Raw genomic sequence first — 66,428 nt, 5'->3', positions numbered from 1 at the left:
AAGGAGGAGGCTGCAATGCTTGGTAAGAAATGTACGCATTATCCTGCCCATGCAGTTGTAACCCCTCTGTACAGTATGTTCACAAATAAAATAAAATAATAAAAAAAAGGTGTTATGAAGTGCTATTGAATGATGTCAGTCTTTCTGGAATTTCTTCTTTTCATTCTGCAGAAGTCTGACATCACTATGGAGAGTATGATATTAGTCCCAGACTGTCCAGAACAATTTTGTGTATAAAGTCTAATCAGAAGTTTTCTTTTTCTCTCATTCCTTTTTTTGTGTGTGCTGGCACCATGGCATGAACTGAGGGTGTAGGTAGTGCTTCTGAGTTGTTTTTGCCCAAAACTAGAGCTCTACCACAAGAGACACAGCTCTATTACTTGCAGAAATAAGTCACACAGACTTTCCTCCACTGGCTGGCTGGCTTTGAATCATGATCTTCAGTTCTTGGCCTCCTATAAAGCTCAGGTTACAGAAGTGATGTACAGGGTCCAAGCTAGGAAGTCCTTTTAAGACAAGATACACTATTGATTACTCAAGGTAGTTATTATACAATAAATTAATTAGTAAAATGTTTTATTTCTCTAGCTTAGAATTAATAAACACTTTTTCAAAATTGCTTATGTGTTTATGAGCAATAGTTATATAACCTCTGAACAGTTTATTAGTTGCTGGGTGAAGGTGGCTCATTCCTGTAATCTAGCTACTCAGGAGGGTGAGATCTGAGTATTGTGGTTCAAAGCTACCCCAAGCAGGAAAGTCTGTGAGACTGTTATCTCTAATTACCTATCCCCAAACCGAAGTGGCACTGTGACTCAAGTAATAGAGCATTCACCTTGAGCTGAAGAGCTCAGGGACAGTTCCTAGGCCCAACGTTCAAGCTCCTCGACTGACCATACACACACACACACACAAGTTCATTAGTTAGTAAAAGGTAGTTTATTACATTCTATGAAAATCAGAATGCAAAGATCTTTGATATGAGCCAGAACATCCACAATCCACCATATATGATTTTATAACTTTTTAAAAATATTGAGACATTAATATAATATCTTAACATTTATTTTCAAAAAATTCATAGACACTAGGACTTCCTTGGTTCTCAGGCTGTAGACCATAGGAATTTTTAAAATTTAATTTAATTCTGTTGTAAAGGTGATATACACAGGCGTTACAGTTGCATCAGTAAGGTAATGAGTACATTTCTTGTAGAACATTATTACGCCCTCCCTGGTTTTTCTCCTACTATACCCCCAACTACTCTCCCCAAAGTTGTAAAGTTCATTTTCAACCTAGTGTCTTGTGAGCATCATTGTTGCACTGGTTCACCCTTTGTCCTTGTTTCAACATTTGGTTATTCCCCTTCACTTCTCCAGTTCAGATGAACATATATACATATACATATATATATATATGTACACACATATCACACACATATATATATACATCTATATATATGTGTGTATATATATAATATATATATGTGTGTGTGATATATATATCACACATATATATACATCTATATATGTGTGTATATATATAATATATATATATATATATATATATATATATATATATAATACCCAAGATACCAAAATCAAATACAGTGACAACAGGGGACAAATCATAAGTTAAAAAAAACACAAGAGAAAAAAGAAATCACATAGTACATTAAAAACAACAATAAAAAGTGGTGTGTGGCTGAAGTGATAGAGTGCTCACCTTATGCTGAAAAGCTCAGGTACAGTGCCCAGGCTCAGAGTTCAAAGCCCCATGACTGATCAAAAAAAAGAAAAACAAAGAAAAAAAACTCTTGTTTCTATATCTTGGCGTTCATTTCCATTAACATCATCCTATATGGTCATATGTACATAGCTATTGAGCTATTCTATATGCTAGGACTATACTAGATATATACTAATTATGACAAATGAGGGAAACCAAGGGATCTCTGGTTCTTTGAGTCTGGCTTTCTTCGTTTAATATGATTTTTTCCAAGTCTTTCCATTTCCTTATGAATGGGGCAACCCAAGATTCCATGCTTCCATCTTCTTAATTTGTAAGGTGTATGATGAATTTTTGATTTTATTCTCTCTCTTCTCTTTTTTACTTATCTTCCCCTTGACCTCACCCCTCTTCTTCTAAATACACCAATGCTGCTGTCTACTTTTTTGAACTTTGATGTGCTCGCCTTGAACTGAAGAGCTGAGGGACAGCGCCCAGGCCCAGAGTTCAAGCCCCATGACCGACCAAAAAAAAAAAACGATTTTGTCTTTCTAAGGAATTACATGATTTAAATTCTCTCTAGAATCTACCATGCTTCGGTTAATGCATACACTTCCAACCCACCCAACGTATTTACTTACAGGTTTATACGTGAAATCTCACTGTCACATATAGTGAAAGTCATACATTCTTTGTTTCTCTGAGCCTGGAAAAATCATATTAAGTGAGATCATTTGTTTTCTGCCCCATTTCAGGATCACAGAATGGTCAGAGGGACCCAACAAGGGGCCAAGATTTTTCTTTCCTATGTAGATTTTGCATGTGTGGGCTAATAGTGTAGCAGGTTTCTACTGATGGTGGTCCAGGTTTTAAAAGATCTTTTGTGTTTAGGGCAAATCTTTGTTACATTTATCATCATATATACAATTATGTATACAATCATATGTGTGTATCTCTATGTATGTGTGCATACAAACACACATACACACATACATACAAACATACATATGGTGGGCACCTAGGTAGATTCTATTTCTAGAATAGTGTCTTGATAAACATGGTTACAGGTTTGGTCTTATAGTGATCACTGTAGCTCTACTTTCACATATACTCTTTTTTTTCTCTCTACATATTTCTTGTTGCAGCATTCAAAGCATGTCACATAACTGTTTAGTGCCTGGGATTTTCCTACTTCTTGCTAGCAGAGATTACATTAAAAAGAATTCAAAAATGAAAGCTTTCTATTTTAGGAAGCTATGTATCACTTTTTAGATGTCCACTCTAAATACTCAGTTAATGAAAGCATTTCATAAATGAATGTTTAGCAACAAGTTCCATAGTTGATACTCAAAGGGAAACATGAATATGCTGGTATATCATCATAACGTTTTCAAATGTCCTGGAAGTTGTAGTAAACACCAGTGTGAGTTTGCCTCAAAGCCCCATGTAATCTTTCCTGTCCTTCCTCTTTGGCCACACCTGACTCTTTCTTGCTTCTCTTTGTACAAGAAATTTCCAGTAATAATTTCTAGCTCCTTCAATTAACAGTTTTGCTTGACTAGTCTACACAGACAGAACAATTTAGAAATGAAATCTCTAGTGCCCAAATCCATGCTGAGTGATAAAGAATCTGTTTATTCACAAAATCTCCAAGCAGAATTCTAGGTTACCTATATGATATCCTTTGTCCTTGTTAGTTTTTTCTTTCTTTGTTTTGTTTTGACTTCATGGGGCATGAAGTCAAGACCTTGGGTCAGTAAGGTAAATACTCTGCCACTTGACCTATGACCACAACCCTACTTGCTTTAGTTATTTCTCTAACATATAGTATTGCTTTGGCTTGAGGCTGGTCTTGAATCCTTAATCTGCTCTGTAGCCTGTCTAGTCCTTTAGGCCTCTGGTTTGTAAGTTTTCTCATTAAATGTCATCTTAATTGTGGAGGAAAGTAAATGGCTAGAATATGATTTATAGATTTCATGATAATCTGATGGGTTTGTCTCTTGAATAGACTTAAGCTCGTTGACCTTATTAAAATCAGGTTTACTTAGCTCTAAAAAACCATAAGCAATCAAAACATTTAGAAAATATACTTGTATATATACTTGTACATAGAATGTATTAAGTTTGCTTAAACATCTCAAAAGTGTCACTTGGAGACGATATGAATCCAGTAGAATATCAATTTATAAAATAAACCTGTCAATAGAATTTTATGACTTCATTTTGACAATTTCAAATCTTGTAAACCCTGTGGAATAATTTCTAGCTCTCTCTAGATTGTCCAATTCTGCAATGCCCAGCAGAGAATGCTTTGTCCTAAAGGGAATCCCTGACTCTCTGGAGAAAGTTAGTACTTCATTTCTTACTCATTTGGCAAGAGTACAACATTGCACAAATGATTTATTTTTGTTTTAATATCATATATAAACACAATACAGCTTGGAAATGAATCTTAGAAATCAATGTGCAAGAAATGTTACATATATTCATTCATGTTGTGTTATATTTGTCTATTATTTTCTCTTTTATAAGTTGCCTGCCAGTTTAAATTCTTCCACAATTTCTTTCAAGGTATGGGTAAGAAAAAAATGGTTTTGCTCATATTCATTATTCATTGTGTGGAAAGTAAAATATCTGTTCAATTTATAACAATTTAAGACTGGATTTACAAGATGCCCAAACAGAAATAAAGGAATAGAAAACTATCAGGGAAGTATTTATGCACATTATTTTTAGGATTAAAAACTTGAAAAGCAAAATAGCTAAAAAAGTTTGGTTTATTTTTTTGAGGTGATAATTTTTTAAAGATTATCAATATATTAGTTGTATAAGCAGTTTTCATGATCACATTCATCTATACAATGTTCCTTGATGCAAGTGATTTATTCCTTTTAATGAACTTTTCCTACCTTAATATCCTAATTATCATTACCTAGTAGAAATTTGGTGGACCAGATGAAGATTAAAATTGTGTTTAAAAATTCAATCTTAATTTTAATACAAGACGTTTGTCCTTGTTGATTTTTAAATATATTTTTATTGTAAAACACTGTACAGAGGGGTTACCGTTACATGAGTAGGGTAATGAGTACACTCCCTATTGAGCATTGTTACCTCCTCCTTTGTTTTTCCCCTACCATCCCTTCCCTCTCCACCTTTCCTTTTGTTGATTCTTACTAGAAGATTATCTGTTGAATAAAACACAAAATCTGGTTACAATTTTTAAAGTTTTGTCAAATATTAGTTCTTCTATTCTTTCACTGACTTTCTGGTAATGACAACAGCACCATACATATGCACAAGCGCACACACGCACACAGACATACACATAACTATTATAAGGAGATACACAGAAAATGTTCCTATACTGCTCTTTCCTACTTTATAACTCAAAATGTACTACACACAAATGAAATTTGGAAAATTTTCAATTATTGTGTGATTTTAGATTGAATGCAATGAAAATTATCTCAAGAATTAAAATACAGGTCACTACCTTAATTACTACTGGCTATCTGTAAAACCTGTTTCATTTTGCTGTCTTGGCTCACTGTTTTTCTGAAGTAAATGGTGAAAGTAAAATGACCACGTCTGAAGCTGTGAAATAAGAAAATTGAAAACTTAGTTAAATATGTCAACATAATTTTATATAAACATTATAGACTGGCAAACAACAGTCAGATAATAAAACATGGAAGTGTTCTACTGGGATGAAGAAAGTATTTGATAACACTTCTGAAATAGGAAGAGGAGATGTAGATGCAACATCTTTTGAAGAACAGGAAGGTAAATAAATCAAGCATTGGGAAAATAGTGCAGATTAGATACTTAAAGTTTTTGTCATGTTCCTGAATTGTCCACGTCAGAAGTAAACTGGGTCTTGTGAAATTTCTTAAGCCTTGCAGGATATTGGAAATTTTTTTCCATCCTGCAGTTCCAGGCCTTGACATAATATCTTTCAGGAAACACACCCTGAAATGGCAAATTTCTAAGTGTCATAAGGGACTTTTTCTCTCTCATTGGCCACAATGCAGTAAATGAATTTATTGCATGGGTTTATCTCTATTTTAGAAAGACTGAGGACATTGAGGGTATCAGTTATAAAAAACAGGCAGCAGCAACAAAAGGAATTTAGGTGGCCACCCTTCAGACAAATATTCACTCACCAACACTGGATCTGCTCACCTCCTTAGGTCATAGCTCATACCAGTTGTTCCATTGGTATACGTGGGCAACATCTACTGATATCTAGGTATCTCTACTAGACATGTAATTAAAAAAAATTCTGCTTGGTCTCTAGCCCTTTGTCTTCAGCTCTTTAAATCCCAAATCTATGGTGGGTTGGTCTGATTGACTAAACCTATGCTTTGCTTACATTTTAATTATCTTTACATAGTTGTACAAAGGAATTGACATTTAATGACATTTAGGAATGAAATAAATCTTGATCAATGTCACTCCATCTAGGTGTAATAGGGATAAAATTTGTGTTCTGAGCTCTAGAAAATTATTAGTCTCTGTGCCATCACCATTTACGTAGTTGGAGAAAGGATCCATTTCCTTCTAGCTAGTACATTGCTTCCATATCCTTCATATTCTGTTCTTAAACAAATGTGAGATGGGTCATACTATATAGGACAGTTTAGGGACTTGTGATCCTCCAATCTCTGCCTCACACATGCTGAGATTATAGACATACCCAACTACATCTGTTTTGTAATCTGTTTAATAACACCTCATAATTCTTATCTCTTCACTTCTCTTTTTCTTTTGCCAAAACTTAATGCATATGTCATCTATAGCTAACACTTTAACTGTTACATTGTTTCATATAATTAAGTTTGCTAATAGTAGAATTTTGTTAATTATATTTCACTTGGATTTTCAGTTTCCTCTTGTATTTCTGAGAAAAACACTAGTTCTCATTTTCATTCTTTTTAAAATATATTTTACTTATACATTTTAAATATATATTTATTGTAATGATACTGTACAGAGGGATTACAGTTACATGAGTAAGGTAATGAGTAAATTTCATATTGAGCATTATTACCTCCTCTGTTTTTCCTCTACCATCCCTTCCCTTCCCACCTTCCCAACTCTTCCTACCCCGCCCAAAGTTGTAAAGTTTATTGTCAATATAGTATCTTGTACATCTCATAGTTGCAATGGGTCAATCTGTATCCTTATTTCAGCATTTTCTTATTTCTCTTTCTCTCCCCAAATTAGAAAAAATGTATATAGAAGATGTAGGGTACTGGAATCACTATCCTTTTTTTGGGGGGGGGTCTGGTCATGGGGCCTGAACTCTGGGCCTGGACACTGTCCCTCAGCTCTTCAGCTCAAGGCTAGCACTCTACCACTTGAGCCACAGCGCCACTTCCAGCTTTTTTTCTTTTTGCCTATGTGGTGCTGAGGAATCAAACCCAGGGCCTCAGGCATGCAAGGCAAGCGCTCTACCACTGAGCCACCTTCCCAGCCCCATATGGTACTGGAATCAAATACAGTGAAAGCAAGGGTTACATCATAAGGAAAGAACATACAAAGGGAACAAAAATATCACATAGTACATTATAAGTACATTAAAAACAACAGCAACAAAGATAAAAACCTCTTGTGTCCCTATCTTGGGTACATTTCAGTTAGCATCATCATATATGGCCATATGAACATAGCTTTTGACCTCTTCTGCTTGTCCTTGACATATACTGGTTATTGCAGATAAGGGAAACAATGGGACCTATGTTTCTTTCTTATCACCATGTGACACTGCTAATTTTCAATGGAAAATTTCTTCACATCAAATGTATCAAGGATTCCTATTGATTTTCCAAATTGAATACTTTTCAATTAATTTCTTTTTGTTCCTCTTCACACCTAATGTTTCCTTGGGGCTTGACTAAGGTCTTTGCACATCTATGAATCCTTTATGTAGCATTTAAAAATGTATTTCTATAGTGTATATTTTAACAATACATATAATTATCCCTCACATTCTGTATTTTGTTGATCAATCTGTTAAGAAAATTCTGATGTGCATGTGCGGTTGGGATCTGAAGACAATATAAAAAATGTTTTCAGTTCTACTTCTGACTCAAGTTTCCCATCTTTGAAGTATATTTTTTATAAGAAAAATATATAAAAGATTTTCATTGTCTGTGTTAAAAGTTTTAGTATGTATATCATATACTACTTATTTTTTGTCGGTCGTGGGGCTTGAACTCTGGGCCTGGGCGCTGTCCCTCAGCTCTTCAGCTCAAGGCGAGCACTCTACCACCTGAGCTACAGCATCATATACTAAAATGAAAGTTAAAGTTTGTCACAAAGATTTCAACTTTAAAGAATCTTTGTCCTTGATACTAAATCCTTATGTCAGACTCATGAGATTATTATTACATAATATTCTACCTAATTTAACAAATGCTTAAAATGTCCTTTCTCTTTAAATACATCGCCAACTCCTCCCTTTCTTCGTCCAAGTTGTAAAGTTCATTTTCAACATAATGTCTTGAAGATCTTATTCTTACAATGGGTTAACCTATATCCTTATTTCAGCATTTTGTTATTTCCTTTCCCTTCTCCTAATTAGGAAATTTATATACAAGATTCAGGGCACCAGAATCAAGTAGAGTGACAACAGGGGTTATATCATAGAGAGAAGAACATAAAAAAGAAACAAAAAAAATCACATAGTACATTAAAAATGCCAGCAAAAAAGAAAAATCCTCTAGTGTCTCTATCTTGGGGTTCTTTTCACTTAGCATTATCTTATATGGTTATATGTACATAGCTTTTGATCTTTTCTGCTTGTTTCGTATGATAAAGAAAATATTGGATTTTTTGATTCCATCAATTCTCTTAAATACTTTCCATTCACTATAGTTAATTCAACAAATATTGACAGCATTCTTATAAATGCCTAGTCTTATTCTAATTCATCTCTATTATTTTTCATTTGATAAACATTAAAAATGTTCTTACATTTAATGTTTCCCCTTTCAGGAGACAACTAGAGAGAACATGCAAAAGGAAAATGGAACATTGCTGACAGAGTTTGTTCTCACAGGACTTCCACATCAAGCACAGTGGAAAATCTCCTTGTTCCTGGTGTTCTTGATGATATATCTTATCACCATTGTGGGAAACCTTGGTCTGATTGCTGTCATCTGGAAGGACCCTCATCTTCACATCCCCATGTATTTATTCCTTGGGAATTTAGCCTTTGTAGATGCTTGGTTATCATCCACAGTAACACCAAAGATGCTGGTCAACTTGTTAACAGAGAATAATATGATAACTCTTACTGAATGCAAGATACATTATTTTTTCTTTGTAGCCACTGTAACAACAGAATGTTTTATCTTGGCAACAATGGCTTATGATCGCTATGTGGCCATCTGTAAACCTTTACTTTATCCGGTGATTATGACCAACAGCCTCTGCATCCGGCTAATAGTTGTGTCACTTATAGGAGGATTTCTTCATTCCACATTTCATGAATGTTTTTTATTTAGGCTTACCTTCTGTAATTCTAACATCATACATCACTTTTACTGTGATGTTATACCATTACTAAAGATTTCCTGTACTAATCCTTCTCTTAATTACCTAATTATTTTTATTTTCTCTGGCTCAATACAAGCATTCACCATTGGGACTGTTCTTATCTCTTATACATTTGTGCTCATTACAATCTTAAAAAAGAAGTCTGCCAAAGGCATAAGGAAAGCCTTCTCCACCTGTGGGGCCCACCTTTTATCTGTGTCTTTATACTTTGGTTCTCTTCTCTTTATGTATGTGCTCCCTTCATCTGCACAATCAGATGATCAGGATATGATGGACTCTCTATTTTACACTGTTATAATTCCATTGTTAAATCCCATGATCTACAGTCTGAGAAATAAGCAAGTCATAGATTCAGTGACAAAAACGTTCAAGAGAAATATGTAGAGTTAATACTGAAAAGACTCTGATAACTATAGAAGGAAATAAATAAAAAACATTTTATAAGGTTGCACATTGTTAAATGTAGTTTTTGTAAATGTATTCTTTTTCTTTTAACCAAAACAGTCACAGAAGCATTGAAGTTAAATTTGAGTATTTTGTTCTACTTTTTGAAAATACTTGGAAATTACAATTGTAGTATTTGGGAAAAATATCTATGATGTGTGTGTGTGTGTGTGTGTGTGTGTGTGTGTGTGTGTGAATTTGGCCTAAGTCATAGGGGAGCTCTATGTGGAGTCTTTTGAAGAACAGCCATACTACTGAACAAGTTTACACTCCCACCCACAATGCAGTAGGGTTCCCTTTTGGCCTCATCCCCTCCAGCATCTTTTTGTTTTTAGATTTCTTGATTATAGCTATTCTAACTGGGGTGAGGTAGAATCTCATGTTGTTTTGAGTTGCATTTCTTTTATGGCTAGAGAAGTTGAGCATGTCTTCATGTGTCCTTGGCTATTCTTATTTACTCTTCAGAGAAGTTTCTCTTTAAGTTTTTAGCCCACTTATTTATCCGGCAGTTGTTTCTTTGAGGAGTTGTTGTTGAGGGATTTAATTTTTTAATTTCCAAGTATAATTTAAATATGAAGATCTTCTCCCAATCCATGGTCTTTGTATTGATCTTGCTAGCTATTTCCTTTGCCATGCAGAAGCTCTGCAATTCCATGCCATCCCATTTGTCTAACCTTTCTTTGACTTGTTGTTTCTGTGATCCAGCAATCCCACTTTTGGGCATTTACCCAAATGATCACAAATATAGCTGTACTAAAGCTACTAGCACAACTATGCTTATCTTAGCATTATTTGCCATAGCTAAGATGTGAAACCAACCCAGATGACCCTCAGTAGATCAATGGATCAAGAAAATGTGATACACACACACACACACACACACACACACACACACACACACACACACACACACTGGAATTCTATACCTCCATCAGAAAGATGGTTAGGGCGGACCCATTGCAACAATGAGATGTACAAGAAGTTATGTCGAAAAACTAACTTTACAACTTTGGGGGGTGGAGGGAGGACGAGGCAGACGGGAGGAGAGATGGGAAGGGATGGGGAAACAAAGGAGGAGGCAACAATGCTTGATAAAAATGTACTCATTACCTTTGCTCATGTAATTGTAACCCCTCTGTATGGTATTTTCACAATAAAAAAGAAAAAGAAAGATGTTAGGAAATTGAAAGACTTGGAAAATTTATATTAAGTGAAGTAAGCTAGTCTCAAAGAAACATAGGTTCCATGTTTTCCCTTATCTGCAGTAACTAGTATATGTCTAGAACAAGCCGAAAAGGTCAAAAGTTATGTACATTTGACCATATGAGATTATTTTAAGCAAACTGAACCCCAAGACAGGGACACAAGTAGCTTTTTTCTTTCTTGCTATTGTTTTTAACATACTTATAATGCACTTTGTGATTTTTTTTGTTTCTTTGGTATGTTCCTCCCCAAGGTATAATCCCTGTTTTCACTGTATTTGATTCTGGTGCCCTGCATGTTGTATATATTCTTTTCTAATTTGGGAAGGGGAAGGGAAAAAAACAAAATGTTTAAATAAGGAAACAGGTTCACCCATTGTAACAATGAAATGTGCAAGACACTATGTTGAAAATAAACTTTACAACTTCGGGGGTGGGGGAAGTAATTGGAGAAGTGGAGAAGGAAGAGATGATAGGGGAAAAATAAAGTAAGAGTCAACAATGTTCAATAGGAAATGTACTTATTACCTTACTCATGTAACTGTAATCCCTCTGTACAGTATTTTTATAATAAAAATCTATAAAAAAGAATTTTGGCTAAGGTGGGTCTTTAATTCACAATCATCTTATTTGTTGGTGAAGTTGAACCATGATAACAAACTGTGTTCTTTTTTATGATGCTGGATATTGGCTCAAATGATTAGCTAGAATACAGGGGTAAATGAACAAAACAGGCCTTTATTGGTTTTTAAGGCTTGTAGGAATAGGCTAATGTTAGCAGGTGGATGTTCCTGGTCATAGCTTCTAAAGGAATTTTTCCTATTTTTAAACATCTGGGACTTGAGGAACAAATGATCAGTTTATACCAGGGAATGTTACATTTCTTCTGTTAGGGCCATAATCCTGCACAGACATTCTGGCCTTGTGATATGATTTACTGCTCATCTTGACCTTGAACATTTGAAGAGTTTTTTCTTTCTCTTATTCTGGTTTTTCTCCCTCTCTGCTTTGGTTTACAAAAATTTCAGTATCTGCAGAGCTGCTTGTTCTGGGCACCAGTAGACCTGGTCTGACCCTATTCAGTCCTCCTGGCTCACTCCCATGTTCAGAACTTCCTGTTCTCTAGGCTAGTAATAACTTAAGTCATTAGTAACTAGTATATGTTCTCATGTATTTCCATGCATCATTGGAAAACTCATAAGGAAATCTAGTTAAATCAAGGAAATCAAGAACTTAATTAAATGAGATAGTAAATGAAGGCACTTCACAGTCTTGTAAATTTTATTTCAGTTTGTGAATTTATTAAGGTTTAGAATCATGTAGACCCTCTGATCAGAACACCAGGATGATGTTTAAAGATGATCTAGATCAAAGGAGACTAACAGACCAGGTGATACAATTGATATATTGAATGAAAATTATCATAGACTATTACTCCTAAATCACACAATGAAAGTATTAAAATTATGTATATATATATATATATATGCCTTGGACTGGGTTATCTTCCAATATTGATTTACTTCTTTCTTTAATATAGGAGATAAATTTCTCCAAAATGTGAAATTTACCATTTTCCAAAAAAGTGTTATGAAGTGTGATTGAATGATATCAGTCTTTTTGGAATTTCTTCTATTCACTCAGCAGAAGTCTGACATTACTATGGAGAATATATGATATTAGTCCCAGACTATCCAGAAAAATTTTGTGTGTAAAGTATAATTAGAAGTTCTCCTTTTCTTTCTTTCTTTCTTTTTTTTGTTGCTGGTATCATGGCATGAACCTGGCTGAGGTGGTGTTTCTGAGATTTTTTGCCTAAAATTAGAATTCTAGGGACACAGGTCTATTTCTTGCTTTTTGGTGGTTAAGCAGAAATAAATCACACAGACTTTCCTGCACTGGCTGGCTTTCGATCTTGATCTTTAGCTCTTAGCCTCCTAAATAACTCAGATTACAGGAGTGATGTGCAGGTGCCAAGCTTGAAGTCTTTTTAGGACAAAAACTACTCAGAGTAGTTATTATACAATAAATTAAGTTTAGAATTAGTGAATATTTTGTTATAATTGCTTATGTGTTCATGAGCAATAGTTATATAACTTCTAAAACGTTCATTAGTTAGTCTAATACAGTTTATTGTTACACTCGATGACAATCAGAAGGTAAAGATCTTTGATATAAGCCAGAACATCCATAATCCCCCACATATGATTTTGTAACTTTTTTAACAAAATGAGACATTAATATAATATCTCAACATTTATTTTCAAAAGAATTTTTAGTGAACCTAGGACTTTCTTGGTTCTCAGACTGTAGATAATTGGATTTTTAAAAATTTAATTTTGTTGTAAAAGTGATGTACAGAGGGGTTACAATTACATCAGTAAGGTAATGAGTACATTTCTTGTTAAACATTGTTAGGCCCTATCCTGGATTTTCTCCTACTATCTCTCCCCATGACTTCTCCCGGCAAAGTTGTAAAGTTCATTTCCAACCTAGTGTCTTGTGAGCATTGCTGTTGCATTAGGTTTGCCCTTTGCCCTTGTTTCACCATTTTGTTATTCTCCTTCATTCTCCCAAATCAGATAAATGTATATATAAGTCTCAGGGTTCCAGAATCAAAAACAACTACAGGGGATAAATAAAAGGGGGAAAACAAGAACTTCATACAGTACATTAACAACAACAACATCAACAACAACAAAATCTTTTGTTTCTATATCTTGGAGTTCATTTCCATTAGCATCATGTTATATATGGTCATATATACATGGCTATTGAGTTATTGTAGATCATTGGATTTAAAACAGGAGTTATCCATGTGACACAGAAAGAAATCCTCATCATCTTCATGTAAAGAAGCAGGGTGCACATTCATGAAGAGAAGTGAGCCATACTATTGACCTACAGTAGGAAGATGGTCTCTAGTTGGAGAAGCTTATGTTATTCCTTTTTTCAGACTTGTCAAAACTGTAAAGAGAACAAGTGTGTAAGAGACAAGAATAGGCCCAATGCTAAATACTGTTCTTGAACTGAAAAATAAACATTCTTGGACAATGAATAGCAATGTGAGTACAGAAGTCATTAACAATGGTATAAGATTGTAAATGAAGTAATATGTGTTGTATTTACAGATTAATCTGACAGAATAACTTTCTTGAATTACAACATGTATTAAGACATTGATAAATGATAAAACAATATCTTCATGTATAATCTGTTGAATGTAGTTACTTGGCAACATAATCACTGGATTAGGTATGACTACATAGCAATTATAAGCCAATGTAGGCAAGACACACCATTCTGCAATCACACTGATTGCAAAAGAATAATACTGAAGGGGCTGGGAAGGTGGCTCAGTGGTAGAGTGCTTGCCTTGCATGCTCAAAGCCCGGGGTTCGATTCCTTAGCACCACATAAGCAAAAAGAAAAAGCTGGAAGTGGTGCTGTGGCTCAAGTGGTAGAGTGCTAGCCTTGAGCTGAAGAGCTGAGGGACAGCGCCCAGGCCCAGAGTTCAGGCCCCACAACCGGACCCCAAAAAAAAAAGAATAATACTGAACTATACACTGAGAGAAAGATATCACCTTTTCCTCAATTAAAAATTTGAGTAGTATTTTTGAGGGAGGTCACTGTGATCCACACTTTTAATATATATGCACATAATCAAACCTAGTGAGTCTATACATACTCAGTAGTTAATAGAATATAACAAGTTATGAGCTTCCTGAATATGCAAAAAGATAGGCCTATTCAGATACAAGAAGCCTTTGGAATCCTAAATAGACCAGAACATAGCAGGACATCCCACTATCACATTATAATCCGCACAGGATCAATTCAGACCAAGGAAAGGATCCTTAAAGCTGTCAGGAGAAAAGATCCATCATCTATAAAAGGAAACCCATCAGAATAGCTTCCAATTTCTCAGCAGACACAATTAAGAAGAGCCTGGAATGATGTATGCCATGCCCTAAAAACAAACAACTATCAACCAAGAATACTGTACCCAGCTAAACTCTCCTTCATAATGGAAGGTCAAATAAAAACCTTCCACAGCAAAGAAAAATTGAAACAATATATCTCCACCAAACCAGCCCTACAAAAGATACTTAAAGATGTCCTACATATAGAAAACAAACAAGACAAAAACCAAGAAGCTGCACCCAAAGTGAGAATCCAAGAATCATAGGAAGAACCCAGTTGGCACAGACCCCAAGAAGGTGGATAACATGGCAGGAGCCACCAAACACTTCTCAGTCCTAACTCTCAATATCAATGGACTTAACTCTCCAATTAATCAGCATAGAGATTGTCTAGTTGGATCAAAAAGCAAGACCCTTCTATCTGCTGCCTTCATGAGACACACCTTGCCCACAAAAAAAAGCATATTCTGAAAGTGAAAGGCTGGAATAAAATCTACCAAACAGCCCCCATAAACAGCTGGGAGTTGCAATCCTAATATCAGATAAAATATCTTCATATTAAAATTAGCAAGAAGAGATAAAGAATGTCATTACAAATTAAAAGGGATCTCTCCTTCAAGAGGATATTACAATTCTAAATATCTATTTACCAAACAGTGAAGCACCCAAATTTATCTAAGAAACACTACTTTCCCTCAAATCTCACATAGATCCAAAGACATTAATTATTGGGGACTTTAGCATACTATCCCTGTTGGATATATCAACCCAGTAAAAACTCAACAGAGAAACCTCAGACCTAAACAACTGCATAGATTAACTAGACCTAACAACCATCTACAGGATATTTCACCCAGCAGCATCAGAATACAGCAGCACATGGAGCATTCTCCAAAATAGACCACATTTTATGTCACGAAGCAAATTTGTCCAAATTCAGAAACATGCCTGCATTCTCTCAGACTACAAGGGAATCAAATTAGAACTCAACACCAAAAACCACCAAAGAAAGTCCTGTAACACATAGAGGCTGAACAACACACTGTGGAACCATGGAAGAGATTAGAAAGGAATTCAAATGTCCATGATACTCAACAAGTATGCACACACAAATCACCAGCTACTCTGGGAAACAGGAAAGACAGTACTCAGAGGCAAATTTATAGCCATGAGTTCCTACATCATCAAATTGGAGAGATCTGAAACCAACAACTTAATGAGACACCTGAAGTTCCTTGAGAAAGAGCAGCAAGCTAAACCCCAATCCAATAGATGGAAACAAATAATTAAAATTAAATCAGAATTAAGTGAACTAGAATCTAAAAAAAAGAAGAAAAAAACAGAAAGAATCAACAAAGCCGGGCACGGGTGGCTCACGTCTGTAATCCTAGCAGGCTGAGATCCTCAGGAGGCTGAGATCTGAGGATAGGATCACAGTTCAGAGCCAGCCTGGGCAGGAAAGTCTGTGACACTCTTATCTCCAATTAAAAAAACAAAGCAAAACAAACAAACAACAAAAAAAACACTAGAAAACCAGAAGTGGAGCTGTGGCTCAAGTGGTAGAGTGCGTGCCTTGAGCTGAAGAGGGCAGGGACAGTGCCCAAGCCCAGAGTTCAAGCCCCACGACTCACCAACAAATAAAAAATAAAATAAAATACCTAGGATTTAACTAAAGACATTTAGGACCTCTATGATGAAAGTTTAAAAACCTGAAAAAAGAAATTAAAGCACAACGTAGGAAGTCAAAAAACCTCCCATGCTCCTGGATTGGAGGATTAACATCATGAAAATGGCAATACTTCCAAAGGCTATCTACAAATTCAGTGGGATCCCTATCATTATTCTAACTTCATTCTTCAAGGAAATAGAAGAGGCAACCCAAAAATTCATATGGAAAAATAAAAGAGCACGAACAGCAAAAACAATCCTTAGCAGAAAGAACAGTGCTGGAGGAATATCAATAGCAAATTTCAAACTCTACTACAAAGCCATAGTAGTCAAAACAGCTTGTTACTAGCACAAGAACAGAACTGAGAACCAATGGAATAGAACCAAAGACCCAGAAATGAACCTACAGACCTATAGCCATCTAATCTTCAATGAGGGAGCTAAAAAAGTAGAATGGAAGAAAGACAGCCTCTTTAATAAATGGTGCTGGCAAAATTGCTTAAACATCCATAGAAAACTAAACCTAGATCCTTATATATCACCCTGCACCAGAATCAGTTCCAAATGGATCAGAGATCTCAAAGTTAAAGCAGACACCCTGAAAACATTACAGGAAGGAATAAGAGAAACTCTAAGGTTCCTTGGCACAGGCCAAAATTTTCTTAATGAAGACCCAGAAACACAACAAATCAAAGAAAAGTTGGACAAATGGAATGACATGAAACCGCAGAGCTTCTGCATGGCAAAGGACATAGCAAGCAAGATCGATAGAAAGCCCACAGATTGGGAGAAGATCTTCTCTAGCCATAGTGAAGGACATGGGCCTCATATCTAAAATATACTTGGAAATCAAAAAATTAAATCCCCTAACAACAAATCCTCAAAGAAACAATTGCCCAATAAATAAGTGGGCTAAAGACTTAAAAGAGAAATTTCTCTAAGAGGAAAGAAGAATGGCCAATAGACAATTGAAGAAATGCTCAACCTCTCTAGCTATAAAAGAAATTCAAGTCAAAACAACATTGAGATTCCACCTCATCCCAGTTAGAATGGCTGTAATCAATTGTTTCCCTTATCTGCAAGAACTAGTATATGTCTAGGACATGCAGAAAAGGTCAAAAGCTATGTACATATGACCACATAAGATGATATTACAGGAAATGAACCCCAAGATAGGGACACAAGACATTTTATCTTTTTTGCTGTTTTTTTTAATGTACTTATAATGTACTATGTGATTTTTTTGTTTCTTTGTATGTTCTTCCCCCATGGTACAACCCCTGATGTAACTGTTTTCAATTCCAGTGTCCTGCATCTTGTATATACATTTGGGGAAGGAAAGGCGTTGACACATTATAACAATGAGATGTACAAGGCACTATGTTGAAAACAAATTTTACAACTTATGAGGGGAGGATACTTGGGGGGATGGGGAGGAAAGGGATGGTAGGAGAAAAACAACGGAGGAGGCAACAATGCTCTATAAGAAATATACTCATTACCTTACTCATGCAACTGTAACTCCTCTGTACAATATATTTCAATAAAAACATATAAAATAAAAAATAGAATATAACATGCTATCCATGGTCTATACATTTCTCTCCATAAGTGGTTCACATTTTGACTTTGTACATAAGCATTATAACTTAGCATACAGTCACTTACAACAAGCAAAAATAACCTTCTTGCTTTACAATGCTTCTAATGAAACATTTATCACAGTCAAAATGATTTTCTGAAAACTTGCTTAAGATTGGTAAAGGTTTTGTTCCTATGGGCCTGTCAACACAGAATCTCATTTCCTCAAGCTTCTATCAAATTTGTAGGAAAAATATTAAAAAATATTAGATTCAAACTTCTGCATGTCTATACATATTCAGTAGTTGATACAATATTCCATACATTTCTTTCCATAACTAGTTCACACCTAGATTTTTAGGGAAAAATATCTAGTTGTAGTTTATATTTGCTTGTTTTTACCTAAGATGTAAACATATTTTTTCTTTGTCCAGGATAATTCTGTCAATAATCTCCTGAACAACAAAAGATTTTGCAGAATGATAAAATATATGAGCCTATATATGGAGATAAACATGAATTCTTTTGAATGACTGTGTTAGGAAATGTATCATTAATCCAGTCTCAGTAGTGTTCAAGGCAACCAGTAAAATTTTCTGGATTAGATCCTTTATATGCAAATATCCTTTAAATAGTAAGTATTTTCATATTTTGTCTTAAGGGAAAGTACAGTATATTGCACATCTTGTCAGAAATAAAGATTTGGATGAAGTGCATTTTGATATTATTATATATGAAAATAAAATATGTGAGAGTATGTTAGCTGTGTGTGCATGTATATCCAACTTGTCATCTATTGTATTCATGAATCAATTAACCTATGAGGATGAAGCTATCTATATTATAAATATGAATATATATAATGATAGTAATGGTAATCGATCAAAAGTTATTGAAGAAGAGTACAAATTAGCCAGAGAACTTACTGTGAAGAATTAGCTGGTTTCATGTTTGGAAAAATAAGAATATCAACACAATAGAATACCCAAGACAGGGTTCTCAGAAATTCTCAGGTGAGCTGAATTTAGGATTAGGGCTTCCATTATATCAGTAGTTAGAAGTAGTTCAGGGTTAAGAAGTGGATAGAAGGACACAGCTGTAAATGGATTTGTAAAGTGTATGGAAAATGAGGAAATGTAACATACAAAGACTTCCTTCTTTTCCAGCCACCTAATAGGAATAGTGGTATAGCCTCTTAATATTATCTGACTTTGATTAATATACATTTCAAGGTCTATATATGAATTACAAATTTCAATAACCTTTAAATGCTATCAAGACTTTTCTTTATTATTTATTTATTTATTGGTTGCTGTTCTATTTTGCCTTTGATTTGGCTTTATACTGTGTTTTGCAATTTTTAAGCAAGTTTGAAGAATTTCTTCCCTTACATCGAATTTTCATGTTTTTCTCCTATGCCTACTAAACCTCTCCTTTCCAATTTATTAGTTTTCTGAATTAATAAGCATTTTCAGATATTTTCTCTATGAGAAAACTCTTCTAGAGTGATTACCTAGATACAATTTCCTACTACATAGTCTTCTTTCCACTGTTTTTTTTTTTTTTTTGTCGGTCATGGGACCTGAACTCTGAGCCTGGGCGCTGTCCCTCAGCTCTTCAGTTGAAGGCTAGTGCTCTACCACTTGAGCCACAGCACCACTTCCAGCTCTTTCTCCTTATGTGGTGCTGAGGAATCGAACCCAGGGCTTCATGCCTGCAAGGCAAGCACTCTACCACCAAGCCACCTTCCCAGCCCCTCTTTGCATTCTTTTAACTTTTTAATTTTTCCAGATTCTCTTACAATAAACATTATTCCTCTTTTGAATAAGATTGATTTTTTCCAAGAATTACAATTTACCAATCTCCAAAATGGTTAACTTAAAGAAGATTGGGTATCTATTTCTATTTTTGAAATTTTCTTCTATTAAGTCAAACAGAAAATGGGAATTGCCTTAATATAATACGAGTGCCAGGCTATACAGCAGACTTTTCTATGTAAAGTATAAGTCCAAATCTTTGCAGGGAATACACAATTTCATCACTCTGTGAATTTATAATGTAATGACAAACAAACATTTTCACTTGTTTCTGTTTTAATTGATGGTACATGAAATACATAATTTATTTAAGATTTTATGGATTTATGAACTATATATGTATAAAAACTTAGGTTTCTCATGTTCGGTAATAAATATAATTGCAAAACAACAGTGCACAGGACACAATACATTTTCCACTGTGGTTAACATGTAAGTCCACTGACTACACTACAAATTCTGTCACCACTGTTTTATTTTCTTTTTCTATGTCATCACTGGATGTCCAATGAAACTAAATAAAATTAACATAAAATAACACTCACTAAGATTTATGGTGTGGAAACTGTAGGAGTAGAGTTGAAAAAAGTATATTTTTCAGCATGAAGTCGACATTAATAGTACAGCAGAAGAAAATAATTTTGCTAACTTAAAAATGACAACTATGTAAGTTAATTAAGTTCAATAAATGTGTAGGATGCAAATGAGAGACTTCTAAGCAAACTTCTTATCAACTTATTTAAAGCCATTAAGTTGTAATGGAATTTCAATTCCTGTGCAAGGTTTATGTCCTAAAGAAAAGCTATTTTGGAACCCTGGTTTATAATGTGAAGGAATTTCACTTTATTCTTCAAGGAATAAGTTTCACCTGAGTTTTTCAATGAGTTTAATGATGTAATAGAATATTTTAATTAAGAATTTGTAAGGTATAAAATGGCGTTAGGGAGACAACAGTGGAATCAGAGGGTACTAATAAGGGACTATTAACAGTGTAATCAGGGACTGGAGTATTGTTGAGGGATTCCCAAAACAGATTAGACATTTCCATGGACTGGAAGAGCCTGTGATAAGGAACTGATTATATAGTCAATATTTCAAATATGAAGGAATACATACTTTGAGTATCACTGAAGTTCCTAATATATGCATATTATGACATTTGTAGTGAAAAACTGACAAAAGTTATAAGTCTAATGAATTTAGAATATACACACACTAGGATTGCCAGACATATTAGATAATAGATAATGGTGAACAATGATGTAAAGAGTGGCAACTTGTTCACTGGATAAGTTGAATGAAGGCTAGGGTATAGGTCAATTGGTTTTCTAATATGTACAAGACCTTGATTCAATCCTCAGCATTAAAAATAATCAATAGTAAATTTTTGTTTTTGGTTGGTCGTGGTGCTTGAATCTGGGCCTGAGTGCTGTCGCTCAGCTCTTCAGCTCAAGGCAAATTCTCTATCCCTTGAGCTACAGCTCCACTTTCGGTTTCCTGGTGGTTTATTGGAGGTAAGAGTTTCACGGACTTTCCTGGCCAGGCTGGCTTTGACCATGACCCTCACATCTCAGCCTTCTGAGTAGCTGAGCCACCGGCGCCCGGCTTCAATAGTAAAATTCAAACCACAGATTTAAAGCTTTTGGGGCTGGGAAGGTGGCTCACTAGTAGAGTGCTCGCCTTGAACTGAATGCTGAGGGAGAGTGCCCAGGCCCAGAGTTCAGGCCCCATGACTGACAAAAAAAGAAAAGAAAAGAAAACTGTTGTTCTTTGTCTATTCTGTTTAAGGATCATCTTTTAACATCCACATTCTCTACATGTAATAAACTGAAGAATAAGTATTACTTAGATGTTATTGGAATTTCTTGGAAGCATAGTTCTGAGTACCCTAAACATACAGAAATAAAGTATTCTGTTAAACTTACATTAAGGAAGCTACAATGTGGACACCATGTATTACATGGGTCCATATGAGCCCTTTTCTCAGATGAAATGCTCATATGACTCTTTTTGATGGATGGGCAGAAATGAACAATTATTCAAGAAGTCAAAAACATTAGACACTCTGTTTCATTTCCCTGGGACATGGATTGAACATGGTCTAGACTTCCACAGTCAAAAACAAATGCAGAAGTAGGAATACGAAAAGAATAAGACAGAAGCAACTGGACAAAAGAGATCCTGAGGTGAAAATTTCATTAAAGAAAGGATACCTAGACTACAGCTATTTTTGTGGCCACAAAAACAACAGCAAGTGAGTTGCAATATCTAAAGGGTATAATGGGACTAGCAGCTCTAATTGAGATAGGCTGGGTGTGATTTGGGCTATTTGCCTGGCTTTTAAATTTTATTTTTCTGTTCATTTTTCTGATTACCTGAACTTGCTGGTCTCAGTCTATTTTCATTTAATAAAGGAATTTCCCATTGCAACACAGATCCCTCAATTGAGAATTAAGAGAAGAAAATCAGTATAAAAAGATACTGAGCAAACTGATGTTATCAAAGTTCAGCAAAAGAAAACCTCAGGAAGCCTGTACTTGAAAGGGTTGGGAGAGTAAGGGAACAGGGGAGAGGAATGAAGTGAAGAGGGGATAAGGCAGTCAAGAAGCAAATGTAAATGCAACAAAATTCAGATGAGCAAGGTAAAGGGTGGCTGGGGGAGGGGTGAGTGAGAGTGTTGAAAGAGGTGACATTGATCAAGATATATTTATTAAATGGAAAAAACAAAAGGAGGAAAACAAAAACTTAACACTTTGACATAAATAAAAACCAAGTGGGGAGAGTGGTTGGGAGGGATAAAACTGGTGGAAAGGAGGAAAGAAGTAACATTGTTGAAAAAGAAACTAGTGGGAATTAAGGGGTGTAGTGGGACAAGCGATATTGAGATGGATAAAAAGAAAATAAGAAGGAAATAGAATGAGCAAAGTAATAAAAGGCATATGGCTAAATACAGAGAAATCAAAAGAAGAGAGAAAATACCTAATAAGATTGAGTATGAAATAAAATGAAATACTTTTAAATTTACATGCAAATATACTTCAAAATATACTGATTATTCCATATTTTAAAGTCCCTATATTTTAATTATAAAAGCAGCATGAACACAATAATTTTATTACTGACATATTATATTATATGCTGGCAATATGTGTTTTTAAGTACTTTCAAAACCAATAAGACAATATTTATTTTATGAAATGCTTTATTATGTACATATATAGTGAACATCACTGGTAAAGCTCAACTATTTCAAAAAACATATAAACTTCCTTACCTTTGTTAATTCATGGACTGAAACAGGCTTTTTCTAAAAATCATATTTGTTTCAACTGGGATCATCCTCTTACTCACCAACTTTCTTGGAAAAATATTATGCAGCTGAACAAAGGAACTTTATAAAGGCAATATTCATAACTATAGCAATAATTCCAGTTTGGATACATTTTATTTCGAGTGTGAGTTTCTCCACTACTGAAAATAACTACCTAAGTCAAAATGAACAAATTTAATTTGTATAGGAGTGCTTGGTAAGTCAAAATAGCAAAAAGGGTGGTAGAAATAGATTTTCACCATATATCTTGATATCAGAGGTGGAAGAAAATATGGAACCAACATTTTAACTGACTTCGAAACTTTTAGGAAGACTACAAGACAAAATGCAATGGTACATTTTATCAGAATCCTCAGGAAGAGTTCTTACATAAGTACAATGACTTGAATGTTTAACTTAGAAAATTAATTTTGTTTAAAGTTCCACATTATCAAATAAAGACATACAGACTCAAAACACACATCACTACAGAAACACAGTTTTACAAGGTTTTTGCTTATGAAAAATTTTATTCCAGGAACAAGAAAAAAGAGGAAATGTAATTAGTTTCACATGTGGCAGATTTTGAATCTTGTAACTTTAATCTAAATGTCTATGAATTACATAACAACTTAACAAAAATGTAAAGAATTTAAAATATATAAACCATTTCTTCCTTTCCCATATATTGAAAGCTATGGTTTGAAAGTTATAGACTTTAAAAGGGCACTGGAGGCTCAAGCCGGTAAGCCTAGCTAGTTAGGAGGCTCAGATATGAGGTTTGTAGTTTGAAGGTTTGAAGCCAACCTGGACAGGAAAGCATGAGACTTTTATCTCTGAGTAACTCTCCCCCAAAACATCCAAGTGAAGCTATTGCTCAAATGGTTGTGTGCTGGCCTTAAGAGAAAAACAACAACAACAAAAAAAAAAAATCAGGGACAGTGCCCAGGCCAAGTTCAAGCCCCAGATCTTTCCCACAGAGAAAAAAAACATATTAAACTATACAATTAAAAAAGAGTATAATAGAGTTAATGGTAACAAAAGTAGCAATTCTTCACACACTGATTCATGTTGGAGATTTCATTGTTATTCTGTTTATATAAGGTTATATATATTCTGTTTATATAAGGTTTGCTTTGAAAACTGAGTCAGCCAGAAGCAGAAGGTGTGGTGATGTAAAATTCCTGCAAAATGGCCAGAAGGTTCCCTGTAGGATAATGCAAACCATGCTACTGGGCACAGGAGTATGAGAGGTGAGTTGGTTTCATAGGCATCAGAGACTTCAGGAACCATCAACACTTAGTCATTGTACACAGTTCAACTTTGGACAAATAGAATTAGACCTTAATTCAACATCCTCACCACAGATAATATTATATACATATTTGACTGCAGTTCTATGAAATGTATAGAAAACCCAGTTCTATAAAACTCTTGTGAGGTTTTTGACTACTATGAGTTTATCCAGATATGCCATTAACAAGTTGAAGATCCAGTTTCCCTTGAAGACCCAATTCTAAGTAAAATACTTTGTTTAGGAAAAGTATATCTCATTTCCTGAAATATCTATTGTTCCTTCACTTGGAGCTAAATTTGATGGAAAAAATTCCATTAGGCAAATGTGACATAGAATAGCTAAAAAAACTCAAAGTCACATCCTCAATAAGACATGACCTATATCTACGCCTTCCTACTGTGGATGCTTATGAATTTCCAAGACACTTTATGAATGTGTGGATTTGTTTCAATACTTGTGGATTGTAGGTCTAAAGTCTTTGCTTCTAATTAATATTTGTAAAACCTTGCCATTAATGGGGACTAGAAATATGATAGAAGCTTCATACTCTTGTATAGGTAAAAATCAGAAATTGCAAAGGGGAAAAGGTAAAAGTTCAGAAGGCCCATGGCAATGAGTCTGTGTAGGTTTGAATGAGGCCTAGAGGCTAGGCCAAGACATTGTGCCTTACCCTTCCCTACGAAAAACAATTCAATTGATAGATTATAAAAAATATGGCCAACATATTTTAATTTCTTTTCATTCTTGTAAAGCAACTGTCTAGGGCAGATGGAAGAGAAGGTTGAAAGGGGTGCCATTGAGATATATTGATAAATTGTTTTCTTGAAATGGTTTGTTCAATGACAAGTCCTTTGTAAACCATGTAAAAGTAATGGTAACTTTTATAATGTATGGTGAGAAAACAGAGATGCCACATTTTGAGAGATCAAATAGGGAGTCTTTATTATAAGCCTCTATTATTTGTACTCCTATCCCAAAGACCTGCAGCTCCGTGAATACACTTAAAAATATTAGAAAACTGAGACATGAGAGCAGAAGAGGAAAGAAAGAGAAGAAAAATAATACTAACAAATCAGATCTGCTCCAGTGGAGAGCTAAAGTGGGACACCATGTTGACCCCAGGAGAGCCAATAGACAGGACAGGAGGCATGGCCCACTCACCCTGAGCTAGTCCGGGCCTAAATAGAGTCAGGGTCAAGGGAAGAGGCAGGATCCCAGGAAACTCGAGTGTTGTGAAACTAGACTGGCAGGTCCAGTAACCTATCATCTAAGACCCTGCCCCTGCCTCCCTGAATTCAGGCACACCTATTACCTGGGCGGTGGGACTTCACTTTCCTCCAAGATGAAGACAATGCAGGGCCAGTTAAACCTAATTCCCTACCTTATGTCACGTGGCCAAGATGGCCCCTGCCAGACCTAGTCTACTCACTTCAATAAAAGCAACTGGTTCGTGAGTATGCGTTCATAACAATCAAAATAAATTGATTTCTAACGTTTGTATTCCAGCTCTAAACATTAATACTTAATTGGTTCCATAGTAAAAGGACATTGAGATAAAAGGCAAATTCTACTAAAGTGATGACTAGAAATATAGAAAGAGAACCTAGTAGATATTCATTAATCATTCTTAGAAGTTTGCTAGAGATAAAATATTATAGGTAAGAGAAAAATCATGGTTAAAACATATTTTATCTCATAAGTGGAAGCTAGATCCAATTTATAAATATACAAGGAAATATATATATGGTTGTTTGAAGGTGACCCATATATTAACCAAACCATGGTATTTGCAGGGGAAAATTCAGGTGGTATAATTCTTTAGAAAAAGTAACTCACTGTCCAATAAAATGAGCATCAGGAAACTGGAATGTGTACAGTTTAGGGAGTGTGTTTAGGAAATGTGTATGGTTAAATAGAGTGGGGTTGACAAATGAAGAGAAGACAGGAGGGAGAATGAAGTCATAATATTTGAAGCAAATTCCATGAAAATACAAAAATTGAGCATAGTTGGTTGGATTAAGAGGGATGCAGAATAATGATGAAAGTTGAGTGAAATTGATCAAGATGCATTGTACAACTTTGTACATCTATTTAAAGAAACAACTCCTGTGATTTTCTTCCTTTGAGGTAATAAAATTTTCTCTACTCCTTTAAAAAGAAAAATGTGGAATAAATAGCAAGATGTGCCAGAATATCTAGTATTATGTCCAAAACAGTATTTATAACTAATATTCACTAATTAAAAAAAATTTTTGTCGGTCCTAGGGCTTGAACTCTGGGCCTGGGCACTGTCCCTCAGCTCTTCAGCTCAAGGTTAGCACTATCGCTTGAGCCACAGCGCCACTTCTGGTTTTCTGAGTAGTTTATTGGGGATAAGAGGCTCATGGACTTTCCTGCCAGGGCTGGCTTTGAACCACAATCCTAAGATCTCAGCCTCCTGAGTAGCATTACAGGCATGAGCCGCCAGCACCGGCTAATTAAATGTTTTATTCATCTTAACTCCCTTTCTTCCCTAGCTTTTTCTTTTCCTCCCTCTTTATTTTTCCTGCCTTTGATAATAAGAACTCCCCTTTAATGCTTCCAATATGAGGAATCTTGTCAATGTTTTCATTAGTTTACTTCATATATATATCAATAATATATTAATATATATCATAGTAACATTAATGCATACTCCTATGATTTTACTTGTATTTTACAGTTAGTATATCATTGTATATTCGTGACTTATGTGCTGTATTTTAAAGTTGTATCTGTTGTATTTTAAAGTGCTTGTTTAAATATCTTGAGTTTAGTTATATAATTATTTATTTTGAGGTTTCTTCATATTTTTGTAATTACTTTTAACAATATGGTTGATAACTGTTCCTTACACATGATATCTCAGTGATCATACCACGGTGACAAGGTGTTTACCCAGCCTACTGAGCAAGAAGTGATCATGTTATTTAGACTCATTGGAAAGACATTTTTCTGGTTCAAATGAAAACAAATTAACCCAGTGAAATTTTTAAAGAACCATAATCTTGTCCTTTGTTTATGATGAAAACATATAATTCTTCTGTTTTTGAAGAAATATAATTCATTGCAATAAATAATAGTCACCTTACTTTGCCATAGATCAAGGAGTCTATTTTTTCTATAAAGAATCACAGTTGTTGGTCAATAAATATTCTTATCTTCAAAAGGTGGTGAATTTACAGTCCATATTACTTTTAAAAGTGATATTTCTGTTAGGTTGGGTCTCTTGCTGTATATAGCAATATGGGTTGAAATGAGAATGTTATATTGATCTAAAATTATAAATAAATACACCAAGAATTTATGTATATTATATATAATAAATAAGTAATGTGTGTGTGTGTGTGTGTGTGTGTGTGTGTGTGTGCACACCAGACCTGGGTTTGAATTCAGGTCAGGGCCTTGTTGCTTTCTCTGAACATTTTTGCTCAAATTTAGTACTAACCCTATGCTATACTCTAACACCAATCTATTCAGATTTATCTATTTTTAATCTGGTTATTTGTTTGCAATAGCATAATATTCTAGATAGAAACCCATTTGTAGAAAAAGTACATATTCATTTAGATTTATATTTTAACCAATACATAAGAACATGAAGTAGAGCTATAGCTCCACTACTGGCTTTTTGGTAGGGAATCAAAGATAATAGTATTATGGACTTTCTTGCCTTGGCTGGCTTTGAATATTGATTCTCACATTCATCTGCCAGAGTAATTAAGATTACAGAGACATGCCACTGGCTTAGGCACAGATACATATACATAAATATATGCATATACATACATATATACATAAAGAATGTGACTGTATATATATATATATATTTAAAAACATATTTAACTAGTGAGGGGCATCTAAACTGATTTTATATCCATAATGTAAATAGTATTCAATAAGCATGATACCAGTTGTCCTTGGAGCATGTAAGATTTGATTAGTTTTCAGGATAAAGCATATCCTGAATTTTGAAATATAATGGAATGATTTTTTATAAATTTTTAAATAAATTACTGTAGAATTCTCTATGATGGCAACAATAATTTGAATTCTAGTGAAGCCTGTATAGGATTCCCCTTTATTGATAGCTTCATCCATATTTGATGAATTGATATTGCTGTTTTTGTTTGATAACAGCCATTTTTCACTAGGATATGGTGGCATCTCATTGATTTTGATTTCCATTTCCCTAAGGATAAACTAAGAATATTTTTAATATTTATCTTTAAAGAACTATCTATTCTGATTTTATCTAATTTTAATCTGGTTATTTGTAATAGCATAATATTGTAGAAACTTTATGCTACAGATAGAAAACCATTTATAGAAAAAGTCTGTGTTTGTTCAGATTTATTTGTCAACTAAAACATGAAAATAGTACCTAAAATGGATCAGTAAGCAATGTGCTTATTATACAATAGATAGTATATAATATTAAACCAAGATTAAATATTACTACCTTCTCAAACAGTATGTTGTTAGAACCATTTGTACTGTTAGAAGAGTGATATGTTACTACTTAGATGAAAAATGTAGAAAACAGTAATTCTCTTTTTCTGATTGAACTTTCCTTGAAAACATTATCTTTATTCTCAGAAGAAAAAAAACTGAACATATTGTCACTCCCTCACCTTTGTCTTGAGGTAAAGAACAATATCCTGAGCTAACCTGCAAGGCCCCTTGTATCTCGTTTATATTGGCCTCTTCACCTTGATGTGGAATGATCTTCCTTCTGCCCGCTATATTTGATTCTGCAGGCAATTACACCCATAAGATTTTATTTCTCCAGTGATAAACTTGGGCTACCAATGATGACAACTTTGTAGATGGCCAGGGCTCTCAGATATTATCTCCCTGTAACTGGAGACTCCTGAGTCTCACCTTAGAATTAATTAAACAGAATCTACATTCTAACAAAAAGTCTAGGAAATTCTTAGGCATCGTTGCCTGAGTGACACAGATCTAGCCTACCTTCCTCAAAGGGCATTTTTTTCCCTTTTTTTTTTTCCTATATACTCCTCCAGTGATTTGCCTGCTAAAACTTTGCATCAGAATTCCACATATAAAAGGCGAATGTGGGAAACTTAAGCTGTAGTTTGTATGAGGAAGAAAACATCACTTTACGTTTTCTCACGATGGAAATCTAGACAGTTGGTCTTATTAAAGGCATAGACTATATGGCCTCAAATTTTATATAAAAGTGAACTTTTATAAACCAGTCTGAAATATCATTTGTAGTGAGGAACACTGGCACAACATGAAATTGCAATTGTTAACACCAGGGTCACCAAGAGTGGCTTTACATTGTTTTATCAACTAACCTGTAAATTGTCCTGAGGGATGACCTGGATTTCATACACACAGAAAAACCAACAATGCCCAGTTGAAGATCTGCTTTTACCCTACAGGGAATCCTTAGACTCTCTTAGGGGAATTTCAGGTCTTTTACCTTATCCTCTTGGCAAACACAGTGTTATACAATTGGTTGATTCTTATGATCAAAGCAAAATTATATAAATGAAAATTTCTGCTGCTTTGCAAGTGAAGCCTTCAAGATAAGTCACCATATATAGAATTGTTCTCTGCATATTGTGCCATCATGTATTATCTTTGATTTGAAAATATATTAAAGAATCTCATCATTTCTTGGAAGATATTGGTAAAAGAAAATTTAATAGTAATTACTATTTATAGTGTGTATAATTTATAAGGTTTTAAGCTTATTAGTTTATAGCAATATTAGAATTTGAGCATCAAATGCCAAAATTGTCAAAGATAATGGAAAGTAAAAGTAATTAGTTACTAAAATCTATATAAGTGAATAGATGTATTTGAATTGTTCCCTGTAACAAGATTTATTTTAATGTTATTCTATTTAAGTTCTGCTAAGTTTGAATATTAAAGCCTTCAAAATAGAGTTTCGAGACTGATGATATATTGATTATTACATAGAAAATATTTATGATGGTTATAATATACATGCTATATGACCACACATTCTAAATAAAACCTAAGGTCTATCAACTCAATAGTAATTACTACCACACTGACAATAATTTTCTTATATACTATCTTTTAATATAGCATAGACATAAATCATGTATTTATTTCATTACATTAATGCATAGTGATGCATGTATAGAAATATAGGAATTATTATCTATGTTACATGAACATATACAAGTATTTGACTATTTTATATACAGCAATGTTAACTGTGTATTTTTGTTTCCTCATAATCTCTCCTACTCTCTTTCCCTCTTCATTGGCTTGCCTTTCCTACATATATCCATCTATGACTCTGCTATTATTGCCTATTTTTCTTCCCCTGTGTTTTGTTCTCACCACTCAAAGGTCTCTTCATCTATGCCTGTCCCTTCTCTACCTTGATCACATTTCCCCATTGCATTCAGATGCCTATCCTATTCTGGTAAAAGTTTTCTAAACTTAAAAAAAAATGTTGTTGTTTTGGGGTTTGAACTCTGGGCCTGGGCACTGTCCCTCAGCTCTTCAGCTCAAGGCGAGTGCTCTACCATTTGAGCCACAGCACCACTTCCAGTTTTCTGGTGGTGAATTGGAAATAAGAGTTTCATGGAGTCTCCTGCCCGGGCTGGCTTTGAACCCTGATCCTCAGATCTCAGCCTCCTGAGTAGCTAGGATTTACAGGTGTGAGCCACCAGTGCCCAGCTAGTTTTCTAACCTTTTAAAGAACAAATGATACTAGACATTCAGGAGAATATGCACTACTCACTATTTCATGGAGCTCCCTGCTTTATTCCAGGTACTCTGTATCACTTGCTTCCCATTCACATTCTGTTCACAGATCCTAGGTCTATTCCATAAAGGGAAGTGCTATCACTATCGCTACTGAAATTTCCCTATTTTCCACACTCAATATTCTGTAGATACTCATTCTCTTTCTAGAACACTTAATTGTGCATTTGGCAATGGTCTACATTTTTCATTCATGGTATCTTTCTTGTTTTCATGTCAATAATATTTAGCTTCCTTGTTTCTTACTTTATTTAATCACTATACTCTTTCTTGATTTATTGTTTCATTCTTTTTCAACCTCTGGACCTCCAGGTGTTTCTATTTCAATTAGAAATGAGTTTAACAAAGGAAAATTCTAACATAGAAATATAGAAATAAGTTAAGTACACATTAGGGAGAGGAGGAATGAAGTCATGAAGGGAATAGCTAAGATCAGCTCCCAAAACTAGGTAGAGGAGTGTGAGAGTGACGACTGTTGATCTTGTGAAGCTGCTGTTCACACTGGAATGTCATTGGTGTCTATGTAGGACACAGGTACCTGGGTCTTGGTATTTTTTATTTTTGTCACTTTAGCTATTAAAATCACTTTTTGTCCACATGCATTTATCTGCATTTGTCCACATTCAAATAGATTTTGGTATGCCTCCATTGATACATGGGTAAGTACAGTCTTTTCTTTGTTACCCAGAGCTATGCAGTTTTAAAAGATCAAGCACTGATGATAAACTGGTGGACACGTATCCTTTTATTGTCTCCATGTAACTTCCTCATTTTAAAAATTGCCATTCTGATTTCTCAATAGTGTTGTTTTCCAAAGCATATGTTATCCACAACTCTGCCTGAAGATACTACTAGGACCCCAAAGTTATTATTAATATTACTCCGACAAAGTCCTATCATGAATATGTCCTGCTTGAATGTTCCACTGATCCTTTTAATATAATTTTCAGTACATCCTAGCTCCTAATATGAATATTTTATGACTATCTTCCTATTCACCAAAACCGTGCTTTTTACTTTGCAGGATTTCTTGTGCCTGGTTAAGCATGGGTGTAAACATCCAGGGACTCTGCCTTGTGAAAATTTTAGAATAAATCTTTCTTCCTTCCTTTCTTTCTTTCTTTCTTTCCTTCCTTCCTTCCTCTCTTCTTTCTTTCTTCCTTCCTTCCTTCCTTCCTTCCTTCCTTCCTTCCTTTTCTTTCTTTCTTTTTGTCTTTCCTTGCTTGCTTCCTTTCTTGCTTCCTTGCTTCCTTCCTTTCCTCCTTCTTTTCTTCCTTCCTTCCTTCCTTGCTTCCTTTCTTCCTCCCTCCTTCCCTCCCTTCTTCTCTCCCCCTCTCTCTTTCCCTCTTTCTCTCTCTCTTTCTTGCTTTCTCTTTCTCTCTTTCTCTTTCTTTTCATTTCTTTCTTTCTTTCTTTCCTCCCTCCCTTCTTTCTTTCTTGCTTGCTTGCCTTCCTTCCTTCCTTTCTTCCTTCCTCCTTCCTTCCTTCCTTTCTTTTTCTTTCTTTCTTCATTTTTATTTCTTTTGATTGTGGGGCTTCAACTCTGGGCCCAGGTACTGTTGCTCAGCTCTTCAGCTCAAGGCTAATGCTCTACTACTTGAGCCACAGTTCCACTTCCATTTTTTTCTAAGTGGTTTATTGGAGACAAGAGTCTCACGGACTTTACTGCCAGAGCTGGCTTTGAACTGTGTTCCTCAGATCTCAGGCTCCTGAGTAGCTAGGATTACAGATGTGATCCACTGGAGCCTGGCTAGAATAAATTTCTTTTTTCACTTCATCACTCTCAAATATACTTGTGGTCCTGGGGCTGCAACTAAGGGCCCAAGAGCTGTCCCTGGGCTTTATTATTCAAACTAGTGCTCTACCATTTGAGCCACAGCTCTATTTCTGGTTTTCTGGTGATAAATTGGGGATAAGCATTTCATGGACTTTCCTGTTTGGGCTGGCTTTGAACTATGATCCTCAGATCTCAGCTCCTGAGTAGTTAGAATTACAGGTATTGTTTGAGTTCTACATAAATTTTAGTCTTCCTGGGAGCATTTTATAAAGAGATTATGTAATCATTTATAAAAATAATTCACTCACAAAGTTGAAATGACTGCTGTTTCAAGCACTTCAATTCTTCTCAATATTTTCAATTCCTATATTAGATGAATGAAAATTAAATGGCAATTCTGGTGGAATTGTGAGTTATAATAATTCCTCTCCTCCAATATTCACCGAATAAATCCTAGTGATTGTTTTTTACATTTATTTCATTTTCCTTTAGAGGACATCCTGTGATCATGGAACAGGGAAATGCAACATTGCTGACAGACTTTGTTCTCACAGGACTTACAGATCGGCAAGAGCTTCGGGTCCCACTGTTCCTGGTGTTCTCGGTAATCTATCTCATCACCCTTGTGGGAAACCTTGGATTAATTGCTCTAATCTGGAAGGACCCTCACCTGCACATCCCCATGTACTTCTTCCTTGGGAGCTTAGCTTTTGTGGATGCTTGGATATCATCCACGGTGACTCCAAATATGCTGGTGAACTTGTTAGTAACAAGGAAGATCATATCTCTTTCGGAATGCATGATCCAATTTTTTGCCTTTGCATTTGGTGGAACCACAGAATGCTTTCTGTTAGGAGTAATGGCTTATGATCGCTATGTAGCCATATGCAAACCTTTACGTTATCCAGTGATCATGACCAATAGGCTATGCTTGCGGCTATTAGTTTTGTCATTTGTGGGGGGCTTTCTTCATTCCTTGTTTCATGTGGGATTTTTATTTAGATTAACCTTCTGTAATTCCAATGTGATACATCACTTTTATTGTGATATAATGCCTTTGTATAGCATTTCCTGTACTGATCCTTTCATTAATTTGCTGCTGGTATTTATTTTTTCTGGTACAATTCAAGTATTCACTATTGTGACAGTTCTTATATCGTACTCGTTAGTGCTGTTGACAATTTTAAAGAACAAGTCAATGAAAGGCCTACGGAAAGCCCTCTCCACCTGCGGGGCCCATCTCTTATCTGTGTCTTTGTACTATGGCCCTCTTCTATTCATGTATGTGCTCCCCGCCTCCCAACAAGGAGACAATCACGGCATGATGGACTCTTTATTTTACACTGTCATAATTCCAGTGTTAAATCCTCTTATCTACAGTCTGAGGAACAAACAAGTCATAAACTCACTGACTAAGATATTAAACAGAAATGTATAGATCACAGCATATTATATGCTTTCTATTTATTATGTAGCAATTACACAATTTTCCACTTAGATATATCTCTTTTATGAAAAAAATCAAAGCAATTATAATTTTCCTGTGTGTTTTTAATTCTAATTACATTAGTAATTGAAGCATTTTAATGACTGAAGATAATATTTAAGATAGAATCCTTAAGGTGTTGGTTTCTTTAATTTGAATTATTTAATCTGTATTGTAATATTTTTTAAATGAACTAAGTGCTAAAATAGTGTTTGAATTTTTATGATATTTTATGGGACACAATTATTCTGCTGCTGTTGTGTGAGCTGGACAGCCCTGCTTCATTCACTCAGTTGTGTTAGCTGCTTCTGTCTGTGGGAACAGCTGACAATTCAGCAAAGCTACTAGTCTTTTATAGTCTTTTTCCATCTTTTTCAGGAAATGATTTATTTACTTCTTGTAAAAATTTAACTCCCATTTCATATGAAGAAAGAAACAGAAATAGAAGCAAGATTGTGAAAATAAATAGAAAAGGCAAAAATCAAAGCTTAAGAGGACACTCTTCTCTCAGTGTGTTGTATGAGGTGCAAAAAGAGGTGGCTTAATTGTTTTAGTTTACAACCTTTTGTAAAAAAAACATTTTCAGCCTAATTTGTGTGAATAACTTGATCTATTCAGACACCTAACAGATAAGATCTAGTAACTTAAGATGTATGCAAACAAGCAACGTAGGAAAATAGAAAAGGAAAGTATTTTTATCTTTGATTATTTTAAAAGCTGCATCAAGTAAGGACAAAACATATGTAATACCTCATCTTAGCTTATACCTTAATATCTTAATAATACCTTAAGTAGAATATGTTACTGAAAGCAAGTAGCGTTAAACATGCATTACCTCATATCTCACACTAAGTAATGTTAAGATAAAATGTCACACTTCCCAGTGAGTGGTGTGGTGGGTTACAGCATGAATGAGGTAAGTCTTGTGTTTCTCTACACAGTAGCTTTCCACATACTCTTTACTCTTTAAGTCCACTGAAAGAGTCATATCAATGGCTTACCTTCTGATCAACACTGAAACCTCATGCACATTTCTACTAACATTTATCAGAATCACCCACAATTATTTAGCTGTGTGAATTGAAAAAGTCTAGTTTCTTCTCTCTTTAACTCATACTTACTTTCCAAACATTGATTCTAGATTTTTCTTTATATACACAACCCTAATTGACTAATAATCTTCAACAATTTTTAAAATTACCATGATCAGATTGCATGAATATATTGTCTATGCATTTTGATGTATATATTAAATTTTGATTGACTGTGTCTTACTGTATATGTTATGTTGAATAAAATGTTCCCTTAACACTTGTAGTATTCCATTAACAGTATATAACTGTTAAATTTATCAATTTTAAATGGAACTTTGTGACAACACATTCAGGTTTTTCATTTACCCGATGACCAATGATTTTCAGTATGTATATGTGTTGTTACTTGATATGTGTATAAGTCTTAAGTAACTTGAGTCTTCAAATCACTGTACATCCATTTCTTACTAAATATTTGAGAGCTAATCTTATATTTTAAATACATACTAAACCATTCTGTTACCATTTTGAGAGAAATGAATCCATTTACCTAGATGACAAATTAATCAGAGGAAATCAGTATGCCTATGTTTGTGATTCTTGTGTTACAATTATACTTTTTAAGGGAGCTAAAAAAATAGAATGGAAGAAAGACAGCCTCTTCAGTAAATGGTGCTGGCAAAATTGGTTAATCACCTGTAGAAAACTAAAGCTAGATCCTTATATATCACCCTGGACTAGAATCAACTCCAAATGCATCAAAGACCTTGGAGTCAAAGCAGACACTCTGAAAACATTACAGGAAGGAATAGGAGAAATCCTAGGTCTCCTTGGCACAGGCTGAAATTTTCACAATAGAGACCCAGAAACACAACCAATCAAAGAAAGGTTGGACAAATGGGATTGCATGAAGTTGCAGAGCTTCTGCATGACAAAGAACATAGCTAGCAAGATCAATAGAAAACCCACGGATTGGGAGAAGATCTTCACTAGCCATACAATGGAAAAGGGTCTCATATCTAAAATATACTTGGAACTCAAAAAATTAACTCCCCCAACAACAAATCCTCAAAGAAACAACTGTCCAATAAATAAGTGGGCTAAAGACTTAAAGAGAAGCTTCTCTGAAGGGGAAAGAAGGATGGCCAATAGAGACATGAACAAATGGACAACCTCTCTAGCCATAAGAGAAATGCAAATCAAAACATTGAGATTCCACCTCACCCCAGTTAGAATGGCTATAATCAAGAAATCTAATAACAACAGATGCTGGAGGGGATGTGGCCAGAAGGAAACCTTAGTGCATTGTTGGTAGGAATGTAAACTTGTTCAACTGCTTTGGAAAGTAGTATAGAGGTTCCTCAAAAGACTCCACATATGACCTATGACCCAGCAATCCCACTTTTGGGCATTTACCCAAATGATCACAAACAAGGCCATACTAAGGCTACTAGCATGACTATGTTTATTGTAGCATTATTCACCATAGCTCAAATATGGAACCAATCCAGATGCCCCCTCAGTAAATGAATGGATCAAGAAAATGTGATATATATATATATATATACAACTATATATATATATATATACAACAATGAGATGTACAGCAAACTTTACAACTTTGCCCAGGGAAGGAGGATATGGGGGGAGCGGGGTGGGGGGAGGATGGGAAGGGATGGGAAGGGGAAACAAAGGAGGAGGCGACAATGCTTGATAAGAAATGTACTCATTATCTTGCCCATGTAATTGTAACCCCTCTGTATGGTATTTTCACAATAATAATAATATATATATGGCATATATATATACAAACACACAATTTTATTTTTCTGTATAAAATCAATTAATATAAATACTCCTGAATTTTTAAAGGTACAAGTAAGAGATTAAATTGTTTCTATAATATTTATTATCCTTTACATAAAAAGTAAAATTTTTGCTTAATGCATAATAATTTAAGACTAGATTTTAAAATGCCCAAGTACATAAGTAATAATGGAAATTAATGTTATATTTATATTTCATTTTAATAACTAAAAACTAAATAAACAAAATATTTAATAATTATATTTCCCTTAGGCTATATCATCTTTTTAACCTAACTGCAATTATCTTATAAGATAACTTTTGGGAGACGTAATTGTTATTTTAAAGCACTATTTAAAAATCAATCATGGAAGTGGAGCTGTGGCTCAAAGTGGTAGAGTGCTAGCCTTGAACAAAAGAGCTCAGAGACATCACAAAGGCCTTGAGTTCAAGTGCCAGAACCAGCAAAAAAAGAAAAATCAATAATAAATTTAATTTTTTATTTTTGGTGGTGGTGGGCTTCAACTCTGGGACTGGGCACTGTTCCTCAGCTCTTCAGTCTAAGGGTAATATTCTACCACTTGAGCCACAGTGTCACTTCTGGTTTTCTGGTGGTTTACTGGAGATAAGAATCTTATGGACTTTCCTGTCCAGAATGTTTTCAACTGTCATCCTCATATCTCAGCCTCCTGATTAGCTAGGGCGACAGGCATGAGACACTAGTGCCCAACTTAAATTTAAATTTTTTTTAAGTTTTTTAGATTTAAATTTTTAAAATAAATTTTAAAATTTTTTGGTTGCTCTTTTTTGTTTTCTTTCTTTCTTTCTTTTTTATTGTGAAAATACCATACAGAGGGGTTACAATTACATGGGCAAGGTAATGAGTATAGTTGTTATCAAGCATTGTTGCTTCCTCCTTTGTTTCCCCTTCCCATCCCTTCCCATCTCCCATCTCCCACCCGCCCACCCCCCCATGCCCAACCTCTCCTCCCCTCCCCCTGCCAAAGTTGTAAAATTTTTAAAGATACATCTCCATGGATTTTGATAAGAAGATTCAGTGTGCTTAAGTAAATGTTGTGATTGAAATTTTAAAGTAGTCAAATATTTGCTCCTCTGTTCTATGTCACATCTAATAATAATTTGATCAAACACACACCTAGGTATACACATATATACATATAACAAGAAATTCACAAAAATCCCTCTAGAGATCTGTGCAGCATACATGACTTAAAATTATGAACAAATAAAATCTGAGAATTTCTACCAATTCATCATTTGAGAATACATGGAAATAAAGATAATTCTAAATTTCTAAAATATTAATCCCTAAAGTCACTGGTTATTTATATAACCTGTTTCAGCTTGTCATCTCTGCTCAATATTATTCCCCTAAAAGACAATTGAATGTGAAAATAGTCTCAAAAACCATGACCCAAGGAACTTTAAAACTAGGTTAATATACATGTGGAGAGAATATATTCAAAGAGAATAGATTTGCAAATCAGAGGACAGAGATTGAGTTAAAAATCTGAGACTATTGCACTAGAAAAAAAGGGCAAAGGCATTTTCTAACTTTAAAAGAGAAAGGATAAGTGCAGCAGCAATTACTTTTTAACATAACCCAGATTAAGAGAACACACCACACACACACACACACACACACACACACAAACACACACACACATGTAATGGAAGGGGTAGATTGAAGGAGGTTGAAGGCATTGAAGTGATGACACAGATCAAGGTGAATTCTATACATAAACTGTTTTGTTTAATGGCAAAGATTCAACACATAACTTTGAAATTAAGAAAAGTGAGAAAGGGAATGGGTTGGGCAGGGTGGGTAAGAGTGTTGAAAGGGGTGACATTCATCAAGAGGCACTGTATATATACACTGCTTTGGTGGATGATTAACTCTTTTGTACAACTACTTAAAGATAATAAAAGTATTTATAAAAAATATCACTTGGCCAACAGAGAGAGGAAAGGTGAGCATATGCAATCATTACATTCAATGTATGCTATGTATCTTGACAGAGGGATGGAAGGGAGAAATTGCATGAGAATGGTGGAAGGGATGACATTGATCCAGATGCACTGTACTTATAGCCTGACTTAAAGAATTATAATTAATTATATTAATTGATTTTTAATTTAATTAATTTTACCTCACTCATGTAACTTTAACTCCTCTGTACAGTATTTTTACAATAAAAACATACAAGAAATTAATAATTTTTTAAAAGATGAGCCTACTTGAAGATGATAAAGATAAATATACTTTCCTAATTTCTGATGAGGGATGACTCAGGCAGTAAAACTGTTTCGCTGTGTTAAAATTACTTATACATGGAGTAAAATGAAAGCCAAGAACTATGTTCTTCAAAGTTTTCATAAGAATTATTTGGTGACAAGATGCATTATAAGTATAAACTGTTGTTGAATTAAAACTTCTTCGTACAACTACTTAGAAATAATAAAAAATAAAATAATTGAATGAAATAATTAAATGATGGAATTAGAGAGAATGATCAAGAAAAGTGGATGAATAAAAATTAAGAAATTGCCTGCTGATCACTTCACTGGAGAAGAAATACATATATCAAGGAAGACTAAATTTCCACAGCTGACATGGGGCAGGTCTGGAATATTGAAGGCAAAAGGTAAATTTTAATCCAGAGATCTTATTATTGAACTATGGAAATGTGGTATAGATGTGTCTACAATGCTATTAATTTGTTAGAAAATAAGTATTCATTCACTCATGTATAAACTTTTCAAAATGGCCAATAAAAGAAGGAGAGTCAGGTGGTTTAGGATCTGGTACATGTTATGATGGTCTGGAATTTTTTTTAATCCTTTGGAATTCCCAGTAGCCAGAGGGCAATCTAACCACTCTGAAATCTCTTTATGCTGGAAAATTGTTCCTGCTGTTAGATTCTGTTCCTTATAGTATATCTGAGAAGCAATATGTAGATAACAGTAAATCTTTAAGGCCAAGAATAACTTTTCTCTCTCTTTACCACCTGAGATGCAATAAATTTACTAAATGTACATGAAATAGTTAACATCTCATTTTATTTTCCAAAAAAATACTTGTTAAATAAAAGTTCATATGATTTAAATATACAAGAGAGAAAAGGTTAGGTGGAAAGGTGCCAACAGCTTAAGAACTGTTGTTTTCTGGTAGTAGAAATATAGATAATTAATTGGCTCTATTGGTATTTGATTTATACAGAAAATGTTTTCTTATATACTAAAGAAATACTCTCTCCTTTGATAGGTTATGGAACCTGGACATAGTTAAAGTAAGAGTGTTAAAATTACAGAACAAGGCTTTAGATTTGTTTTTTACCCATAAGTATGCTTATTTTTTGGTTTTATTTTGTTATTCTTATGATGGTACTGAGGCTTCAACTCAGGGCATGGATGCTGTAACTTAGCTTTCTTTGCTAAAGATGCTGCTCTATTACTTGAGATACAGCTCCACTTCAAGTTTGGTGCTTAATTGGAGATTAAGAACTTCAATCAAAGACTTTTCTGTCCAGGCTGGTGACAAACTATGATGCTCAGATCTCAGCCTCTTGAGTAGGATTACAAAAGGGAACGACCATTGTCTGGTTCTTTTTATTTAAGGCAGGTGCTCTACCACTTAAGCCACAGCGCCACTTCCAGTTTTCTAGGGGTTAATTGGAGATAAGAGTCTCACGGACTTTTCTCTACTGGCTGGCTTCAAATCACAGTCCTCAGATATCAGTCTTCTGAGTAGCTATGGTTACAAGCATGAGCCACCAGCACCTGGCTGGCTTTTTTTTAATTACTGAAAACTAGGTTTAGTTTGGTAGCTTGCTTTATAATTGCAATCTTGGAATAAGGAAGAAAAGTTCACTTATTCTTTTTCAATCTTGACTATGTTTTGGGTTATGAGAAATGGCATGAGTCAAAATTTTTATTGTGAAAATACCATACAGAGGAGTTACAATTACATGAGCAAGATAACGAGTACATTTCTTATCAAGCATTGTTGCCTCCTCCTTTGTTTCCCCTTCCTATCCCTTCCCATCTCCCCTACCCCATACTCACCCCTCCCACCAAAGTTGTAAAGTTTGTTTTTCGACATAACAATTTGTACATCTCATTGTTGCAATGGGTCCACCTGTATCCTTATTAAAATGATTTGTTTTTTTCCTTCCCCTCCACAAATTATACCAACATCAAATACAGTGAAAGCAAGGGTTATACCGTGTGGGAGGAACATACAAAGCAACAAAGAAATCATCTTATAAATATGTTAGAAACAAGCACATGAAAGGAAAAACATCTGAATACTTACCTTGGGGTTTAAATGATCACAAACAAGACCATACTAAAACTACCAGCATAACTATGTTTATTACAGCTATGTTTACTACCATAGATAAGATATGGAACCAACCAGATGCCCCTCAGTAGATGAATGGATCAAGAAAATGTGGAATATATACACATGGAATTCTATGCCTCCATCAGAAAAAAGGGCATTGCCCCATTTGTTAGGAAATGGAAAGACTTGGAAAAAAATTATAAGTGAAGTAAGCCAGGCCCAAAGAAACATAGGTCCCATGGTTTCCCTTATTTGTAATAACTAGTATATGTCTGAGTCAAGCAGAAAAGGTCAGAGTTAAAAATTTTTTGACTCATGGAACTTCCATTCTGAAGAAGAATAAATACAACAAGCAGGTAAAACATATAGTGTGCTCAAATATTGCACACATTTCCCACTTGTACCTTAAAGCACTCCGCATACCAACTAAGTTAAAATGTGGGTCTTTCAAGCTTGATCTGAAGTTGTGTACCACCTACTTTAAGAGAGGTGTTACCTTTGCTGAACTGTTTCATGTACCCCTCAAATTTGATGTTCTGTCCATGAGAAAATGCACCCTGGACCCTAGGGAAAAGGTGCCTTGGGATGTGCCCTTCCTACTCACTGTTACAATCTGTCTGACAAAGCTGAAGCTAAGGTAACACACCGACTTCTAAGAAAATGACTTGGCAAAAGTCACTCCAGTTTCTTGACCCATTCATCTACTGAGGGGCAAATAGTGCTACAATGAACGTAATTGTGCTGGTGGCCTTGTTTGTGATCATTTGCATGAATGCCCAGGAGTGGGCTGGGTCACAGGGGAACTCTGTGTTTAGTTTTTTGAGGAACCTCCATATTGCTTTCTAGAGTGGTTGAACTAGTTTACATTCCCACAAACATTGTAGTAGCATTCCTTTTTGGCCACATCCCTGCCAGTAGCTGTTATTATTATTATTATTACTATTATTTTTTGATAATGGCCATTCTAACTAGGAAGTGGTGGAATCTCAACAATAGAATTCTATGCTGCCATCAGAAAGAATGACATTGCCCTATTAGTAAGCAAAGGGAAAGATTTGGAAAAATCATATTAAGTGAAGTAAACCAGACCCAAAGAAACGAAACATAGGCTCCCTGATTTTCTTCATCTGTAATAATTATGATATGACTAGAACAGTCCTAGTAGAGGTTCACAATAGCTGAATAGCTATGTACATATGACCATATAAAATGATGCTAATTGAAATGATCTTCAAGATGTGGAAACAAGAGGGAATTTTGTTTTGTTTTTCTTTTCTTTTTTAAAGTTATTGTTTGCAGTTATTTCTTTTGCATTTCCATTCTTTCTCCTCTGGTTCATTGCATGGTCAGTATTTCTGATTTTAGTAACCGTTGTCTTGTATATAACTTTACCTGATTTGGGGAAGGGAAGGGGAATTACAGAAAAGGTGGGATAATGGGTGAACCAGACAACAGCGATATTCACAAGACATTATGTTGGAAAAGAACTTTACAACTTGAGGTGGGAGAGACGAGGGGAGAGAGAAAGCGGGAGAAAACGAAGAAGCGGGTGACACTGTTTGCACTCATTACCTTACTTGGGTAATTATAACCCCTCTGCCCATCATCTTTCCAAAAAAGTAATTTTTTGTTGTTTTTTTTATTGTGAAAATACTGTACAGAAGGGTTACAATTACATGGGCAAGATAATGAGTACATTTCTTATCAAGCATTGTAGCCTCCTCCTTTGTTTCCCTTTCCCATCCCTTCCCATCCTCCCCCGCCCCTCATAACCCTCCCCCCACAATTTGTTTTAAAAAGTCACTCCATTCACCCATCCTAAAATTAAATGCTGACACTAACAGCCCAAAGTGCTATACCCTACTTCCGAGGGTAATAATGCCCAGCACTGTTAGGGCTTTTCGGTCTGACCACATCTCACTGGCACTGTCCCAGGGAATTAGTACCTTGGCTGAGCTCAGACATAATAAATAATTCATTGAATGTTACCTTGTATCCCAAGGAAAAAGAGCATTGTCTGTGTTGAGAGTACTGCTTTATAAGGTACACAATTCTACTTCCTCAATTCCTCAAAGCTAGACTATACCTTTAGGAATTAAGTTGCTGAAATACTGTCATTCTTGGAAGTGGAATCATCACTGGATTGTTCCCTGCACCCAAGGGCCCAAGTCATATTTTTGCTTTGCCATTTCAATGTCCTTGGAACCATTGCCCCTGGGCTCACAGATTTGGGATGCTGCGTCGACATTCCACAATCCCAGGGTCCAGAGTTACCAGTTGGAGATGTTCAGACCTTTCAGTGTGAAGAAATTGTGTAAAAACTATACCACTGCACTTACTAAGAAGCAGAACTAATACATCTGCCTAACGAGCATATGAAACCCAGCTACCTCTGAAAATCTTCCCCTACAAAAATCTATGCTGAAGATTGGAGAGAAAATGATTATTCTACCAGATGTGCAGAAATCAATGCAAAGAACACAAGAAACAGGAAAAAATAAACATGAGACCACCAATGGAGTATGTAAATATATATTATTCAATTCCAATGAACTAGAAAGTTACAAAGTACATAAAAAGAAATTCAGAATAATGTTCTTAAGGAAATTTGATCAAATGTAGAAGAATAAAATGTGTAATTTAATCAGAAAAATATAATTATTTTAATGTAAAAATGTAATAAAGAGAAATAACATTTATAAAGAACCAAACACAGATCTTGGAGCTAGATGATCCAGTAAATGAAAGTTAGAGAGTTTTAACAGATACTAACCCAAACAGAAGTACCTAACTTTAAAGATCTGAGCTTTGGAATTTTGGAGAGCTTGGGAGAATTAAACTGAATGATGGTAGCTTATATGGTTCATTTAGCAAATAAATATTTACATCACAATAGTTCCAAAGTAGAAGACACAGAGAATACAAAAATTATTTAATGAAATAATGACTGAACAAACTCCTTATCTTGGAAGAGGTATGGACATCCAGACCCCCAAAAATGCTACTGAAAAGGAGATTGATTCAAAATTCTTTGTTTTATAACCTTTGCATTAATTGATGAAAAATCTTGGTTTACTCTCATATGATAAATAAATAATTGTATTTGAAAGTCAGTTTGAGAGTAGTATTGACATTTATGACGACTGAGAAGATATATTCTTAAATAGTGGAAAAAATAGACACTGTAAAGAGTGGAAGACTCATAAGAATTAGAAATTGAGGTGGCAGTAGCAGAGCAATTTAGGTTTGGTCATCAGAAAAGTGATAATGTTAGATGTTTGTTAGACATGTATATAGAAATATCAAGTTGGCAAATGAGCATATCAATCAATATGGTAGATTTTGCTATTTAAATTAAGGAACTACTTTTAGTTTTCCTCACTTAGAAAAAATAAGTTGCTTAGAAAAAAGAGGTTACCCATTCTCATTGAAACCATTTTAAACTCCCTTTGGTGTTATTTGATGTGATTCAAGACAAATATAGAGTAGCTATCTCTGTCTCTCAATAAAATAGCTAGCATGGATCACAATACAAAGATGGAAAGGGTCAAAGAATAGCAGGTTTGAAGGTAGGAATTTCCTACCTCCATCTTCATATCTGAATACAAATCTGGAGAAAAAAGTTGAGCATAGCAGTTTCAAGAGAGGCAACAAAAAGATGAATAAAAGTGAAAATACAGAGAAAAGAAGAGAAATATTCAGTTCAAAACCAGTGATAAAGGTAGATACTAGGAAATGTAAGAAGCAACAGAAGAGGGGACTAGAATGTATCCCAGCGATAAAGTGCAAAGTAAAGAGTGTTGGAGCTCTTAGGCATTAGTACTCTTTACCTGTTAAAATTTTCTGCAGCACTAAAAATGGGATAAGAATAGGCTTACATTAATGAAACTAAAAACTCTAATTGCTTTTATACTATTTGTCCTCTCAATATATTACTAGACCATTCTTTAATCTTTACTAAGGTGTTACATACTGTGAATATAAAGTAAGAACTTGAACAAATCTGATAGATACCAGAACTGAAAAGCTCTTGTCTCACTTCATTATGAAAGGAAGCAGAGAAGAATCACTTCTCTTTCAGAAAAGCTATTATGATTGAACCATTTTGAGACTTCTATTAACTTCTGGAAAAGAATTCATGGGCTAGTAATTGGCTAGCACTTCATTCACCTGTTAACTGCAGACATACACAGAATGCTAACAACCACTGTTGAAAATGTCATAATGAATTTAACAATTTCCACTAGAGACCTAATTAGAAGTTTGATACAGACTGGGAATTAGGAAACTTCTCTAATTGTAAATATGTATGTATTTCCTATGCAATGCTCAGTAGAACTTATTAGGAAATCTGTAAGGATTTGTTTTTAGAAAGGTCACATTACTTTTTGCAAATGAAAACAGTGTTCACACAGTAATTACCAGTCCCAAGAGTCAACTTTGGCACCGATGTAAGATTTCTTCTCTGCCTTGGCACTAAACCAATCTGATTCCACAGTCTACATCCTCTTTTTCTATCTTGATGAGGATGACTCATTAAAGTAAGATGATTCTGGCAATGGTTCTCACTGAAATATTTTGGATTCATTTACTGTGCATTTTTATTTCCTAGCACTCAGCTAACTCCATACTCTATCCTTTACCTTCCTAAGATTGCAAGTCCTGGGTTCTCCAAAAGAACACAGTCAATATTTTGTTTTAAGAAAAAATTACATATTTTATTGATTGAAACCTGTATCACGAATTCATTAGTACCTCCATTTACTTACCTTCAGTCTCTCTGAGCTAATAATAGACACGAAGCAGGATAGAGACCTGATCCAGGAGAGGGAAATCTCAGTTGTACATGATGGATAAATACAGTGATGAGGTACATAATTTCTATGAAGAGATCCACATGCTGTTGACTAGACGAGGAATCCAGGCTAATTCACAAATCCTCTTTGTCTCTGTGGTTTAATTTATAAAAGGCAAATGTCACAAGAATAATAAATTAAATTCAGATATTTGTTGTGAATATCTAAAAGATTCATAACATGCTAGCATAAACTATTTTAACACAGAACCTGGCACATAAAGGTTCCTATCCTCTGGGGGCTGGGGGCTCACACCTGTTATCAAGCTACTCAGGAGGCTGAGATCTGAGGACTCTAATTTGAAGTCGGCCTGGGGCCCTAATGTTTTTCTCTCCAATTAACCAGCCAAAAGCTAAAAGTGGAGCTATGGCTCAACTGGTAAGAGTGCTAACCTTGAGCAAAAATAGGTCAGCAACAGTGCCCATGCTCTGAGTTCAAGCCTCTGTCTTGGCACACACATAAAAAGAATTTAGCAGTGCCAGTTGCTAATATTTAAGGTGAAAACTGAAGTCTTCTTGAAATTAAATGCATATGTGTAATAAGCCAGAGGTGATGATGGTAACATGATCGCAGTAAATGTACTTGAACATAAGGAGTATTTCATTATATATAGATATTGAACATTTTGGTCATTTTACTGTGAAAGAACAATTTCTGTGTTGTCTTCTAGAATGTTTGTTCTACTGTGATGTATGATTATGAAGTTTCATGATTGTATCATCTAAGTAGCCAACTATTATTTAGTTGGAATCTATAAGCTTTTCTGCCCAGTAGTGTTTGTCTTATTATGGTGGATGCATTGACATTTAGAGAATGTATGTCCACAATTGTTACTGCTTCTTGATGTGTTTTTCCCCCTGAATATTTATGTCATCTAACAAATTTGGTACTCAAGAACACTTTCTCAGATACAACTAATTTACTTGTTTATGTATACCTTTTACTTCAAAATTATGCTCTTATATTATACCTGTTTATCCCAGTGAGATTTATTTCTTGCAGGCAATGAACATTTCGATTTTGTTTTCAACCCAACCTGTCAGACAGACATTTTCTTTTAATTGCAGAATTGAGCCCGTTACCAATCAGAATTGTTATTGTATGCACTAATTATTGTCACTTTTTTGTTTCTGATTCTTTTTTAGTCCATCTGTGTTCATCTTTTCTAGTGGGATTTATTGTAGTGGAAGTCTTTCTCTTTTATGAGTAGGATTACTTCTGAATGAAGAGGTTTCCATGTGTGTATCTTCTGATGCTCTGACTTTGTGATCACGTATTCTCTCGTTTTACTTATTGTGGAAGGTTTTTTAAAATACGTATTTAATCATGAAGAATAGCTTTTCTAGGTAATCATCGTGACAGTCATTTTCCTTCCAATTTTGAAATACAATATTCAATGTTCTCCTAACTTTTAGAAACTTTTACTTGGCTAATAGTTTGTTTACTTACTAGATATATCTTTTCTTTTTGTGTATATATTTTTATTGTAAAGATACTGTACAGAGGGGTTCCAGTTATATAAGTAAGGTAATGAGTGTATTTCCTATCGAACATTGTTACCTCCTCCTTTGTTTTTCTCCCACCTCCACAACTCTTCCCTCCCCCGGCCGAAGTTGTAAATATGTTCAAAACAAATTTTATATCTTTTCTTTTTGTTATTTTATTGTAAGGGTGATGTACAGAGGGATTAGATTTACATAAGTAAGGCAATGGATCCATTTCTTGTCAAACATTGTTAACTCCTCATTTTTCTTCCACCTTCCTTCCCCCAGACTCACTCCCCTCCCCCACAAGTTGTAACATTCATTTACAACATAGTTTCTTGTGAGTATCACTGTTGTTTTGGTTCGCCATTTGTCTTTTGTCTTACCATTTTGTCACTCCCCTATCCTTCCCCAGATCAGATAATCGTGTGTACAAATCACAGGTTACCAAAACAGTGACAACAGGGGATAAACCAAATGGGGAGAAAAGATTAAAAAAAAAAGAAGAAAAAGGAATAACTTTATACAGTACATTAAAAACAAAAACAAAACAAAACAAAACCCCTGAAAAACCTCTAGTTTTCACATCTTGGAGTTCATTCCATTAGCATCATTTTATATAGTGATATGTACATAGATATAGATAGCTATTGAGCTATTGTAGTCCTCTGCTAGGACTATCTTAGATATATACTAATTACAAATGAGGGAAACTATGTAACCTATGGTTTTTTATTCTGGCTTACCTTCACTTAATATGATTTTTCCAAGTCTTTCCGTTTCCTTACAAATGGAGCAATTTCATTCTTTCTGATGGAAGCATAGAATTCCATTGGGTATATATACCACATTTTCTTGATCCATTCATCTAATGAGGGGAATCTGGTTTGGTTCTGTATCTTACCTATGGTAAATAACACTGCAATGAACATAGTAGTGCTGGTGGCTTTAGCATGGTCTTTTTTTGTTGGTGGGAATGTAAATGAGATATATTTTTTCTTAACTGAGCCTTAAGTCAAGGCCAGCATGGAGTACTGTAGCAGTGCTATCTCCAGGTCAACCTCAATAAATAGAATTTTATCCTTATTTAAATACAATAATTGATAATAATTAATATTAACAAAAATAAAAATTATTGAATAATGAATCAAAATTTGTGTCTTAAAAATTAAGGATTAGAAAATTGTGAGTATGGGGGAAATTTTTGTATTTTTCAATCACCATTTTCTTTCTTACCTAATCATCTCTTAATAACGCCTTCCTCCTTCATTTCTGTTACCTTTTTGCTATTTAGTTTTTTTTTATTGTCCATACTTCATAAACTTTTTATTAATTATTTTTTTTATTTTCATCTTAATAAATTGAGAAGAACATCTACTTTTTTTTGAAGAAAACTAATAACATCAGCTACCTTTGGATCATTCTTGATCTCAAAAGGGAAGATTGAGTTTTACAATACAGGCAATACTTCTTAATTTTTAATACCTTATCTTTATTTCTTTAAGGAATTTTTACTTCAAATGTTAAGATTTCTTTTTTTTTTAATTTTATTTTATTTGTGAACATGCTGTACAGAGGAGTTACAATTACATGGGCAGGATAATGCGTACATTTCTTACCAAGCATTGCAGCCTTCTCTTTTGTTTACCCTTCACATCCCTTCCCAGCCTCCCCCCTCCCCCGCAATCCCAATCCTTCTCCTCCCCCCCTTCCTCCCCTCCCCCCCCCACACTGACGTTGTAAAACTCGTTTTGGACATGACAACTTGTACTTCTCATTGTTGCAACAGGTCTACCTGTATCCTTAAACAACTGGTTTTTCCCCATCTCCTCCACAAGATATACTGACATCAAATATAGTGAAAGCAGGGGTTATACTGTGGGGGAGGGACATACAAAGCATCAAATGTTAAGATTTCTGTCATGAAATATTATAAAATTTTAGCAATGTTTTTCACATCTGTAAAATGGTCATATTTTCTTTTAATTGATTGGGGAAGAAGATAATATTAAAATTAATATTAAATGAACTTTAAAATTCTTGAAACTACTTTGTTCATATTATACTTATTATATAATACCAATTAACTTGTTACATTTTAAAATTATATGTATACACTCACAAATGAAAATTTTCTGCAAGTCTTCTTTCTTGTATTCAGCTTGTGACAACCTTAGGAAATGAACTGAAAAATCTAGCCTCACTTTAAATTTTCTATTTTCTCCGAGTTTTCTATCCATGGTTATAGGCTTCGAGAATTTGCATTCCAAATAAGTCAGATTCTTTTTCTTCAATAAAGGGGAAATCATAGATGTTACAACAATTGGAAAGCATTATTGGTAAGTGATTTAGCTATGCATTCTTTTTTTGTTGTTGTTGGGTTTGTTTTTGTTTTTGTTTTTTTTTGGGTCCCGTCATGGAGCCTGAACTCTGGGACTGGGCGCTGTCCCTCAGCTCTTCAGCTCAAGGCTAGTGCTCTACCACTTGAGCCACAGCACCACTTCCGGCTTTTTTCTTTTTGCTTATGTGGTGCTGAGGAATCGAACCCAGGGCCTCAGGCATGCAAGGCAAGCGCTCTACCACTGAGCCACCTTCCCAGCCCAGCTATGCATTCGTAGTAGTCTCTTGTGTTCCTTTTTTATTTCTATGGCCTTGGTTGTAAAGCCTCTTCTCTCATTTCTGACTTTATTTTATTTGTTTCCTTTTTTTATTTCAATAGGCTAGCTTAAAATGTAAATTTTTATCTTTTCAATTTGTAATGTCTCAGGCAACTTCAAAAAAGATAATGAACTGGACTTATTATCTAGCTCTTTGCTTTATTACCTATGGAAAATCTGGGAACAGAGGTGCTCTCCTGATGGTATGATAGTGTATTAAAAAGAAGAGCTGTAGCAAATAATATCTCAGTTTCCCCCATTGACTTCAATGTAGCTGATTCTGTGTTTGCCTGGGATGCATACACGTCTCAATGAGTTTTTATATTTCTCACTAAGAAAATCGATTTGTGTATCATTGTTGACTCAATATGTCTGTGGCAGAAGAGACAGTCTTTATGTCTGTTATTTTGTCGTCTTGCTGACATCTTCTCAGAATGTGTTTTAAAGGACCTGCTCGTGTCATCCTCTTCATGCAGGCATGAGGATAAACTCAAGTTCAATCCTAACCTACAACCCTGGCATCAGTGAAGTGAGCTAAGGCATAGGGTTTGAAGGCATATTCTTGAGTTGGAAACACAGGTATTAGATGCTGTAATGCTACTTGACATGGATGGACTATTATCTTTTGTCACCAATCACAGGATTGTGCTCCATCATAGAGGCTGAATCTATTTTTCAATCCCACTTTGTGGAGTCTGCTTTTCTGGACCACTCATGGCATAAATCTAAATCAGGCTTAGCTAAGGCTTAGAGGTAGGAATAAATTAAAGGAGAACTCTGGAAAACAACCCATAGTTGAAAATATGCAAAGAAGATCAAAGTTTGTGGTCTAGACTTTTTTTTGATGAGAACCCACCTGCAGCCCACTGAATATTAGAATAATTCACTGGGTTTTCTTAGGCCATGGCTCATCCAAAGCCAGCTTGTTGAGGTCAGGAAGAAAAAAACCTTCTCTGCTTTCAGTCAATATGGACATAAGAACATGGTAGCAACAAAATTAATAGAGAGTGAGTATGCCTATATATTCTGAATTCATATCACTGGTAGTTGTGTTATTGAGGCTAGAGGAATCACCAACACTAGCAGAAACTCCATTCTACTCTAGTGCCCTCCAGCTCCTACTACTCAGACAAACCTTAACATATTAGCCCTATGCCATCTGAGGGGGAAAAAATTCCTGGCCAAAGGATCAGCCTCAGCATTACAAATTACAAAACAGGTTAATATAGTTATGACCAGAAATTAAAAATAAACTCTGAATATTCAGCAACATGAATGACTTTAAGATGATTAAACTGGGTAAAAGCTAGATTCAAGCTAGGTGGTGGTGGCTCATACCTGTAATACCAGCTACTCAGCAGGTAGAGATCTGAGGATCACGGTTCAAAGCCACCTTGGGTAGTATAGTTCTTGAGATGCTTATCTCCAATTAACTACCAGAAAACCAGAAGTGAATCTATGGCTCAAAGTATTAGAGTGCTAGCGTTGATCAAATGAGCTCAGGTACAGTACCCAGGCCCTGAGTAACAAGAGAGAAAAGGAAGGAAGGAAGGAAGCAAGCAAGCAAGGAAGGAAGGAAGGAAGGAAGGAAGCAAGCAAGCAAGCAAGGAAGGAAGGAAGGAAGCAAGCAAGCAAGGAAGGAAGCAAGAGAGGAAGGAAGCAAGAGAGGAAGGAAGGACGGAAGGAAGAAAAGAGACAAGAAGGGAAGGAAAAGGGACAAAGGAAAGAATGGAAAGATGGGAGGAAGGAAGGAAGGAAGGAAGGAAGGGAGGGAGGAAGGAAGGGAAATAAGGAAGGAGAGAAAGAAAGAAAGAAAGAAAGAAAGAAAGAAGAAAAAAGACAAGAAAGAGAGAAAGAAAGGAAGAAAAAAGAAAGAAAAGAAAAAACTAGAGGCGAGCCTATGAACCATGCATTTCCAACTTTGTAAAAATTCTAGAAAAGAAATGCCTACAGTGAAAGAAATTAGACTAGTGTTTGTATGGGGCTAGGTAGATTGACTGTATAGACATATCTGATAAATTTTTGTGGTGATTAAATTGGTAAAATTTTACTCTACTAATGGTATAACCACATAGTTTCTGAAACAATTTTAAACTCTTAAAATGTATGTATTTTTATCACGTACAAACTATATATTGATAAAGCCAACAAATTTTCTCTAGTTTTATTCTATTGACCACTTTCATAGTATTTTCAGATATGCTGATTTCATCCTGAAATTTTCTATGGTTTCCAGTCATTTTAACATTTAGAATAGCTGATTACTCTGAAATTTCAAGAATTGTAACACACTTGTACAACTTAGAATCAAAATTTTATAGAGTATTAGAAAAAAATAGATTGATGAAGTTCACATAGCAATTCTTATCAGAGAGTAACTTTACATCATCTGAACATGTGCTTTTGACACTATAACGAATGCTCATCCTCAATATTTCTTTTTTTATTGTGAAAATACCGTACAGAGGGGTTACAATTACATGGGAAAGAAAATGAGTACATTTCTTATCAAGCATTGTAGCCTCCTCCTTTGTTTCATCCTCAATATTTCCTACTGAAAAATGTGTTTGGGTATTATATTGTTTTCTATATGCGTAAAACAGATCTGGTTGTGTTAATAGTGTAGGCTAAAAGTACAAGCTGGCAATTGACCAAGGGATTTCCACAACACATATAGATTAGGATGACTTCCTTAATTCAAATAGTTTTAAATATATATATAATATATATATTATATATATAGATATAAACAGGTTTTTTCAACCTGCCAAGACAGGTTTTTATTTTTAAAATTTAATTTTATTGCAAACATGCTGTACAGAGGGGTTACAGTTACATGAGTAAGGTAAGGAGGACATTTCTTGTTGAACATTGTTACCCCTCCTTTGTTTTTCTCCTACTATCTCTTCCCTCTCCCATCTCTTCCACTCCTCCCCACCCCAGAAGTTGTAAAGTTTGTTTCCAATATAGTATCTTATGAGTATCATCCTCTATCCTTGTTTCAGCGTTTTGTTATTCTCTTTCCCCTCCCCAAATTAGATAAAAGTATATACAAGATGCAAGGTACCAAAATCAAATACAGTGACAACAGGGGATATACCATAGGAGAAAGAACATATATAACAAACAAAAAAATCACATAGTACATTAAAAACAACAATGAAGAAGAAAAAACTCCTATGTCCATATCTTGGGATTCATTTTGTTTAGCATCATGTAATATAGTCATATGTACATAGCTTTTGAGCTTTTCTGCTCATCTGATAAGATTATCCTAGATTAGTACACAACTAATTATTAAAAATAAGGGAAACCATGGGACCTATATTTCTTTCGGTCTGGCTTACTTCCCTTAATATGATTTTTTCCAAGTCTTTCCATTTCCTAACAAATGGGGTGATGTCATTCTTTCTGATGGAAGCATAGAATTCATATATATATATATATATATATATATATATATATATATATATATATATATATATATATATATATATATATATTTCACATTTTCTTGATCCAATCATCTACTGAGAAGCATATGGTTTGGCTTCATGTATCTTAGCTATGGTGAATAATGTTGTGATAAACATAGTTGTGCTGGTAGCTTTAGTATAGCCTTGTTGGGTAAATACCCAGAAGTGGGATTGCTGGGTCATAGGGAAGCTCTATGTGAAGTCTTGAGGAACCTCCATACTGCTTTCCAGAGTGGTTGAACAAATTTACACTCCCACCAACAATGCAGTAAGGTTCCCTTTTGGCCATATTCCCACCAACATCTGTTGTTATTAGATTTCTTGATCATAGCCATGCTAAGTGAGGTGAGGTTGAATCTCAATGTTGTTTTGATTTGCATTTCTTTTATGGCTAGAGAAGTTGAGTATTTCTTCATGTGTCTATTGGCCATTTTTATTTCCTTTTCAGAGAAATCCAAGGCAGATTTAATAGAATAAGTGATGCCTAGGTGAACATTTTAAGAGCAATGTAACTATCAGTTAATCTACTAAGATAAGGACCAATTGATTATTTACAGTTGACCATACTTATCCAGAAAACACATTCACTAATTTATGCCTAGGTTATAAAGAAAGTGGATTCTAAATTTCTCATACTAGTGGTTGTTCTCTAGAACAATAAGAACAGCTATAAATAAGAATAGTATTTAAATGAAATGAACCCCAAGATATGGACAAAAGAGTTTTTTGTCGTAGTTTTTAATATACTATGTGATTTTTTTGTTTCTTTTGTATGTTCTTCTCCCTATAGTTTATCCCTGTTGTCATTATATTTGATTTTGGTACCCTGCATCTTATATATACATTTATCTAATTTGGGGAGGGTAAAGGGAATAACAAAATGCTGAAACAGGACACAGGATGACCCATTGCGCAATGATATTCACAAGATACTATGTTGGAAACCAACTTTACAACTTCTGGGGAATAGAGGAATGTGAGGTCAGGGAGGGAAGGGATAGTAGGAGTCAAACAGGGATGGGGTAACAATGTTTGACAAGAAATGTATTCTGTAAGTCCCCGGTATAGCCTCTTAACAATAAAATAATTTTTTAAAAGAATAGTATTTATTTCAAGTGTAAACAGCAAGAAACTCAACCACAAACATTTGTAGTTTGACAGACTTGATCAAAGCTTTATAGCAGGAAAATGGAAAGGCTAACTGGGCAAACTAAGTAGGACATCCTATGTGATTGGTTAGAAATGCCGGCTAGCATCTCTATTTGGTTCTCGAGTGAAAAACAAAAATCAGAAAGCTAGAATGGATTGATCAAACCCTACACATTTGACCTAGTTATTACAAAAACTATTGTTACAGTTACTGTATTATTACTGAAGACAGCCCACAGCTTCTTACTAATTTGACATAATATTGTGGTCTCCTAGGCATTTTAATGTGAAAAAAACCCACAAAAAAACAAGAGTTGGTTTTCTAGGAAGGGGCATAAGTTGGGTGTCAGATTTCAATTTAACATAATGTAGCATATCATAGTACTTAAGAGACAATGGCTTCTGGAATCAAACACTGAACTAAAATCCTGGACTTGTCACTTTCTAAGTATGGGCCTTGGTGATTACTTCGCCGTATATGAGCTTCCTCATCTATAAAATTGAGACATGATTTACTTTGTAGGATATGTTATAGTATTTGCAATATTTTTACGCATGAGACATCTATGACTTTCAGGAAAAATAGCATGACTAGTATTAATATTTTTGTGTTTGCATATTTTAAAACTTGAAAGAAAAATTTTTCCATTTATGCAAAATATTCCAGTGAACTTCATGGAAGTTTGAACCCATTAGTTTAAATTCTAAGATGGTTAGTTTGCATAAAAACAAACTGACATTGTAGAATATCATTATATCCTAGATGAATGACAAGAAGGCTTTCCAAAAAGTCATCATAGTATATAAAACAGAGTACATATTTTTAAATGTACCTGAAGTTGTGCTTTTTTTTAAGGTTCAGTATTGTGTGTTTGTATAGAAAAGAGGAAAGAAATGTAATGGAAAATATGAGGAAGGAATAACCAGAGCTACAGGAACAAAAGTGTTCTTACAGAAGTCTGAGGATGGAAGGATTTCAATGTGGTCAATACTGAGAAATAATACAGTTATTTAATTAAATGATAATGGACATTGGTGCACTAGATATTTTTCGATTAGGAGTTAAATAATGATCACAGTAAGAGAGTACTATCAGCACATGTTTGAGCAAAGAAGTGAAACCAGTTAAAACCCAAACAACCAAATGCAGTCATTATATTCATGTACATTATACAGAAATTGAACTTGAGGGTAGGTATAGGAAGGGAGAAATGGAGGAGAAATGAAAGGGATGGCATTGATGAAAATACATTGCATTAACAATCTGACGTATGGATTGTAACGTCTTTGTACAACTGCTTCATAATAAATTTCAAAAAAAATACCCCGCAACCAACCAACATCTCTTTCTCCTAATGTTTTCTAAAGTTTGTTCTGTACTTTTAAGCACCCATCTTTCACTTTAATCTTGCTGACTCTTCAGCTTATAATGAATTGCATTCGTTTCTGTTTTTAAAATTTAATTCAACTTTCAAGAATCATAAAAGATGTCATTTTGGTAATATCAGTTGCCTCTGTAATGGAAAGTGCATTTGTATTTTAGCTTTAAAGTCATTTTTAACTAGCATATAAATTCATTAGATCTTCTAGGTTTTAAAATGATAAAGTACAGTATTGTTGTATATAGTCGTTGTATTGTGTAATAGCACACTAGAACTAGGTCTTATCAGAAACCTTTTGCTCATCAGTCTATGCTTCCACATCTGTCCTTCATTCCTATGTTCCCAATCTCTTGTAATCACCATGAGCTCAACCTCATTGAATTCTACAAAAGTCAGATCAGGTGAAACTAGTCTTCTATTGTTAACTTCCTTAACATAATGTAGAGTTCTGTTGTTAATGCTTAATTCAGTTGATACCTCTTATACAATTATATAATATACATATTTACATGTAAGTACTCCATGTGTAGTTGTATATAAGGAATGCATGCCTTCTACATTGGGAGCTGCATAGTAAAGACACTATTTCCCACTTATCTATGCAGGTTTTTGATCTACACTTCTACTACTAATTCAATGGATGGTCTGTTTCACATTCTATAAATGTTGGATTTATTTAAATTGCATTATCTGGAACCAATCTAATTAGCATCCACAGAGGCCTATATTATTTGAAATTGAGATGTTTGCCATCTGTTAAGTCAAAAATAAAATTCATCTACTGGAGGATAAGTGAAAATTTCCCATGCATCCCATGGATGCATATTCAAATGAGGCCCAATTAGAATGTGTACACACATTAAAATGTGTGCATCTTAAAAATGGGACTCAGAATTCATACAAAGACTGAAAGGCATTTAGGCAGACTAGAAAAAAAGCATTTCAGATGCACAGTCATTTCTATATAAATATTCAAGAAGTACAGAGGTGATGGGTATGTATCCAGGGATCGATTTTTTATTAGTGAATAGGCAGAAATACAGTCTGAGAAAGTATAAACCAAATCTACAAACCTTTGGAATCCCAATTTAAAATGTTTTGAAAAGTAATGAGGAACTAAAATCTTTTCTATTGTATAAAATCTTAGTGATACAAGGGAAAAGATGGATACCGGAAACCAATTGATATTTATATTATGATTATGTCACTGGTAATAGTAATGGTTTTATACATGTGTGCATAATTCCAAATTCATAGTTTTATATATTTAGTATGCAAAGCCTGGCATGCCAATCATACTTCAAAACAGTTTTTTCAGTTATTTTCTGCTATTTAAGTGGATCTAAAGAACACAGTGCTAGAATCCTTTCAAAGAATAAATCTATAAAATATTTTCACACTCATATGTATAGATGCAACCACTTGTCCACGAATCTGAATTTTTTTCAAGTAGGCTTCATTCCTACTTAAAGTGATTAGTGTAGATTTTTGCTTAGAAAAGCAAAAAAATAATTCAGATTATTTTACGGTTTTTAGCATTTGGAGGTAGCACCACCTGATTGGGGAAAAAAACAATACTGATAATCTTTAAATAGATTTCAGTGATAGCAATTTGACTTTACCACAGAATCTCAAAATGTATTTATAATTAATCTAGTTTACTACTATGTTGGGAATCATGCCTCTCAGATTAGAAATCTCTACAGAAATATTCTGATGTCAATGCCAAGGAATTCCCTTTAGATTCAATGGAAAACTTTAATTTGGGCCTAGAGTTAGCATAATTATTGTTACTGACTTAGAAGTGGAGACATTTTCCTGGAATTCTTTCTTCTTACGATCTCTAAAGCAAACAACATCAGGTGGCTACATCCATCTTATAAAATGTTTGCTCAATGAATTCAAATCATGAGGATTGATTGATTTCTAATTTATTGGGAAGCACTTAGTAATAAATATCTCTAAAATACTTTAATACATTTTTGTTTTCACAATTTACTTATTTAGCTACTTTTCATTTTGTCTCTAAGTCGAAGACATTATTGAAAGAAATAATGTCTCAGTAAATGGATCATTCTGAGTATCAGCAAATGTAGAGGTAAGTTCACAAAACTGAAAAATAACTCTGGATTTAAAGGCAAGTTGACTTCTAATTCACATGAGTGATTCTATTTTGTATTCATTTATTGTGTTCTCATTCAATATCTTCCATGCCAAGTAGCAATTGTTAGAAACTATTTCTGTGGATTTACCATTCTATGGTGTTACAATGATCAAAAGTAGTATGTTTTATATTTCTACAAATATGTTTCCAAAATATTAAAATCCTAGGGAACATTTACAAAGTGTTATAGAGCCAGGAACTGGTGGCTCATGCCTCCACTTTTATCTAAGAAGGTTGAGATCAGGTCTGGGAAAGTGACTCAGTGGTAGAGTGCTTCCCTCACATGCCCTGGGTTGGATTCCTCAGCATCACATAAACAGGAAAAGCCAGAAGGCTGAGATCTGTGGATTGCAGTTCAAAGCAGGCAGGAACTTGTGATTCTTGTCTCCAATTTACCACCAAAAAACCAAAACTAGAGCTGTGGCTCAAGTGCTAGAGAGCTAGTCTTGAGAACAACAAAAAAGAAACCTCAAAGGCAGTTCCCAGACCCTAAGCTCAGGCTTAGGACCTACAAAACAAGTGTTATAGAGGGTCTGGGAGGGTGGCTTAGTGGTAGAGTGCTTGTCTTGCATGCATGAGGCCCTGGGTTCGACTCCTCAGCACCATACAAAAAGAAAAAGCTGGAAGTGGCACTGTGGTTCAAGTGGTAGAGTGCTAGCCTTGAGCTGAAGAGCTGAGAGACAGCACCCAGACCCAGAGTTCAAGCCCCACGACCAACAACAACAACAAAAAAGGTGTTATAGATCTAAAATACAAAGACAGATATCTAAAATACAAAGGCAAATTATGGAAGTTTATTAGCTGGTGTAAAAAGAATACAGTGTCTGATGATATAACAGGGAATCCTCCCACATATTTTTAATAAATGCCAATTGTCAAAAATGAAAGGGAAAATTATATTATTCATTTAATTATCTGCTGATAAAACAAAAGAGAATCTCATTGTACTACACAAATGAATAGAGCAAAACACTATATTAAGATCAGTCTAGACAAGAATTAGAAGCAGAGACATACCAATAAAATAATTTTTAAAACAATACCCTTTGAATAACTACTCTTGACTCCTCCAAAATTGCATATTTGAAGTATGCTGAAATCAAAGATGGTAGCCATTTTTGGAAGAAAAGTGATCATATTTATCACACTTTAAAAACATGTATTATTTCTAAAGTTGAAATATTGTACTGTTTTAGTTGCAGAACTATATTACATCTATAATTAATTTGAATGATATCGAACTCTAATAAATATAGCAGATTAGAAGTAAATGAGTCAAAAAATTTAAATGACCAAGTAAACAAGAAACCTCCATGGAACTCAGCAAAACTAAAGACACTGATTTTTACAAAAGATCTTAGATAATATACAGGCAGGTATTCAGCAGAAGGAACAAGCATACTGTGAGTAGAGACTTTAATACCAAGTTTCACAAGGTCAGATATGAATACAACACTGAAAACCAGATGCAGTTCTAGTATGGTAAATGGATAACTAAGAGTTAAAGCCCTAAGGTATTTGTCAGAGAAAATAGGATATGTTAAAATAAATATAAACAAATATTTCATAAATATAAACAAATATATTGTTTTTGTAAGATATTCAGTTAATCTTATATAAGAAAAGCTACTAAGAGGTTAGTAACATGCTTTTCAAACTTATACTTGTTTGCAACAAGGGAGTTGTACTCACCTATGAAAACAAGTGAAATCATGTCATTTGCTAGGGAAAATAGAATTGAAGATTGTCATGTGAAATGAAATACGTTAGTCCCAACAAGGAAACCATCACCTATTTTGTCTTATTAGGGATACTAAAGAGAAACAAAACAAAATAAACAAATTCATGATGGTAAGAAGTATGACTAGAAATGTGATATGAAACAGAAAGGCCAGAGAAAGGAAAAGGGACAAGAAAGAGCAATGGTGGGCTGAGTATAACCAAAATATACTACTTGTGTCAATAAAAAAATCACCATGCAACTCTCTTACTTTGTATAATTTAGTTTATGGGAATAAGAATATTAGGAAGTCAATCTATAAGCATCAACTGTAAGCAGTATTTTGACCCATACGATGTTACTTAGAATTCTCTTTATTTTTACTAAAAAGCTAACGTAAGAAAATATCTTCAAGCTGGGTGGTGGTGGCTTAGATGTGCAATGCTAGTTACTCAGGAAGCTGAAGTAGGTTGCTTAGGGTTCAAAGCCATCATGGAAAAAAAAAGACAAATCTGTGGAGCTTTTTTCCTCCAATTAGCCAATAAACTACTGGAACTGGAGGCAAAAAAAGGTAATGGCGGACGTGAGACTGCTGCTGTTTCCACAGCGCGATCTGGGAACGCGAGTCTGGCTTAGTCAGGAAGGGACTACACCATGCGGGTATAGACAAACTTTAGTGAAACATCACTTGCTTATATACAAGTACACAGCAGGAGAAGTAAATCTTCAGTCAGGGGGCAGAGAGTTAATCTTAAGCGGTTTTGCGAGAGCTCAGACAATTAGAGTGTAACTTTAAGTCAATAAGCAGGAAAAGCTAATCCTTGTCACCAAATGTGGAGTAGTTGCAGTAATCAGTAGATAATGCACAGGTGAGTACTCAGAGGGCGGGGCGCCGGGGGACTGTTCTACAAAGTTAACTAGGAGAAGCACGAATGACACTCCCGCAAACCATTACCTAAGTCTGGCGCCGGGCACAGGACGGTTGCCACGCATGGATGAAATGGCGTCCCCCTTTACCACGTGGGTTGATGCCTCTGACAGAGACCATACTTAAAGCCTTAGTATACTGGGACAGAAAGGAAGAAAGAGAAAAAGAGCAGGGGTGGGTGGGGGAGGGAGAGAAACTTTTATCGCCAAGTGTGATGGTGCATTCCTATAATTCCTACTACCAAGAGGCATAGATAGAAGGACCATTGTTCAAGGCCAACGATGCTTTGTTACACACAAGCAAGGCATCATATGTAAAACCTTCAACTCTAGCTACTTGGATGATGGAGGTGGGAAGATCATCATTTAAAACCAGCCTGGGGGAAAAATACAAGACCCTATCTAACACAAAAAACAAACCAAAAGAATAGACAGAGGACTGAAACAAGTGGATCAAGCAGTAGTCCACTTGCCTAGTAAATGCATAACTTCGAATCCCAATTGTATGAATTTATGGTATGGGTGTTCAAATTGGTAAGGGAAAATTGTGTATTCTTGCCCTGAGCGTATACGTGGGCATGGAGTAATATCTAGAATAAAAGCTTTCATTCTAAAAATGGTTACAGATAAATTACAGCATTTTGTGTAATTTACATGGAAGGTAGTCTTTACCCATGTATACCATTTGTTTCTTCTCACTGATAGATTACTGAGAGTTTTCAGAAGAATGCATAGAATGATTTAAAGGCTTTTACATTCTCTAAATAGGGAAATTAGCTACATCCGATTTATAATCTGAAGTGAATTTATTTATTATTTATGTTTCAATATAGGAACGGGAATGGCTAAGACAAATCAATCCTTGACAACTGAGTTCATCCTCATAGGATTCACAGATCATCCGGAGCTGAAGGTCCTCCTGTTTGTGGTGTTCTTTGCCATCTATCTGGTCACCATGGTGGGGAATCTTGGATTGGTGGCCTTGATTTACATGGAACGCCGTCTTCACACACCAATGTACATCTTTCTGGGAAACCTGGCTCTCATGGATTCCTGCTGCTCCTGTGCCATTACCCCCAAAATGTTAGAGGACTTTTTTTCTGACGACAGAACGATATCCCTCTATGAATGTATGGTTCAGTTTTATTTCCTCTGTCTTGCTGAAACTGCCGACTGTTTTCTTCTGGCAGCAATGGCCTATGACCGCTACGTGGCCATTTGCAGCCCACTGCAGTACCACACCATGATGTCCAAGAAACTCTGCATTCAGATGAGTATAGCGTCCTTCATAACCAGTAACCTTCATTCTTTGATTCACGTAGGGTTTCTATTAAGGTTAACTTTTTGTAAATCAAATCAAATCGATCACTTTTTTTGTGATATTCTTCCACTCTTTAGACTCTCCTGTACTGACCCATATATTAATGAACTGATGATATATATTTTTTCAATGCCAATTCAAATCTTTACCATTGCCACGGTCTTGATCTCTTACTTCTGTATTCTTTATACTATCTTCAAAATGACATCGAAGGATGGAAGAGGGAAAGCATTCTCCACATGCGCATCCCACTTCTTTTCCGTCTCAATATTCTACGTTTGTCTTCTCATGTATATACGACCTTTTGAAGAAGGAGATAAAGATATACCAGTGGCTATATTTTATACTATAGTAATTCCATTATTAAACCCTTTTATTTATAGTCTGAGAAATAAAGAGGTGATAGATGTTCTTAAGAAAACTTGGAAAACATATAATATTCTCAAAATAAATTCTTCCCCTATAGAAAATTGATTTCACATCATAAAACACATAAAGAGAAATGTACCTTACATTAATATGTCTATAGGTTGTATTTTAAAAATGTTTCTGTGTATAATCTCAAAATTATTGTCATAATATTCTGATCACGTATCAGTAATAAATCAGTGAAATCTCAGTAGTAATTCTCATTATCCATTTTAACAACTGCCATGGAATTGGAAATTTTCTTCCATGACTCAATAAATAAACATAAAAATTAAATGTTTTAATTAATTTGGTCAATTTCTACAAAATAGAAGAAATATTATCTAGTTCTACGTAAAAATTCCAAATGATTTTCTTTCAAAAAGCTACTCCTTTCTTTCTTTATTCTTAAATATTTAAGAACATTACTTTTTAAGATGAATAATCTGAGGAGATAAAATTAATTCAGCCTATACACTAAAGGCAACTAAACCTAATTTCTAGTTTTCAGAATAAATTGTTGACTAAATACTCTATGAAAGCATTATTTTGAAAATGATCATTATAAAGTCACTGATTTTGATGTATTTTTTCTAGCTTAAGTAAACATAATCATAATTTGTTGACTTCTAGAAGTTGAGCTAAGAAACTTCAGGTTGTTTTTTAATCTTTCTGTTATGTAATGCCAGGGCTATCTGACCTGATGGGAGACTATTCTTTAGTATGTCAGGACCATAAATGAATATATAGATTTCCTGCCTCTGAATGAGAATTTTCCCAAGAGGTCCCAGTGGTTACTGGAGCATACTTCTTTGTTTATTTTTTTAACAAAAATGAGAAAAGAAACAAACACCTAAAATACATACAGATATTGTAGAATCTCCTGATTTCTTACTCAAGTACCTATGTATATTTATATAAGCCTTATATTTTGACTTTTTAAACTTTACAATATAACCTTGAAGTTTTTCTGTACCAGTATTTAATGATATTTCTCTGTGTGTGTATGTACATTTGTGCATTTGTGCATGTATGCATGTAGCACAGCTTGAACTCAGTTCCTTGCAATTTTTTTGGTGGCATTCCCCTAGTTAGCCACTACCCTAGCCTGGCATTTTATTGGTTATTTTGGAGATGGAGTCTCCAAAATAAAATGAGCTGGCATTGAACTGTGATTTTCTGGCTCTCAGTCCCCTGAATAGCCAGGATCACAGATGTGAATTACCAAAGTTCAGATCATGCTTTCTGCATAATAAAATTATATTATGTTGTACCTTTACCTAACTTGTTTAAGTGTGGATGTTGATATTCTTGCCAGAGGTTTATCTAATACGTGTTCACTGAACTTCTTTTTGTATTTTGAATTACTGTCTTAGGATCTATCTTATAGATCCTAGTAGATCTCCATTTTCCTTATTACCTAAGCCTGAAAACTCTGTAATATATGAGTCAATATTCACTTTTACCTCTGAGTGATACTATTTCATTTTACATTTAGCAAATTTATCATATTTACTGTTAATATACCTTTAATCTGCATTTTGAAATTTTTCATCTTGAATTTTTGATGATTTTTACTTTTGACTAATTGTTCCCTTTATGTTTCTGGGAATATTATGTGCTCCATTTCTCTAACCTGCATTTCTACACTAATGCTTGCATTTATGGTGATAGTTTTAAATTGTATGCTTTAAATAATATTGGCAACCACTAGCTGTATATGATAATCAAGAGGGTTAATCACTCTATCTCCTATTCATTTTTTTATTTTTATTATCTTTATTATTACTAATGGGATTGTATTTACAGGTAAGAAATATAGTACAGAGAATGAAATGTTTACTTCAGTCGTTTCCCTAATGTGAATATCTTCCATAATCACAGCATGGTGACCAAAACAGTGAGAAAATCATAAACTATAAACCTAATATTGATTACAGAAGTTTTTCAATATTTTATAAATGTCCATGATCCAACTCAGGATCCCAGTTTAGTTTATTTGTGTTCTCTCATTTTCCTCCAATCTATGAGAGTTTCTTGGCCTTATATTTCCACTTCAGAATAGATCTGTCATATATATGAAATATATATGTAATATATATGCAAATATATTCCTTATATTTTTATCCTTCAGTTCTGACTGCCTATTATTTGCTTATGGTTAGATTTGCCTTAAGGAACTTTAGGGAAAGTATCATAGAATTCAAGTGGTTTCACTGCATCATATCAATGATTATTTTATATTAAAATGAATTGTTTTTGCTAGAATTACCTTAGGTCATTTAGTCAAAGTTAGGTCTGCAATGCTCACTATTATGAAGTTAACATTTTCCCCTTACTATAAGTCTAAAAGAAAAGTCACCAAATCCAGAAAGCATTCAAGTGGAAGATATCTATGCTGTGAAGTTCTTATTCTTTCTATTCACTATTCTATGTTTTTCTTCTTCATGTCTATATAATATTTCTATCCTTTTATATATTACAGCCTGAAGTGGATCCTAGCATTCATTATTTCTTTGTTTCTGACTAGAATATGAGCTCTTAGCAAAAGCCATTACTAAATCAAGAACTTCTCACATCTTTTTTTTAATTTTAATTTTTTGTGAACATACTGTACAGAGGGGTTACAATTACATGGGCAAAATAATGAGTACATTTCTTATCAAGCATTGCAGCCCCCTCCTTTGTTTACCCTTCACATCCCTTCCCAGCCTCCCCCTGTCCCCCCACCCAACCTCCCCCCACCCCGCACCAAAGTTGTAAAGTTCGTTTTTGACATGACAACTTGTACTTCTTATAGTTGCATCGGGTCCACCTGTATCCTTAAACGACTTGTTTTTCCCCATCTCCTCCACAAATTATACCAACATCAAATATAATGAAAGCAGGGGTTATACTGTGGGGGAGGGACATACAAAGCTACAAAGAAATAATCTTATAAATGAGTTAGAAACAAATGCATGAAAGAAAAAACACATTTAAGTACATATCTTAGGGTTCATTTTCCTAACATCACATTATCTGACCTTTCCTGCTTGACTCATACATATACTAGATACTGCAAATAAGGGAAACCATGGGACC

At 34.6% G+C, this 66,428-nt stretch overlaps 3 protein-coding genes across 3 annotated transcripts; all 3 read left to right on the top strand.

Moving 5' to 3' along the window:
* The first annotated feature begins 8,748 nt into the window (after positions 1-8,748).
* On the top strand, positions 8,749-9,678 carry LOC105991474 (olfactory receptor 5H14-like). The gene has a single exon (XM_013024114.1). It carries the CDS (start codon positions 8,749-8,751, stop codon positions 9,676-9,678), a length of 930 nt encoding a protein of 309 aa, XP_012879568.1.
* A 23,938-nt stretch (positions 9,679-33,616) lies between these two features.
* Positions 33,617-34,546, top strand: LOC105991471 (olfactory receptor 186-like). The gene has a single exon (XM_013024112.1). It carries the CDS (start codon positions 33,617-33,619, stop codon positions 34,544-34,546), a length of 930 nt encoding a protein of 309 aa, XP_012879566.1.
* A 27,910-nt stretch (positions 34,547-62,456) lies between these two features.
* LOC105991441 (olfactory receptor Olfr180) lies at positions 62,457-63,410 on the top strand. The gene has a single exon (XM_013024084.1). It carries the CDS (start codon positions 62,457-62,459, stop codon positions 63,408-63,410), a length of 954 nt encoding a protein of 317 aa, XP_012879538.1.
* Positions 63,411-66,428: the final 3,018 nt, after the last annotated feature.

This window comes from Dipodomys ordii, unplaced genomic scaffold, assembly GCF_000151885.1.
Source record: "Dipodomys ordii isolate 6190 unplaced genomic scaffold, Dord_2.0 Scaffold73, whole genome shotgun sequence".
Lineage (NCBI taxonomy): Eukaryota > Metazoa > Chordata > Mammalia > Rodentia > Heteromyidae > Dipodomys > Dipodomys ordii.
The sequence above is the reverse complement of the archived record's forward strand: the minus strand, read 5'-3'. Positions and strand labels throughout refer to the sequence as shown.

What these genes read in the sequence shown, in the direction of transcription:
- LOC105991474 (XM_013024114.1), top strand. Translation starts at nt 8,749, where the DNA reads ATGCAAAAGGAAAATGGAACATTGCTGACAGAGTTTGTTCTCACAGGA.
- LOC105991441 (XM_013024084.1), top strand. Translation starts at nt 62,457, where the DNA reads ATGGCTAAGACAAATCAATCCTTGACAACTGAGTTCATCCTCATAGGA.
- LOC105991471 (XM_013024112.1), top strand. Translation starts at nt 33,617, where the DNA reads ATGGAACAGGGAAATGCAACATTGCTGACAGACTTTGTTCTCACAGGA.